The sequence below is a fragment of the Echeneis naucrates genome, chromosome 8, assembly GCF_900963305.1.
Source record: "Echeneis naucrates chromosome 8, fEcheNa1.1, whole genome shotgun sequence".
NCBI lineage: Eukaryota > Metazoa > Chordata > Actinopteri > Carangiformes > Echeneidae > Echeneis > Echeneis naucrates.
In genome coordinates this window covers 6,964,407-7,028,952 of record NC_042518.1, presented here as the reverse complement: position 1 = coordinate 7,028,952, position 64,546 = coordinate 6,964,407, and the positions used below count along the sequence as shown (strand labels likewise).

Here is a 64,546-nt window from a genome sequence, read left to right as displayed (position 1 = left end):
GTTCCCATCTCCCTCTCACAGACACAGCCTCTGCTAGGACACACACTCCGCCATTTTGTGCCACACAGCAGAGGGCATCACAGCAGTGTGTGTGTGTGTGTGTGTGTGCGTGTCACTTGGTTAATCACAAAGAACTAACGATAATTACCACCATTTTCCTACCTGCCCTTTTCAAAGCTCGACTCGCAGGTTGTTTGTATGCATGCAGGACTTTGTGAGTGTGTGTGTATGTGTTTCTTTGTGTCTGTGTGTGGCATCATTTAGCTGCTGGCATACGAAAAATGCAAAAATACGGAACAATACAGCATCTCAACATGCCAGATTTACCAGCTTCATACTCTGGCAAGCAGCACAGAGAAAGCTTGTGTAGCCGACAGTTGAGGTCGCTGAGGGCAGTGTGGCAGGCCTGACACTTCACATGCTGCCTAAAGCTCAAACTAATTTGCAGTTTGGGTGTTTTACTCTGAATGGCATTTTGATGTATTGTTTGGAACTGTGAGACAGATGACAACACAGTGAAGAGCATGAGGCTTTTAGGTTGTACATCTGTTTACAAAGTAAAAAAGAAGAGAAAAAATTACTCCTTGAATTTTGAATTCTTCTTTTTTAATGCCTCTGAAAAGGTGCCAGAACTTGTTGCATTCAGTGCATGTAGTGGAGTCCAGTAACACATTAACACCACCACAATGGGTCTTGTGGCTGCTGTGTATTCTGGATTATACTACCTCATTAATACCCTTTTACACCAAAAATCCCACAGTTAAGTTTATAGAAGGGTTTCATTGTAGCTGTGGATAGTGCAACAATGTGACATCCATGTTCATGTGACAAAGGACAATAAATGGCATGGAAATGCCTATACCAGCTATACTGAACAGCGTTTTAAGGCTGCGCTCCTTTAATCTATGCACAGGTGGTGAGGGGTGAGGGATATCAACCAAATTAGACTTCATGGAGGTCCCATTTTGTAGATAAACTGCTGCTTCTGCTGCTCCAATATCCTGGGATGAAATTATTGAGTAAATACTGCTGTGGTAATGCAGGACCAGGGAACTGAGCATCCGCTATGTGGTGAACACTTATATCTTAACTACAGTGCACATATTTTTAGCTGGGCTGCTGCCAGTGAGAATTAAAACCTCTAAACTCTGAGCGTGTTAGTGCCACAGTCTGTCATTTGTGCAGTTAAGTCACAGGCCGGAACAAAAGATGGAGAAACTCCATCCAGCATGGCCTCTGTCAAGACTGTTCGCTCCACAGTGAAGGGTGTCTTCACAGTGCGTTTTACACACAGTTGGTGGTAAAGCACGCTGTGGGAAACATCAGGGGACAATCAAGGATATGCCCGTCATGCAAGGTTGCCGGTGTGTATTTCAGTGCAAGCGTAGGTGTGTCTGTCCTGTCTGGTGTGTGTGTGTGAGTGTGTGCGTGCACTGCCCGCCATGCGTGACTAGACAAGTCAGGTGTTCTGGGAGGGGCATTGGCACAACGATTCGCCCATATGCTTGTGACTGAGTGGCGGGCAAAGGGAGGGCACAGTGAGTGGGGAGGGATCTGCACTACGCCTGTGGAGCATGACTTCATCCCTCTTGCCGGCAGAAGGGGCACTGGGACTCAGAGAGGCTGGCGGACTTAGAGGGTGTGAAAGTAGACTGCTGGATGGAATGAAGAAAGGATGAATAGAAGAGAGACAGATACAGAACAAATGTGGCCAGAAGGAGAGAACAGGGACCAAATAACAGAATGACAGAATGTAAGATAAGACACCAAAACAAATGTCTTAATGCACTCTCATCATATGTCTTGTCAATCCAATACTCTAAGAATGGCCTACATGTCATGGCCACAGCTTGCGTCCTCATCAAAAGCCTGTGCTTGACTTGGTGATGACAGATTTTAGCGCTACGAATATCTAGTGTCACCTCCAAAACACATTCAAATGAATGTGTTTGGTTAAGTAGCCTAAGTCTTCAGCATTAAGCTCATAAGATTCCAGCATACTTGTGTGCCCTCGGTGTGTGCGTTGGTCATACTGCAGAGCTGACACCATGCCATAAAGCAGCTTGGTCAGTGGATGCAGTGACAGCTCTGTGAACTCCTGCTTCAGCTCCATCTGAGCACAAACGCGCAGATGCAGCTGTACAGAGAGAAAGATATACACCTCTCACTCACATGCATTTCTAAAGCTGTAGGTGGCTGTGTCTGGCTCATAATCTGCTAGTTGTTTGCCACTGGGGTTGCAGACGTGACCACATGGATCTGTGTACACACGCACACACACACACACAAAAGCATGCTCACAAACACGTACTTGTGCACAGCCAGTGAAGCATGAAAAGTAAATGATGCCTTTGCCTCTTTCCGAGTCCCTCAGCAGAAGGCTCCCACAAACAACTGCATAGCATAAGGACACACACACGTGCACACAGCTAGTGAGGCTGGGAAGGGTGATGGTTGAAACCCGAAACAGTCTGATGACTGTGGGCAGGTAATAGGATAGGTGGTGGTAGTTTGACACGAGAACACAGCCAATGCGTTTACACAGATGACAATATTTCTAAACTTCCATCTCCATTGCTTTTATATCATCTGAAGTTAGCCAGCCCATCTTCTCCAAGCACCTAGCAACCAACCTGCAGCCAATTAGTGCCAAACCCTCTTTGTTTCCTTGGCAACGGGCCGCTAACCTCCCGATGTTTATCCATTTTACCTGTATCCGAGGCAAAACTGTTTGTGTCATCCAGTAGGTCTGACAACTGGGCCTCGAAGCAGCATTTTAACATCAATAAGCCATTACAATAATAATTTTGAGATATCAGTACTAATGATAAACAAGTTGCCAAAAGGTTGGCAACAGTTTCCAATGAGTGCAGCAGGGTTGTATTTCAGGATAAATGTGCTGGGTAGCTTCACAACACAAAACTGAGAGTTGCTCCTTTTCCAGCAAATAAAAAAAGAAAAAAAAAAAAAAAAGAAAAAGCAAAGCTGGAGCTTTCGGAGTTTTTCTCACAACGGCAGATGGTTGAAGGAGAGAAAGGCCGATGGAAAAATCCCTTCCAAGATGTTTATCCCTTTCAGTAAAACAAGAGAGAAAACAAATGCATATGGAGGGAGGAATAGGGGTAAAGGAGTAGTCATAAGCTTATGAGTCAGGAAGAAGTGGGGTTTATTAACAACGTGGGTGTCATAAAAAAAAAAAAAAACGAAAAACAGTCCTCCTGACAGAACTGAGAGACTGACTGACCGGTGTGTGTGTGTGTGTTAAAAACACATCTTAGCTGTTAGAGGTCCTCTATATTGAACACACAGTGTGTATCTTTCATGAGGAGCGCTCAGGTGAAAACTGACTTTAACCTGGGAGGAACAGACCACCTGAATCCCTTCCTCTATCTGCCCTTGCCCCCCTCTTTCATCCTCTCGCTCGCTCATTTGTCCCTCCACTCCCTCAGCCCATTTCTTCTCCCTCTCCACTGCGAGTCCCTACCTGTCTCATTTGCATAGGATACCTTATTTGCATACATATGAGCTAAAGAGAAAGGGGATTTGTGTGCAGGAGAAAAAGAGTAGGAGAGGCAAGATATATATGCAGGCGGCGGCTGATGAAAAGAAATGAAAAAGAGCCCTTTTAGAAGGAAACTGCGACCGCAACCTCTCTCTCGCTCTGTTTTTCCCTCTCACACTTTTTTGCCCCTTCTCTTTCAATTCTCTTCTCGCCCTTCAGGTCACACCTTGGAGAGCTCCTGCGAAGGCCCCATTAATGTGAAATATCAGCCAGAAGGAGAGGGTGGAGTAAAGAAGGTGAAAGTGAACAGATAACTGATAAAAGATTGGATGCAATGTGGACCAAAGACGAAAAAAAAAAAGAAACTGAAGGAAAAACACAGAGAAACAGAGAAAATGGATAGATAAATAGAGCAAAGGAGCTTGTAGACATCGCCTATCTGTCCCTCGCAGCAGCCTGGCTCAGTGTTATTGTGGCGTTGTTGTTGCCGTGGTGGCGATGGATGGTTGCCTCAACAGAGCAAAACTGATTTGCTATGAGGCGAGCCCCCCACCTTCCTCTTTCGTACACTGGGGCCAGCTCTTTGCCTCTAGGAAGGACGGCACACGACAGGCCCCTCCCCCTGCCAGTGCACATGTACACGTGTGCATGCACGCACGCACACACACACACACACACGCTATGAAGACTTACATAGAAGTATGCAAAGATGACCACACACACTCACAGACAGACACACATCATTGTGCAAACACACACAGACCGAGCAGCCTCAACATTATTAACAATCTCCATCCCCCACCTTGTCTCCACATCAGGCCAACCCAGATGCATCCCATGCAATCTGTCCCTGATTGCATACAAATACTCCAACCCCTAAACACATACGCACACACACACACACACACACACGCAGAAACAGGCATATTTATCCTGCTCAAGCTTGCTAATTGCATGTGTCTAATAACCTGGTGCAGATAGAAAACAGAGCAGTGCTCTCTCCCGTCTCATGTCTCCCTGTGGACACAGTCCAGACGTGAGGCAACTGCATAAGACAGGGATATGAAAAGACAGCAAGAGATTGGAAGAGGAAAGACATAAATGTGTGTGTCTGTTTGTGTGTGTTCATATGTGTGTGTGTTTGCCCTCTAGTCTTTGTTTGATCTTTTTGCCTGAGCTTGAATTGCTGCTGCGCACCAGGAATAACAACCAGTGAACCCACACACGTATGTACAGTATGCACACACTCCTGATGCACGAACAAAATAAAAACACCGATCAACACACACACATACACACACACACACACACACAGACATGCAAACACCTTCCTATGCTGCCAAAAGTCTTTATATGTATATGTTTGTGTCTGTGTGTGCACACGTATGGGGTAACTCATGCGTGAGCCATCTCCTGTGTATCATCAGGACCAGGTGGAGAGGACAGAGCTGGGAGGAGTGGAGGGTTAGAAAGTGATGAAAGATGGCAGGGGGAAGGAGGGGGGGGGGGGAGGGGGGTGTGAAGGTAAAAGGGCAAAGGAGGGATATGAGAGGGAGAGGAGGATGGGAGAAACAAAGGGGAAAGAGTGTGCCGAATTGGGCTGAGGGAAAGGAAAGGACAGATGTGCTGACTGCAGATTGGATGGAAAACAAGACGATAGGAAGAGAGAGAGCGAGCGAAAGCTGTGGGGGGGGCTGTCACCTCCAGTCAGCGGCTATTAGCGGCAGCAGCAGCTCTGAGACACCATCCCTCATTCTGCTCTGGCAGCACTGGCACAATTAGACACACACACATGCACACACATTCATGCACACGCTCAGCGATCCGTCTTTTTCCTGCACGCAGCGCGTGTGTGTGTGTGTGTGTGTGTGGCTCAGACTAATTGAGTGTGTGCGTGCGTCAGCCTGTATCTGAGCTCAATGTTTTTCCCTCTGTCTGCAGAGTGTGAGTGTGTAATAGAGAGACTTAGAAAAAGAGCGAATGTCCTTGTGTTTGATCTGCTTGTGTGTCTAAATCTGTGTGTGTGTGTGTGTGTGTGTGTGTTTGCCTCTGAGGGCCCTGTGCCCAGGCCTGAGAACGAGTGATAGAGTCAATGCCAACTTGAGCTGCATGCCACAGTCTCCACGCTTGCACCCGTGTCCTGCCACCGCCAGCACCACCCTCCTCCTCGTCCTCTCCGTCTCCATCTCTTCTCTCCCGGCCTCGCTCTGTTGCCGCCCCCTTCCCTCTCATCCTTTTTCAATTTTTATCTCTCGGCTCATGCTCTTTTCCCATCTCTCTTTTTCTTCGTCCTAAGCCTTGTCTCTCCTATGTGCTGATATTCATTATTTAATGCCCATGACCACTAAACCCAGCTGTCTCACCCTAACATCATTCTAATAGTTAGTAGCTACCTGTCCTCCTCTGATTTCTCACTTTTCTGTTGTTTCCCTATGGTCAAGTCAGCTGATGACCGCAATTTATCACATTTTCCAATTTCAGTTACACACCTCTTTCTGTCTTTTACCTGAGATTAAGTCGTTTTCCCTCTGTTGTTCACTTTTCTAACCTCCTTTCACCCCTCCTCCTCCTCCTTCCTCTTCATCCTTGACATCAATTATTTATTCCCACAGTCCGCCACTAGTGGCAGCTGTTTCCCATTTTCCAGTCCATTCATAATCTGTCTCTACCACTCTGTCTTCATCCTCTCCCTCTTTTTTTACCTCTTTCGGTTTCCGAGACGTCTCTATTCAGGGCTCTCCATCCCTCTCATCAGAGTCCTCATTATCCAACCTCTTTGCACCACTCTCCTCCTCTCCTCTTCCTTTCGTCCCTTGCCTTCCTTCTTTGCTCTCCTCCCCCAATTTCTCCTCAATCACCTGCTTCTCAGCGGTGTTTCTCCTCATTTCCATACAGCCCAGCAGCCTGCAGGCCTACCTCCCTCATATCTGTACCTAGTGAGCGGAACACCCACGCGCACACAGACACACACATGCATGCACGCAGGAACACATACACTTCAAAGCATATATGCCCTCCAACACGGGCATGCACATACATTCCTCGAGCCATATCGATATAGGTCAATGAAGAAGATTTGCACATGAAGAAGTAATGTGTTCGCTCCGAAGGCAATGTCTTCACAGATTTGTTTACAATCATTATTTGTGTATGCAATAAAAGCCATTTTAGTGGCAAATTAGAGACTGCTAAGTCCTTAAAACCATTTGCCGCTTACATTTTTCACTCTTTCCAGTTTTGGCACTGCACGTCTCATATGCACAGAGAGCTATTAATTGACTGAATGAGGCCTATTCTTCCCCAGCCTCCTCTACACAACTAGTGAGTGAGACAGAGCGGATGGCGCCGCTGCTGCTGAAATGCACAGGCTGATAAAAAATAGAGCCTGCTGGATAGATGGGCTTTGGACTGCTGACCGCTGCCTTTTCTAGGCCAGTTAGCTGGGGGAGAGCTCATTAAGCTTGAGGTGGAGGTGGCCTGCCTTGTTAGAATATGCGTGTGTCTTTTGCCTATAATGTATGCTGTGTCTCTGGATCATTGATAATTTCAGCCAGTGACTGCGTCAGAGCGCACACAGGGCTTAACAATGTTTCACAAGGCGCACAGCAAGAGAGATAAGAAAAGTGGGGAAGAGAATTCCAGCTTATTAGGAAACCACTGACCCACTATGTGTGTGATCCATAGAGAGTGAGTGAGAGACAGAGGCATGAAGTGGAAGTGAAAGGGTGAGAGAGGGGACAGAAGGAGGGAGAGGGACAGGGATTGAGTGGCGAAGTAGGACGGTCTAGGATCAGCCAGTGTGCTGGATGGCCGTCTGCTGTCCTAAGGGAAAGGCCTAGCTTGTTATTTTAAGGAGAGTAACTCTGGCACTCACCTTGCATAGACAAAATAGGGACACACACTCGTATATAAGCACCCACTCACACAAGTTGTTTTTGTGCAAATGGACCCAACAGCACATGGTGTACCAGCTAACACAATGCCTCAGAGACCTATCAGTCTCAGGTAATGGGCAAGCTCCACACCACTGTGCGTGTTCACCTTGTCATTTCAACCTGGAGATGACATCGCTGCTACACAGGCCCCGTGGGAACCTCTTAATGAATGTTACTACATGTGTCCCTTTTTATACAAAGCATGCAACTATACACTGCAAATTTTGTTTATTTACAGCCTCATCTGGCAAGTTGAGCAGCAACCTTTGTGCCTTTGTATATTGAGGGGGGGGGGCATCAGAGGACGTGGTGTACACTTGTGTGTGTGAGAGAGCGGGGCAGTATAGTGCATGTGTAGCCTTGTGACTTAGTCTCTGTGACATTTGACATACTACAGTGCCTGCAGTGTCTGCTCCATGGAACTGGGGCTGCTCTCTGCTAAGATGGCAGCATGCCTCGGCTTGCACTCGTCACATTGCATCTCGTCACTTCATAAGTCATCTCATCACATCACAATTCCTCTCTATCATTCTCGTGTACTGCTTTCAGCCCGTCTTCTCACTGTTTTGCTGTTGTCGCCTCATTTCTTGCTTCTCACAAGGTATTCCTTCCTGTTTGTTTCTCACTGACTTCCTCTCTAATGCCTGTTTCTTCCCAATGCTCGGTCATTTTCTCTTTCTGCCTCGCTCTTTATCTGAGCCTGTGCCTCTCTCTTTCGCCAGCTTCCCGTTTCCTCCCATCTCATTTCCTTTTTTCCACGACATCCCCTCGTCTGTCGCGTCTAATGCTTTAACCCTTCTCTTTTTCTCCAACTTTTTCTCATCCTGCTCTCATTTGCTTTCCCACTTCTCTGTCTGTCACCCAGCACAGTCTCCTCCACCTCTTCCTTCTGTCATTTGTTTTCCATTTCCTCTTTTTCTGTTTCTCTCCCTTCTTTTTCCATGAACTGGTATTCAGCTCGCACTAGGCCAATTACTATATGCTCGCATCAGTCCACTTCTGCCAGTTCAATAATACAGAGCAGGTAAGCTGGGGTTCAATGAAGCAGGTGTGTGTGTGTGTGTGTGTGTGTGTGTGTGTGTGTGTGTGTGTGTGTTTTGGTTTGGGTTTGTGGGTTTGTTTACAAAGAACGCTGTGGAAGGGTCATCTTATGAGTCCTAGTGCATCTGCATGTGTGCGTTCAGTCGCATCCCCACACACACACACACACACACACACACACACACACACTGGCAAACACGCATGAATACACACACACGCACATCTGCTCAGCAAGAGGGCCCATCGTGCACGCTCCCTCGGCCAACAGATAAACAAGTGTGCCCGTATCTCCCAGGAAGTAACCATGGCAACCGTCTCTCCCTCTCCATCTCTCTCCCTCTCTCTTTCTCTCTCTCTGTCTCTTCCTCGCGCTTTCTCCTCCTCTCTCTCTCTCACCCCTCAGACTGAGCCGCCTGGTTGGCTGGCTGTCCTGGAGGCAAGACAATAACGGTTTCAAGGCCAATGTCACTTATTCCTACCCCCTTTTTGCACCCCCACCCCCCCCATCCTCTCTCACCAATAAAAGAGGGAAGGGAAGAAAAAGGAAGCAGCTTCCTGTATTGATAAATTGGATGTCACAGGTGGTGCAGCAGCCTTGCTGAGCTGCACGGAGGAAATATGAAAAACAACCATGAATTCAGCGAGATTTTTGCAATCCCGCTCCCTTTCCCACCATAACCCCCTTCCCCTCATCCACACACACACACGCACCTCCCTCTCTTCTGCTTTTTGTATAATGTGGCCAATTGCCTTCTTCCCTTTGTAGGGCGCAAGAGGAAAAAGGGATTTCATGCAGGCTAACTAAGCCCCTAATCCTCTGTTTCATGCCGTTCTCTGCCTCTCTCTTTTCTTAATATATTTAGATATATTTTATATTTACACACAATATATATTTGTCTCTTTCTCTGTTTCTGTTTTGCTGAGAGTCTATATTTCTCATTACATAGCATAAAATTTTGTGCTGTAAATTGATAGTCATGTATAATATTTTGTCATACATCTTAGATGTAACATCTGCAGTGTCATTAATAGTAGCTTTAAGAAGTATACAAATGGAAAAACTGAGTACATAAAATTGTTTTCAAACCTGCAATAACTTTTTAGGCCACTTGGGGCAATGGAAAAAATCTGTAAACACACCAAGGACATATGATCTCCATGTAAATATTACACTGCCATTCATTACTAGATGTTTCCAGCATCATTCTCCTTTTTGCTCTGGTCTGGTCTACAGCACCCCTTGAAGCGAATATCTTTAGCTGAGAAGTTCTCCACATTTGTTCACCAGCTAGACACTAACCTTGTCTGACTGTTGTTCAGTAGCTTCTTTTATTATTTTGCCGTCTGCTGCTCGAAAATGATAAGAGTGGCAAGAGTGAATATGAATAGTTTGGTTGTGGGGCATCAAAACCAAAAACTAAGCTAAAAAATACTACAAACATGCATTAAACTGAAGGGAACTGCATAGTCTGGTAACATTTATTGCATCACTGCAAGTGTCCTCTTCCACATGCGCATAATCACATGATCCATAAAAATATTGATTATAGCAGATTTAAATGCAGCTGGCTCCAAGAATATGTGTTCTTCGGTCTAGTGGTAGGGTGAAGGGTGGCATTTCTAAAAGGAAATATGAGGGAGTCCTCTGCTGCAATGCTCTGTTAGTGTCTCTCCGTCCCTCATGTCTGCTCTGAATGACGGTAAAAGCCCCAGACAGTCATTCTGTCCTGAATGTGTGTGCGAAGACGAGAGAGAGAGAGAGAGAGCTGTCAGCCACTCTGGGTAACCATCTAATAGGTTGCCATACTGAACTGACATTTGAAGGCTACGGGAGCATTAGTCCTGAAATGAAAAAGAGAGATGAGAGCAAGAAGGAGAGAGACACAGGGAGAGAGATTGGATATGCACCCAGTGTGCTATGCAGTCGGCAGCCCTTATCAATGCATCTGTCTATCCATCCGCACCACACAGCCTCATCTCCTCTATGATCTCCACCCGCCCCGGTCTTCTGCCTCCTCGTGCCATCCCTCACCCCTCCCTCCCTGTATCTCGCCCAGAGAGAAGAGAGGGGAAGGACAGAGATGAAAGGAGGAAGAAGAAATATAGTCAGAGTGAGCAAGGGAGGGCTGAGTGAGCGCATAAGACAGGGGAGGAGGGTGTGAGGAACAGAGCAAAGGGATAAGAGCCAAGGACACAGAAAGAGGGAGAATCTTAGATGTTTAATTTACAGTCTTTCCTGCTGCAGACAGATGTGTGAGATTGTAGGAAGACGGTCAAAGAAACAGAGATAAACAGACAACAAGATGGACAAGGAGACAGCCAGATACATGGACATAAATGCACATAGACACCTACACAGACAGGCAGATAGACAGAAAACACGCTGCCCATCTAACATTTCTCTCTACCTGACAGCAGCGATTGAGCCACTTTTTTCCATGAGGTGCGACACCAAAGATTTGAACCTTTCACAGTGACTTTACCCTCAATTTATCTTTTGTTATTTGTCACTCCGTTTAGTTTTTTTTTTCCTCTGGCCCTCTCTCACAGTTCCCATTTAAATCTACTGTGAACCATCAAAAGTAATTTATTTTAAATGGCTGCACTGCCATGAAACCTAAGTAAAACTGCAGTGGCTGTATTGGTTTGGACCGGCTACAGGTGTTAAATGGCTCCAGGAGCTGAAACAAAAACAATCACATTTTGTTGCATGCAAACTGTGAAAGCTCCAAAAGTTACTCAAACACTTGAGGAAGATACAATATCATGCTTCAGTCTACTTACTTTGTGGGTTGTCATTGTAACTTGTTCAACAAAAATGGGGATCTATAAGTAACATTAATTCATTTCTATACATTTTAGTACCATTGTGTCGGTAGAGCTTACGTTTCCTCTGCTGAGAATCAGTGAATGAGCTGGTAAATGTGTTGCAGTTTCCCCTCAGTTTGGTTTCTTCCTCACATAACAGAAAGACAAAAGAACTATTATAAAATCCACTCCAGTTAACACAAGGGAGTGAACAGGGGAGAGCCCAAATTTCATGGCCATGCACATTGCTGACCTTGCTTCATTCTACAACTCGCTACTGGAACTAGTTGATTTCACTCGTTCACATATTTTGGGATTAGATCGCATTTCCATTGCAAACAAACGTCACGTCTTCAGATCCAACCAGGATAATCAAAGCAAATGTCTTAAAACCACTAAAACACCATGTTGTTGTGGCATGGTGACATTTATAGCAGCTGTATCAGTAAAATTTCAATGATAAAATCCCAACACGTCGACATTTATTGATAACAAAGTAATATTTTGGTGCGTCTTTGCGACACCATTTCAAGATTCTGAAACTTCAATAATACGGAAAGAAGCCTGACATGACTGACTGACTGACTGATTAGAAATAAGCTTACCTTCTCCCTCCCTGTGTGTGTGTGTGTTTGTGTAATATACCAACTGCCACTTAGGCTGTAATTAATTGTCAATGATTGTATTAGGAAGTGCATGCAGGCCTTCATACAAACTGTAATTTCCCCTTTCCCACTTGCCCTGGGCTATAATAATTGATCTCACACGTATATGCACACAAAGCTGCAGTTCTGTGTGTCTGGCTAACACTGGCTAACAGAAGACTCATGAGAGATTTTGATAATTAACTTTCTCATAAAGTAGAGGAGATGGAGTGCGCGTGTGTGTGTGTGGTGATGCAAATGTGTGCATAGCCATGTCTCTGATTTCATGAGTGTGTCCATGGACCTGTGCGTTTGGGGTGGGCAGTAAAAGTTCGAAATATCCGTATATGTATGTTCATGCGTCGAAAACTGTGCGTGAATGTGTGGTTGTGCGTGAGTGCGTGTGGGGAGATGATAAGCACCTGAGCCCCGAAGCAGCCTTCAGATTTCCCCTCACGTCGTCGGTGAAATCAGCCCAATCACTGCACTGTCATCTGCCTGCCACCAGAGAGAGGCCTGCGCTGCATACTGACAAGCTCATTTGCCTAGCAGCGTGCGCACACACATACACACATACGTGTGCACAGACCCACGCGCACACACATGCATACACATACAGTATACACGAACCCATGCGCACTTCTGCCTGCATTCACATATGCCCACTAGTTCCTCCACTTTCTTCCAAAATTGAGTTCAAACAAATCCACCATGGGAGACATTAGTTGGATTTGTTTTTTTGTTGGGGAGAGAAAATGTTTCCTTGTCGATTCATACCTAAATTGAAGTGTCATTGTTTATGAGAAGGATGTGGCCCAGCTGCCAGCTGAACACTTTCACCCCAACCGCATCATCAAATAATTCATTATTGTTCGGATAAACGCCCTTGCTTGTTCGGGCAGCATTAATAATTCATCTGTTGAGGGAGGCAGAGAAAGCTTTGCAATGATTTTAAACAATTGCCTTGATTCCATTATTATAACTGTCTTGAGAAACTCAAAGGCCTCTTTCTGTTATTTAATTAATCAGCATCTTAGGACAAGCATGGAGGTCTGACCTGAACTGGCATTTTTCTGACGAAGTTTGGATAGATTTTGTTGTTTCACTTGATAAAGTCATGCATTTTTCTCATTGCTCTTTCTTGTTTTGCTGTGCTGAAGTGGGCAGGGCTCAGCTGGAAGAGGATGATGTCACATCTTTCCAGTCACAGTTTTCTCAGGGGGCAGTTTAACATTTTCAGTATTGAATTCTTAATGAATGATAATTAAAGATATGTTTTCCCCAGACTTTAAGTTGGACTATTGCCGAATGCACTAATACTGATACAATTTGAAACCTTTCAGTAATTTTAAATAAAATCCCATAATATGCAGCATGCATTATGTTTTTAAGTATGGAAATAACTAAAACATACTCACAGATGAACAGACATATTGCAAATAAACAGTGACACTCTTCCTGCCCCCTCTGCACACGCACACACACACACGCAAATTGGTGTGACATCTTTGTGACCTAAAAATGTCCCCAAAGCAACATGCAGGGACAGACAGTGGCACAGAGGGAGAGGGAGCACATTAACGACACACAAGACTGAAGCATGGCATGCGTGTGTGTGTGTGTGTGTTTGAGTGTCTGGGAGATCGCTGGTGTGTATGTGTGAGAAAGAGAAACATGGAGGCTGCATTAATTCTGCATGTGTTTATGTTTCCTGTGTGTTTTCAGTGCATGCCTGGTGGCAGAAGCCACACAGAGTGCTGTTCTCCTGTCAGTGCGATTAGAGGGCTGCACAAACATGGTGAGAGGGGAGAGAGGGAGGGAGGAGAGGTGGGGGGGGGGCGGCGGTCTGAGAGAGGCGAGGTAGGTGAGGGAGGGAGTCTTCAAACGGACACACCATTTCTCTCTCTTTCTTTCACACACCCGCATGCACACACAGCCAAGGGTACTGTGAGGTCATCTCAGCCCTGGCCAACGCTCATGCCACTGTCAAAGTTTCAGTTTCACATGAGCACAGCACTCATTTAAAAACACACACACACACACACACACACACACTTCACCTTGTCTCTCCTTCCTAACCCCAAAGGAGGCCATTGTATGAGCGAGAGTGTCCTGTGTGCGTGTCTCTGTCTGTTTGATGAGTGGTTTCCATGACAACAACAGCATTGGCAACCCACATGGGTTCATTTACATATTCAAGTGCAACAGGGTAGTTGAATTACAGCCGGAAATTGAATGGCTCAATCAATAGAGTGTTCAGAAAGGAGGAGGGTGAGCTGGGTAATGGATGAATGGAAGAAAGGAAGGACAGAGGGAGGGGAAGGAAGTGACAGTCGGTGGGGGCAGATGATGCAATGAGCCATCATACATTTTGCAACTATACATTTTCAGTATATCTACGTGTGTGTGTGTGTGTGTGTGTGTGTGTGTGTGAGAGAGAGAGAGAGCAAACCCCTCACTGTCTTTTTGGACGGCACATTTTTATTGTCCTCTTGTGGTTAAAATGCACCTGAAATAGATTGGAAGCATTTTTGTGTGTGTGTGTGAGGAGTGAAGTGACAGGAACAGCCGTCATTTTGCTGCTAAAGCTGTCAGATTCACAGCACTTCCATTTCCAAATTGACAAATATGCACGTCCACTGCATGCACACGCATATACAGATGTACTTGCACACAGAGCATACGGGAATCACATCTGCACACACAAAAACTGAAAGCCAGGAGAGCTATCGGAAACCGAATGACGATATCAGATGACATCGTATACCTGATTGCCGTTGCAGTCAGACTCTGTGCTAACAGATACCATCCATGTTGAACTAGCTGTTTAGCAACAGGATGGCAAGGTAGACAAGAGATAGATGTTAAATTGACAATTTATGAATTCTCCCAGGAAAACATAAAAGAAAAATTCTGTTTGCCCTGCTCACATTGAAATCCTGAACGTTGAATCATTACCTGTGAAATAAATAGAGGTCTAATTAGGCATGATTACGTTTCTGATGTGGCGGCCCTGAGGTGGAAAACTATGGGAACCACTTACCTTTTAAGTCTTAAGAGACAACAACTTCTGTTGGCGATGACCTCATCCAGATTGTATATCAAAGATTGAATACAGTCTTTGATAGGCTGTTCATATGAAAAAACTGCTTTGGTGTGTTCATTGAGTTGACGAAACATGGTAATTGTCAGGAATATTATCGAGTACTCTCTTAAGGACTCAAACGCACTGTAATTCTGCACTGATCTCAAATCATTTTAAAACAGGCTGGGTACATCATCATCATTTGTATCACACGTGCCCTAGCGCAGCTCCTTTCTTCTGACCGCACAGATACACCAGGGACGTGATACCCGTGGCCCACTTTCTCAAAGGCAACCTGTTCTCTCTCCTCCCCTGTATGTTCGAAGGCCAAGCTGAAATCTGTGTTTGTGTCAGCATGCCACGAGGAGAGCGGATCAATCACAGTTTTATTATGATGAGTGAGTTAGGGTTGGTGTGTAGAGAAGTAAATGGCTCTACATTAAGCAGTGCAATAACTTTTCATAAGTGGAGGCAGCCACAAGAGGCCAGCAGCACAACAAGATGTTTACATAAACAGAAAGGAGCGGCTGCTGACTGTGTAAATCTGGGGGTGTACGTGGGTGTGTGAGTTGCAATAACAAAAAATTTGTATTATGTATCTAAAGGCATTGATGTGTGTTCAACGCTATCTTCTGACAGAGGTGAGTGTTTTTTTTTTTGTTTTTTTTTTTTTAATAACCAGGATATGTGCATATGTCTCTGAATATGGATGCTGACAGATCTGACCGTGTGCGGGCGTCTGATTTTGGTGCAGTGCCGGAACTGAATACTGGATGAGACTATTATCAGTACTCGCTTTGACAATGGAGCCCCAGTGGTCACGGGGACAGAGGAGTATGAAGGAAAGAGGAGGATGGAGGCGGAGTAAGAGCAGGATGGGGGAAGGGGGGAGAGTCTGCTGGAGGAATCAGTGATGGGGAAAATGGATGTAGGCAAGCGGGGGGGTGGCGAAGGGGGGGGGGGGGGGCAATAATGGCCCACAGACACAGCTGGCTGCAGACACCCAAGGACAGAGAGACTGAGAGAGGAAGAGAGGAAGAGAGATGGAGGGAGTGACAGCGGCAAGAGGTGGGTGGGGAGTGTGGGGGTGTAACAATGATAAAAATAGAGGGAGAGAGAGCGCAACAGCGGCGTCTCATCGTCAGAACAGACGAGGGGTGGAGGGAGGGAAGGTTATTTTCTTGTCATGCTTTTTGCATCTGTTCGCCCACCATGGCAAACACACACACACACACACACACACACACACACACACACACACACACAGACACACAGACAAACAAACACACGAGGGCTGCTGCCATGCATGTCAATGAATTATCCATGAAACAATGGTGGCTCTTCACATTAATGAACATAAACGAGGGGACAAAGATAGAGGGCTGAGGCTAAAACAGCATGCAATTCTCTTCAGCTGATTGCCTTCAGTTCCAAACATTATGACAATAATTAGCATTTGATTAGAGGATAGCAATTATATTTTAACATTTTCCCTGATGACTCATATGAAGGGTAGATGACATCATTTCCGAGCCAAAATACTTGGATGATGCTGACGAGTGGCCGATGAAACTCATTTACCAGTAAAACACACTCAACCCTCTCTTTTCCCTCCCCATGACACTGTCACCACTACTGCCTTCTCTCTTAACCTTGATGATGTCATTGTCCACAATGAATATTTTAACATGGGAAAGGGGTACTGCGTGTGTGTCTATGCGCGATCATGAGGTTATTTGAATGAGACAGGGATATGCAATAATGTGTCATCGCTGAAGTGAGATAGGGGGTGGAGGGGAAGAGTGATAAAAAAGGAACAGACCCAATAATGAAGTGTAATGGGGGTAAGGGTAGCATGCTGAAAAGGAACAAGATTGGTGTTAGAGTTGCAGATGTGAGCTGAAGATGGAAAATGGCAGAAGGGTAAAAGGGAGGAAGGGAGCAAAGAAAGGCAGGAGAGACGGAGGAAGTGGGTTATAGGATGTTGATGGAATAGCAGAGAGACTATACGGTAAGACTGAACCAGAGAGCTGATAGACACCAGGAGAGAGATGTCTGTATACACCAGCAAGAGCATAAAAGGTTAAAGAAAAGGGAGCTTGGGGGGTCTTGGGTAGCGGAAGAGGTGGAGAAAAACTGTGAAAGATGGAGGCAACAAGAGAGAAGATAAAGAGAGTAAGATATGGGTAACTCAAAGGCAGAAGGAAGGGAGGAGGCTGAATGCTATATTGAAAGATGGAGCTGTTAAAGAGAAGATGCGGAGATTGGAGGGATGAAGAGAAGGAGAGGGGTGATGTGAGGAGAGGGATGTGGATAGATGAGGTGTCTGACTTGTAGAACATACAGCCACAAAGTAGCAGCAAAATAAAAAGCGAGGGAATACTGTAGCTCCGTTTACTAACCTGTAAGCATCATAAGCATTATTCTCTGTTTCCCTTCATGGGCAAAGAATCTGTAGATGTTTTTAGATCTCCATGTAGGAGATGTCAGAAATGAAAACTGAATGCCCTTATTTTTGATTTATTTTTTAATTCTGTCTAACTTTTACAGTTTAAAAGCTGTACCTTTGGACCTCACCAACATTTGGAGCCTCTCCACTCTATCTGACTCTCAGCTGACTCTATTTCCAACGATGTAGAACTTCAGGAATGGCTCACATTTGATATCACTCAGTTTCATTCCTAAAAAAAAAAATGCACCTGCAGTCTGTATCTCTTTTCATGCACTTGAGTGAGTATTTACTGGAACTCTACCGTTTTAAGTATAATGACGGAATAAATGTCGCCCATTCTTGCTCATAGATGCCTTTAAAAAAATAGCAGTGAAGAGGAGAAAGCTACATTATGAACAATATGGACTATTTGGAGCCTTGTCTTTTAAACATCTGATCCAGTTGCTCCAGTTTGTGTGCAAGCCAAGTATGTGCTTTTATTATGTGTGCACGTGAGTGTGTGTGTCTGTTGGTGTCAAACCACATGAATAAATATGGCCACAGAGATAGCCTAGGGTTTGTTGACTGCTCTGATGTTTAAATTTGTGCTGTGGCTTCTCCCAGCAAAGCTTGTGACTCACTCTCTGATACAAGCTAACACACTAAAAGCAACACTGGGTCACCACTAACGTTTTCTAATTTAATGCTGGGAGGAAAAACTGCTTAGGTAGCTGTGAATTGTTGCCAGCCTTAGCTAATTCCACCACCCAGATGACTAGGCTAGTTGTTTTTCACAAAGATCGATATGGCGCGAGTGGCACTTCATACTAATGACATCGACACAGGTTTTGATATTAGCCAGCTAGACTAATGCATTCTAATGCATTCCCTCCTGCGTGTCTGTTATCCAGCCAGGATAAGTGTAACATCCTGTCTGACTTACCAAGATCTCATTACAGATCTCTCTGGCCGCACAGACCCTGTCATTGGTCTCACTTTCCTCCATCCATCCATCCTTCACTCAATCCTTTGCTTGTCTCATCCATCTCTCTCATCACTCTTTGCCCCTTCTTCTATCTTGGTCTTTTTAGTATGCATTGCTATGTAGTCTACGGCTGCAGGTGAGATTCAGTGCTTATGCATGAGTCCCTGTGTGTGTGTGTGTGTGTGTGTGTGTGTGTGTGTGTGTGTGTGTGTGTGTGTGTGTGTGTGTGTGTGTGCTGGCTTAGGTTAGTGAGTATGTATGTGTTGTATACATGTGAATCCAGGCTCGTGTGAGAGTGTTTCTCCATCATAAGGAGAGAAACGGTTGACTGATTTGGAACTTGATCTTGGCTTTTGTGCCTGCATGTATGTGCATACAGGCCAAACATCAGCACATATGTGTCTCACTCACAAACAAACACACACACACACACACAGAGTGTTGCACTGTGGCGTTACAGATGGCTTCTCCTCAGCCCAGCTGTGCTTTGCGCATATTTGCCTGTGTTTATGTGTTGTTGTGCCTGTGTACATGCACATGCACATGTGATTACTTCTTATTCTCTCCCAGGTGCTTCTACCACTCAGCAGCAGTCATCTTTTCTTTCTGTCTCTCCTTCCTTCTTTGTGCAAAGGCTCAACACACATGGTTTTATCTCCACAAAAGAGATGATAGGTATAATAAAGCAGTATTAAAGCACAGAATAGCCTGGCAGCTCCATTCTCTGCGTTCATTATGTTTTGCTCACCATGGTGGAAATACATGAAAGGGAGATAATTGATGATATTGAATTTTAATTTAATTTAAAATTTTGGCTCAGCCTTATCCCTCATCTGAGCCTTAGGTGACGTGTTTGGTGCTTGAATATGTGTGCGTATGTGTGTGCGCTCTCATCCAAGCTATCGTGGCCACCGGTAGCTCATCCGACATCTAAGTGAGAGGTCATTAGCATCTCCCTCATGTTTCTCTGCATGAAAACATTAGCGATTAGCCTTATACTGACTCTGAGTTACTGAACAACACACCTTGGGATGTGGCATCCCAAGCCAAATATGAAGTCTGTCTTTGATGCTTGTGTTTGGGAGAGTTTGGTTCATTTAGCACACTTCTCCATGTGAGTTGTGTGTTGTTGGGCAGAGTTTCTTGGGGGGGAGTTATTATTGTTAAAACCCTGTTAGTTGTTAGCCTTTGACGTGAGTTTGACGTCTGATTTGTGTGTGCATGTGGGTGCATCTGTGTGTGTATCCAAGGTGATGGGCCAGCTCTGACAATAACACTCAGATAAAAAAAAAAAAAAAAACTCCTCTACCCCCGCACTACACCCACCTCTGCAATGCCGCAACCTCTTTCTAAGAGACACAGGAGGAGAGGAGAAAAGCAAACAGAGATAGAACAAGGGATGAAAAGGAGAGAGATACTGAGCAGCAAACAAAAATAGCAATGGAGGAAGAGAAACAGTCAGAAAAAGTGAAGGCGCATCAAACACACAGAGCAGCTCCATTATTACACTGAATGCTGCTTTTGACTTCATCTGCCATCCACATGCCAATGCACATTGTTATCCCCACAACCCCCGAGTACCACCAGCAGCTGTCCTATCACCACAGCAACAGCCCATTGTCTCGGCCCACCAGCATGCTAGTGTGCCCACCATACCAAGATTTGGCATCAGGCCTGTGCCCACTTTCAGATCACACAAGCATAGCGGCGCTCATCCACTTCCCTGCCTGTCTGGCTGTGTGGCAGTAGTTGCTATGGAAGCTAATTCACAGGCAGGGAACTCACTTTGCGTCCATAGCATGGATGCAGTCAAGCAAAACATACGCATGCATGTAAGCAGACACGAAAATGCAACCTAGCAACGGCGGTGGATATGGCGTATGGCTAATCTGCTCAGTGGGGACCTTTGAAGGGACATAGTGTATTTTCATGCCCCTTTGGTTCCTCCCATGAAATCAGTCACCTTTCCCACCTTAGGAATAAAGAGTGTGAAACCCTCTGCTGTAATTGGTTTGAGATGTCAAAGTTCAAAGAAACATAATTATGTATTTATGTGTGGGAGAACATTTTCTCCACCTGAGCCATACACACATAAGAATGATGTACTCATTTACATGTGATTATCTGATCCATGGGATATGGCTTATTGAGGAGGTTTAGTAATAAAGATTTATAGATGAAAGTAAGTGTTTGTTAAATGCTTCAATATTTCACATGGAGGAAAAGTTCGTTCTGTCTCATGAATGCTCAGGAATATAAATGTTCTTTTCATACACACAGTAAAACTGTAACCTGGTTTGTGTATGTTGATTATGTTAGGAAGATGAAATTCTATCAGGCGGACGTGCAGTCAACTATGTTCTCATCAGGGAGTCTCGTCTACCCCAACCCACATTCACCAAAAAAAAAAAAAAGCACACATACTGTAGACCCCTAAGCTAACGCCAATGAGATGAGATGTTTTATTACAGGAAGCATTTGAGACCAATATAATCGTTTATTCTGTCATTGTGTTACAATAGATGGAATTATAGTGGATATAAATTATTCCTCTTTTTGCTAATGGCTCCCAGGAACCTCCTCAAGGACCTCTGAATATGGCAACCAAACAGCCATATAAATATGTCCACATGTGCGCTAATGCACTCAATAACACTTAAGAACACACATAAGCTCACATCCTCTGTGCCTGAACTCATTTCTGTGATAGAGACCCCTGCCCCCCTGCAGCACAGCTCATCTGCGGTCACAGGGGCTCTTCTGTGTTTCTCTAAGTTGTCTGATTATTTAGTCACTTATGTGCAGCAGAGGTGCTTTATCATGGTGCTGTGGCAATTATAGCAGTGATAACATTGGCAACATCATCATAAAGATGGTAAAGAAACATAACAAAAGCCAATTGATCTTATTTGACATGCAGATGCATTTTGGGGCCGTTAAGTACATGGAGGCGTGTGCCGAGGACACTTTCTGTAACATTTCTGCAGCACAGTTTCTCTGGCTGTCTCTATTGCTTGTCTGTGTCTGATCTTGCTTTTCTCTCAGCATTATGTAACTCCAGCAGCTGTTTGAAGGCACGGGAGGGGGTGAGGTGGGTAGAAAACTTTTCAAAGTGCTGTTGTTGCTGTGTGATCAGAACACAGGAGAGACACTATGGTGACATTTTTCTGGTTCCTTTACAATTCCTGACAATTTTCTGGTCCCATCACGCACACATTTCCTGTGCGCTTTCATTTCCAGCTCTCTGGCTCTCTTCTTCTCACACAAACATACAGAACACAATGCTCATATTTGACTTTTTAGTTCTATATTGCATTGTACTTTTCATTTGATTTTTTTATGTTCCCAGATCTGTCTCTCTCTGCCTGTATGCCTCCTTGGGAACGATCCCTTTTTTCCCCTTTCCCTAGCCTCTTCTTGTTTCCTCTGTCATCTGCCCTTTCATTTTCACTTCTTCCAGTTTGGTTTTTCTCGCTCTCTGTCTTCAGAGTCTTTTCCTCCCTTTTCTACGATGTCTTTCTTTAGTAGACAATTTGAACAGCAGTGGGACAGGCTTTATTTTGCAAGTCCCTCATTTAGCACACACACATGCACAAATACACACCTGCGTTTCTTGAGGCACATCCTGACTAAAATAACGACTTTGCTTGCCAGTTATAGTGCTGAACAGCTGTGCAGGCAAATAGAACTTTGCCTTTTGATTACACAATCTCCCAAAAAACCTAAACTATAATAATAACCTTGTATCAGTCGACAAATCCCTGCAAAATAAAAAGTGTGAGCGAATCCAAAGTAGTCAGGAGCAAAATCCCTTCCCCCTTCAGCTAATCAGAGCTCTTGAGTGAGAGCTACTGATTATGCATTTCCTCAGTGCCACTGGTGCACATATCCATAGCACTGCTAGGCTGTGCAGTCAACAACACAAACCTGTATGTGCTATTTCTCACAGGAGCAGATATGTTATTTCTTTATTTTTTGCTTTTAATGTTCAGTGATTACACTACAAATGCATTCTCCTAACTGTGAAGAATGAACAAGGTTCACACAACACTCTTTTACCCTGACTTAGATGTGAGGTGCCTGTCTGTCTTCATACGTGTACATGTTAATAGTACGGATATGTGCTGATGGTTTATAAACATGCTATGTTCACCTTTTCATAAGCGCTGTTATTACAAAGCAGTGTTTTGTAGCAGCAACACCCCGGATGAGAGGATGGAGTGTTTAGAGATGGGGGGAGTGAGGAAGAAGGGAAGGAAGGAGACAGATGACGAGAGGACAGAGGAGGAAGTAGAATGAGAGACATGAAGGACAGTTGATGAACTGCACAGAGTTGGACACCGGCCAGATCCTTTTAATGAGCAAAGTGCTGCACCCAACACCTTGTACACCTAATTACACACACACACACACACACACACACACACACACACAATATAACAGGAACCTTATTTTTGCCGTCTCCACTCTGCAGCATCCCACCAGCCAGCACTAAGTACTCCCTCCAGATCAAACAAGCCGCACACAGTAACCAGCATACAGATGAGCTTCTTCTCCTCTCCCTTCCTCTCTACCCACCTCCTCTCCCTCATTACGTCCTCTGTCTTCTCTTCCCTGCAGTAACCCCTAGCTCTTCCTCCCGCCTCCCTCCATTCCCCTCCCTTCCCCTTCCCCTCACCCTCATCTTCCTCTATCACTCTCTCTGATGTTCCTCACTCTCATGTAGGGAAATACATCAATTCTCACTAGACAAACACACTGCACTGACACTGTCCTGCCTAGTCCAATAAAAACATATGACCTGCAAACTGCATTAGAAGTAGAGTAGAGATACGTGCATACAGACATGTATGGGCACACACATGCAAAGTTGTACATATGAGGTGCTCCGGTGTGTAATCAGATCTAGGTTAGCAGTCGTGTCGTACTGTTCACTGGAACAGCATGTACCCGCACTTTCACACTGCACTGATGCTGAGCTTTTGGAAAATATGCTGTGTATGTGTATGTGTCAGGGTGTATGATGCACATGAAGGTGGAGTCTAAGTATTTACACCTGTGTGTGTGTGTGTGTGTGTGTGTTTAGGTAGGTAGCTGGAGAGAAGTGAGAAGTATTTGTGATGTGTATTGTCTCATGTTTTAATTTTTATTAGGATTTGGGCACAACATTGTGTGGTGGGATATGTGTTTACACTGTTGAGAGCATGTGTGTTTCTATGTGAACGAGAAGCGGTCCGTGGTCCTATCAGAGGTGGAAAGTGTAAGCTAGGGTGAGGAAAAGGTCCTGGTCTGGTTTAAAGTAAGTACTTTGTTTTGTTTACAATAATGACCATGTGGCTGTGGAGCAGTAATAGTAATAACAGTGACAGGAGCCAAACAGTCTAAGAGTCTATTTGCTGATGACCAATCCTTCTAACCTCTCCACCTCCGGCTCCGACTGTGGGCTTTGTTCTTTATACAGTGTTACATGACCTCCTCCTTTGCTCCAGTGTCAGTTGCCACATTTGCTTAAGAACTGAGTGTAATTGAATTTTATAACACATTGCACCATAAGATGTTTGAACAGGTCTGTATTACTAACCGGACCACTGACTGGGGCCTCCAGATATTTTCATTTCCAATGAAAAGATCAATTTCCGTGAAGTAATTTCCACAATTAAGCCTTTATGCGTTTACCCAATCTTGAGGTTGGCAGGAGGGCCCCATGGCTTAGTTCAGTATTGCCCCTGTGCCCTTGTGCGGGGCAATCCGGCCTTGTTCACAAGTTATATATGCATCACGTTCATGCTAAACTGCCATAGCGCTGTAGATTCATATATTTAATCAACAAAATACACAATGAAGAGAACAGCAGCCATGACAGCAGTGACAGAATGACAGCAGGTAAGACCATTATTCACACAAACGTATGAGGGGCTGTCACCAATACAACTGAATGCTCAAAGGTGTCCAACTTCATTAATAGATGGCTGAGCTTCTATGTGTGTGTGGGTGTGTGTGTGTGTGTGTGTCTGCATGTGTGTGTTTGTGTGGGGCGTGTTTTTAATGACAGTTCTGCGGTCTGGTCGCTGCTTGTGTTCGTGGAACTTTTCCTTAACAAGGGACAAACGTTCTGTCTCGCTCTCTCTCTCGCTGTCTGCCTATTAACCCCCACCAGTAAATAACCATGAGCCTCTGGGGCAATTAGATGGGACGCTTGAGGCTTATGGTGTGGTGGCCGTAAACACGCACAATCTTTTTAACGCATACACACAAGCAGTCTAGTTAAATATGGTGTGTAGTGTGATATGAGATGTTAAAACATGCAGACAGAAAGACGACCACTTGATGTATTACATGATGTTGGCTTGCTCTCTTTTCTTCCTATCCCCTTTTAATATGTGCTGTTGTTTTTCAGTCTGTTTTGTCAGTGTCTTCTCTCCCTCCTTTGCTTCTCCTCTCCGCTCCTCTTCTTGACCTCATGTATTTGTTTTGGTCTGAGACAGAGAGACAGAGAGGGGAAGGAAGGCAGAGGAGGAGGAAGCAAGAGAGGGAAAGAGACTCAGAGGGGAGCTTTCACCTTTCATTTCACCGCAGCAATGAGTTGCCAATTTCAGCATGCCCTTTACTGCCCATCACACACACACACACACACACACACACACACACTAAAACCTGCTCCCCACACGCCTCCCAATCTCCATGATAATCAGCTTCCTTTCATTGTGTTGCATCATGCAGGAAACCTACTGTTAGTCTGAATGCGCGTGTATGAAGGAGAAAAAGTCAGAGGAGAAGGAGAGCAGACTTTTAGTGTGTGTGCGTGCGTGTGTGCGTGTGTGTGCATATCTCAGCTCCATGTCTCTGTGGCAGCATTGTGTATTCGAGGTGCACTGCCTTACCATGCCATGCTGTGCCAAGCCACTGGGCTGGCTCTTGTCTTATCTATTTCCTTTGACTACAGGAATACAGCTTTTACACACGCGCACACACACACACACACACACACACACACACACACACACACACACACACTACAGACACATAACTCCACTTTCAGTGGAACACAACACGAAACATAAACACACACACACACCTGCACATTGTTTTTCCTGGTGCAGCTGTTTACATGTTGATGGCGTCCATGTCGCTGCATTGCTATAGGGGATCAGCCTCTCATCTTCCATTCAGATATTCTTCCCTCCCCTTCACCTCTTATCACTCTCCCTCTCCTGCTCTATCTTTCTCTCATTCTTGCTCCTTTGTGCACTTTGCCTATCTTTGTAGACGCACACACACTCACACACCTCCGCTGTTCTCTATCTCACCTCTGTTTTCTGTCCCTGACACCTCTCTACACCCTCTCTGCGTTATCTCTGTCGTTACCCCTCCTCCCTGTTGTGCTCCCTCCCCCTCTCCCCTTCGCTCTCTCTCCCATACATGCACACAAACAGACCCATACAAACACAAGCCCACCCACACACACACAAACACACATTGTTGTGTCTGTGTACTATTTTTTTCTGAACTCGTCTCTGTCACACCTCTCCCAGTCCACCACCTCTCTCTCTCTCCATCTCTCATCCTCTCCCTCCCTCTCCCTGGGGCGAATGAGGTTGTTGGTAGCATCAGTTTCAGTCAGCGGTGACACTGCAGTCTCTGCATCTTTTAGGACCCCTTTTAAAGGTTGTAAAGCTGCCTCTGAAGTGCGTAGTGCAGTGAAGTGCAGTACATTAGACGCACAAACACAAATTCTCATGCTCTTAAACACATACAAACAACATGAATACACATCTGTGCCATTAAACTACACCTCAGCCAGCACCCGTCAGGTAAAGTCAAGCTAAAAATAGCATGAATAGTCTGTAACAGCTAGATGGAGGGCGGTCTGTGTCCCAGAGATGACCTGATTCTCCTGCAGCACAACATACAAAATACAGCAACACAAATAAACAATTATAGATCCATATTCCACAAGGAAACACTGATTAGAAGAGTGCAACTTCGTCACTGGTTTCATAAGATGAGTGTGTGTGTGTGTGTTTGTGTGTATTTCAGATTTCCCCTTATGCAATAGGGAGAGTAAACAGCGTGCTATGACACATCGTGCTCTGACATAGCGTCCTGTTATAGCACTACGTAATACATCCTAAGGCTCAGGATGCTGAACACAGCGAGGGAAGAAGAGAAGAAAAACAAACACAGCCACAGACCAACAGAACGGCTGCAGCTCATGCTTCCTCTGTGTGTTGTCCATGTGTTTTTGCATTTGTGCTCTTTTTTTTTTTCCCCCCCTGTCTCATGTTTGGACAGATGCTCGTGGAAAACAGGGTTGAGGCAGGTGTCTGGTACTTGGACTGTGTGTGTGTTTGTGTTTTGTGTGTGTGGGAGGTGGATGTTCTTCCACCAAATGAAAATAGAATGCAGTCCCATGAGGCACTCCGCTGTCCTCTGTTTGGAGTGAACACACACACAGATGTACACACAGACAAACACAGACACACGCCCCCCTCTAGAGTTCCCCCTCGATTCCTTCTTGCTCTCACTCTGAGCAGTGTTGCTGTCCATCTTGTGTCCTGCCACAGAAGGGAAACAGATGACAGGAAAAAAAACATTGTACCTGTGTTAGAAGTTAGCCGTTCTCTCCTCCTTTTGTTGTCCCGTCAATCCCCTCCTGTTCAGCTGTTCTGAGCCGATGTGAGCTGAGCTGAGACAAGCCGAGCCGAGCGTACAGCGGCGAGGCTCAATCCTTTTACCCTGCGATGCTGAAAATGGCACCAGTATTCCCTGATAGCAGCCTGCCTGCTTCTCTCTCTCTCTCTCTCTCTCTCTCTCGCTCTCTCTCTCCTGTTCTCTAGCTCACCTCCCTCCTCTGCTTGTCTGCTGCTGCCATGTTGAGTGCACACAGGGCGAGAGAGGCGGGCTGAAAGGGTGGGGTGGGGGGGTGATGATGCTGGTGGAGGAAAAAGGAGGAGGAGAGAGTGAGGGGGACTCAGGGGGATAAGAAAGCAATTAGAAGACAGCCCCTCTTCCTTCCAGTCGGGAATGTATAATGGAATTAGCTTGGGGGGGGGGAGTTCAGGGTTGGGAGAAAGGGGTGTGTTGGGGTGCCTCGTCCTGCAGCCTGTGCTGTGGAGAGTTTTAGCAGCCTGTCCAACAGCGACCACGCTGATATGTGGAGATGGAGAGCAGCAAACGGGGGTGGCAGTGGGGTGTGTGTCAGTTTCTTGGGTGGGCGGGGGGGGTTGTAGAGTAATTGCATTGAGTGTGTATGTGTGTTTGGGTTAGAGAGAGCTGGGGTGAGAGAGAGATTGCTGACATACTGGTGGGAGAGGTGGGAGGGGGAGAAGAGTGGTTGAGCTATGGATCCCCCCCCCACTCATAGCTCAGGTTTACTCCCCTCCCTCCGTCACTTTTCTACCCCTCTGTTTCTCTGACTGGGTGGCAAGGAAAGCTGCATCTGTCTCTAGAAACAAAACTCTGTTGGGGTGGGGGGGTTGATGTGCAGTTCCTCGTGTCTGTGTTTGTTTTATTGTGTCCTTATTGTTTATCTCCTTTGGCTCGGATGTGTTTGTTGCTGTTTATTATTATCTGTGCGTGTGTGAGAGAGAGATGCTCTGAATGTGTATTTACTCATGTATGAAAAGAGATGACCAAAATTTCCAGTGTGAAAGAGCGTGATAGGAAAAGATGGGGGGAGCTCAGTGTGTGTGTTTATGAGAAAATTAGATAACAAAAGCGAAAGAAAAGAGTGTGTTAGCCCATATGTGAAGGCGTGTGTGTGTGTCTGTACGAGAGAGAGAGCAGTCTTTTGACAGAGAGGGACTGAGCCAGCCGCTGCGTTGGCGAGATATGTGCATGCGTGTGTCGCTGATTGTGCCATGAATGAAAATAAGGCGAGAGGAAAAGGGAGGAGAGGAGGAGGGGGTGGGGGCTGTGACTCTACTCCCATTCAGCCATCTCCTCCTCCTCCACGTGAGTGACAGATGAGGGGCTGCTGGCAGCTTGCTCAGGCGCGCGTCAATAATTGGCCTCCTCTCCTCTGCGCGATTTCATTCGCTTTGTCGTGCAAAAGGAGCACTTGTCGCAGCGCGCCGCGCCGCTCGAGCAGCAGCGTGGCCGGGCCGTCCTCCCTGTCTGAGGGCGTTTCATCGGGACCCCCCGCCGCAATGTGCAATTATGGCAATGGCCCGTGGTCGCTCCTGGCACGCACACACACACATGCCATGGCCGGACAAATGCACAGCCTCACGCTTTGTAAACACATTCGTGGATGCACACATTGCCAGCCAGTCACTCAGCCAGTCACACACACGGTCACACACGCGCAGCGGTTCAAGGGCAATTGATTTGGAGTTTAATTTCTCTCCCGGTGCGCCTGACTCTAAAGGATGCGCCTCCGTCTGACCTTGACGACAGACAGGGGGAGTTTTGTCTCTGTCGCCAGGCTCAAACACACACACATACAGAGCATCTTCACCTGGAAATGTCAAATCTTCCATGTACTATTATAAATGAACGCTTTCCATCTGCTTTCTAATTATAGGCAACATAAGGCTACTCCTAATTTTAGCTGCAGCTACGAAATAGTCGTCTTTTAATAATTCATGAGTTCAGACACGGAGCCAGCTCCTCACTGGCTTTGGTATTGACGGGGTGTTGCTCAGCCTCAACCAAAAAACAAAAAAACAAAACAAGATGAAGAAAAAGCTGGATTTTCAGAGAGCGACGCGGCACCGTCTCCTCAGAGCTGAGGATGAGCTCGGCTTGTAAAAGAAGTGAGACAGACAGGCCTTCGGTGTGGAACAGTGGGCCTGCAAAAAAGAAAAAAGAAAAAAAATCACATTTCAGTTTATCCTCCATATTTTCTTCTTCTCACTAAACGATCTCTTGGAGATCAGTGCCACCAGATGCAGGGAGGCTATGAATAGGTTCAGACGTCATCGCGGCCGCGCAGCTACCCAAAAATCATTTCGGCGCGTTATCCTCTCCGGGATGCGTTTGTTTTGATCAGCGCGGATCTGACTGAAGCGTGATTTTGCCTACAGCACTGACTTCAATCGAGACGGACAGGGGTTAAAAACGACTGCCTCTGAAGATCCGTTTGAAAGCTCCTCTTATCTCGGCTCACCGTACGCGCTGACACGCACACGCACAGTTTGTGTGCACGGTGTGAGGGGTGTGGTTGAGGGTTGGTGTTGTGTTTTCCACTCCAATACATCAGCCAGAGAGGTGGGGAGGCCTTCTGAGATAATAACAAGAGTGTCTGCTCTGATCAGTTGTTTATTTCTCATCTTTGCTTTCGCTCTATTATCAAACTTCAGTGTTTTCAGTGCTCACGGAGCCGGTCACTGATGACTGGACTGAAGACGCTCTATGACATCATGCATTAGGTGGCGTAACTCTGTTGTATTTTTTAGTAATACTTTTTTTTTTTTTGTCAAACATGCAGATTAATGTGTTTGCTGTGGTTTTTAGATTCACTGCAGCAACATCTTTGCCAAGTCAGGCAGAATTCAAGATCACTGAGGGGGGGAGGTGTAGGGGTCAGGGTCGTGGAGGACTCAGCCACACACCTTTGGATCAGTGGGAGGCAGAGGGAGGAAGGGGGTTGCTCTCTGTTGCCATAGAGACAGGAGGACAGTGGTGTTGGATACTGTTACCAGGCAGGAGAAGCTGTCACTAAATGAGGGGTGGCCTGCTATGGAGACTAAACAACATCTGGGCTGGAGGGGGCTTCACTCCCATTTTCTCAGGTCAGGTCGAATAAAATTATCAATGAAATTGAAGAAATTTGTACATGCCAGGGGGAAAAAAAATCAACAAAATTTATACAGGGCTAAATCTAACTGCCAATACCATAACCTGTAATCCAGGGCATAAATTGTATTATAGTCACTTTTTCATGTATTCTAGTGCGTCATCTAATTGATGAGCATCATCGTGCAGGAATATTTTATACATGATTTTCGCTTTATAAACTTTTCCACAAGACAAATGAAGTCCTTCATGACGGCGGTTTGTGGTGGCATCATTTAGGCCTTGTGTCCTTCAGACAAAAACTCTGGTCCTAATGCTCAATACATCAGCTCATCACCCCGAGCCACACGAAATATTGACATTAATCTTACCTCGTGTCCAAAAGTAGCTTTCAAAAGTCCACCATGAGGCCTGAGTGCCACCTAGTGAATTTGGACCGTAACAACTTGCTGTTCCTGAGTCCCACAGATAGAAATGTGGTGAACTTGCTCCCTCTCCTGGTGAGATAACAACACACCATCGTTTACTGCGAACTGTAATGAATGTCGTGTTCTAAAAGCTGCCTGGTATTTATCGATGACGCACTGATGATGGGCTGCCATCTTTGTGTTTACATCTGCGGTGAATGTGGAGGTAGAACCGAGCAGAATCCCGCCATAAGAGCTCCGTCGGTTCTCTGGGCCGCTCGGTCCAGCGCTGTCCATGGTGCTGCTTCAGCACCCGGGACAGCTGCTCGGTGTTTGAACTGCAGGTTTACAGACTCAGGCTATTTCGGTATCCATGGACATGGATATTTAAGATCTCTCCCTTTAAGATATTCAGTTTCAAACCCTTATGGAAATGCCATCAAAATGAAAGTGATCTTTATAGATACACCTGGGTACTGCTTTATTATCTGCAGATCTTAAATGTCACGTCACAGTTTTTTTTATTTGAAATGTTTCTTTAGACAGAGTAATTTTTGAGTCAGCTAGAGACCAAAATTTAGGAAGAAAAGCTGAGGGAAAAACATTTTTAATTCCTGTAAAGACCAGTTAATACTGACTAGACCTACTCATCTGCAGTTTTTATAGGAGTGAATGCGAATACTGTACAGTTGTTGCTGAAGAGTGTTTTGCTACTGGAAGACACCGAAGCCTCATGAATGTGCTTTGACTAACTTTGTCAGCTTAAACTGTGCATGTGTTAGTGTTCACAGACTGCATATGGTGTGAGGGTCTAGAGATTTGTTGTTGTTTTTTTGTCTGCATGTGTGCATTTATGTGTCTGATTGAAGCTGCCTACATGTTGTTTAAGTCCTGCTACACATTAATTGGTACAGGTTGTGGCGAGGGCTAGATTTTCTCATGTATTATTTACAGGCTGACTGAGTTTGACAAATTATAAACTGTCTTCACTTAGAAAAACCTTTTTAATTTGCGTATCATTAAGCCTTACCCTTCAAACTAACACACATATTCACCTCCACCCATGCATAAAATCATTGAAGAGAGGGTCCATATGGCTACAGCCACCTACACACACAGAGTGTTTTCTCCTTACTTTTGCTTTTATTGCACACTTGAATCATTTAGTAAACAGATCTTCACAGTAACAATGCAATAGCAGAAAACAGAAGCAAATCACTGTGCTGTGCAGCTTGTTAAGTCTTCCAAGTATTTATAATTATTTACACCAAGGTTGTGAAAAGTTACCCCTGTGGTGGGATCCTTTGTCGCCCACAAATACACTTGAGTCTAACTTCCAGGCTTTTGTTTGCGAATTCTGCCCATACTGCTAATTCCAAAACATTCAAGTACTCCATTTCTGTCATTGGACAGGTACCAGGTTAGCCAATGCACAGGAGTTTTAGGAGTAAACTTAAAATTGCAACGGTACACCCTAATTTCCAGAAACAACCCAGTTGTTTTTGGAACACAATATAAAAGTAGTACCCAAAAGAATGTCAATTTAAATAATATCAAAATCCTAACTATTTCCAAAAGCAACATGAAACAAAACAATGAACTAGAATTTATTGACCATTTTCACTTTTTTATAACGCACCAATAAATAGTAACTTGGACACTGATAAAATGAAACAACATACAAATTGTAATGTTTTGCATTGCATAAATTGCAAAATGATATATTAACTGACGAGGAAGGTAATGGTAGTGCACTTGAATAAACTCACATACCATTTAATTTAAACGTTAACCAGCACATCAGTGTGGACCCCACTCTTTACATTTAGTGTATTTTTGGTTTGGACAATAACATTAGTCTTGTGTTGTACTGCATTTGGTGCAAGCTGAACTTGTAGGGGAGATGGGAAAGTTAAAAAAAGACATACAAAATGGGAATAAGGCAAAGTGAAAGTACAGCTTGGACAGTGAGAAATGTACTGAACTCAGATTTATGCTGTTCAAAGCTTATGAAGATAGATAGACAGAACACACTGTGAGGAAACTCTTTTTCTCCTGGTTGTTGTGTTGTTTGTGTCAATCCTGACTCAGCTTTTCCAGCTGATCGAGTTGACTGTAGAAGGTGAACATATATTTTACAAAAGAACAATATTGCACAACTTCCACACACTTTCTTTGTCTCGTCAAACATCACAATAAATGATAAAGCTTATTGTCTGACCGTAAGGTAAGTTCTCATTTGGTTATGCACTAATATAACAAAACACATGAAACAAGCTGATACCCTCCATATTCAAAACAAACAGGACAAAATCAGAGCACAGCAGTTGTTCCTTTATGTGTTATACAACATCTGATAAAACAAAAATACATCTGTATCTAACAAATACAAAGCCTCTGAGTGAGCACAGTCTTTCAATGTATCTGTATCTTCTATAAACACACAAGCAGGTTCCACAGAGGCAATGATGGCAAGTCTTGGAATTCACTGAATTCAGGTTGATATGAGGAGTGGGACTTTTGGTCCAATCCCATCGGTCATACAGCCACAGACGAGGTCCGCCGTCCATGTGTGGTCTCCATCACCTTTGAGTGTCGCCCCTCACTACCTGTGACCTGGGCTCCTGTGGGTGGCGGTCTCCCCACCTAAATCCTCCTCCACAACATTAACGTAGCCTTCTTTCTCTACACAGCCTGCAAGGACCTGCAGCACCAGCCGGAGCCTACGGTCCATGGCTTGGAGGTGAGGCTGGATGAGGACAGGGGACAGTCGGTCACGCAGCAGAGACTCCTCCATCAGGGAGCTCAGCTGGTACTCTTCTTTGGCCAGCAGCTGGAGACGCAGGTACGTGGACTTCCTCACCCTGAAAACACAGAAGGACGGACAACTGGAAAGGTTATTTCATGTTATGTAACTCATCTTTCATTCATTCATTCATTATCTCTGCTGCTCATCATCGAAGGGGTGCTGGAGCCAGTCCGAGCTGACTTTGGGTAAGGGTGAGGTGCATTCTGGGAAGGTCACCTGTCTCACAAGGCTGATATCTTGAGACATACAGGAAAAAAAACATTTTTGTTCACGCATATGGGCTATTGAGGGTCACTGGTAAACATAAACACGTCTTTGGACTATGGAAGATGCAAACTCCACACTGAAAAGCTGCAGACCTGGGTATCACAAATTCTTGCTGTGAGGTGAATTATTTTGTGTATCAACGGCCTGATGGGGAGGATGGAGGACCCGACAGTGGGCAGGAATACGTGATGACTTATGAATAAACAGGACATTCAATTCTGTAGTTAGTAGGACAAAAAAACAAAAAGGTTGGAAAAATGCTTCCAAATGTCTGACCTGCAGCACTGACTGAGGGGCACCAGGATGGACAGCTCATCATGGGAGTGCTTTCCAAACCTACAAGACCAAAGGATGAAACACAGTTTATTCCAAAAACCTCTCTGCCGGGTGTCGGCTTTTAGAGAGCTTAATCCTGATTCTTGATTCTTGGATGCAGTTCTTGATTTTTGTATGAATGCCTGAGTCATCACAAAATTTCCGTACAACTATTTTCATTTCAATACATCAAACCAGTAGCTAAAACTGATATTTTAAGAGCAGATCTCCTTACCCTCTTCCATTGTCGAGGTGAATGATGAAAGTTTCATTTCCAAACTTCTCAAAAGTTTCATAATGATGACGATCCATATTACCTGCACAAGGATGGTAGGAGGAAAATGATGAAGAAATACCGCTCTGAGTTGGATGCTGTCACACACGTTTATACATTCCTTTCCTCTTACCCATTAAGAAGTCAAAGATGGTCATGTCCATGATGTCCAGCAGTCGAGTGCCGTGGTCATATGGGGGTGTCTGTTTCACCTCGTCACAGTAATCTGGGTCCACCTCCCATCTGAGAAGATGTAGAAATATGTTTCAATATCAAATCAGGTCATAATTAGTCAGAAAAATATAGCTGAGTGGACCAATCAGTGTCTGTGCTTGTTTGTGATTGTCCTTACTCTGCTTTCTTGCGTTTGTGGTAGGAGCGCCTCCATGGGTTTCTCCACGTCTTGCGTTTGGCCAGGTTAAGGTCTGGCAGGAAGGCTGCCAGCGAGCCTTCAATCTGGTCTGGTTTCCCACACAGAGCGTGCTCAGTAGAGCAGTAGTAAGAGCATTCTCCATAGAAGCAGACATTATTGGCTGCAGAGAAAAAAAAAATCAAAGATGTACGTTTAGAAGTTAGAGAAGGGGTGCGAGATATTGTTTTCCACCTTTACATGTGAAAGTGAGTGCTGACTGGGAGGAGATACCATTCTTCAGTCAAACACAGTCTGGCCAATTCTCTGTAAATAGTTTAACTAAATTATTGTAAAACCTCATGTTTCTTCTTGATAGTTTAAACTAAACTACTTCTTTTCTCTTCATTTCTCAATAGCCGCTGCCATGTTAATCAAAGATTTATCTGCTACTATGTGAGAAATGACTCCACCTTTGTTCAGTTCAAATATATGTGACACAATCAGTGTTAGTTTGGTCTAAGCTGTAGTTTGTCTTTGACAGAAATCAAGATTGCTCATCATTTACTGATGTTGTGTAAACGGTTAGTTGGTGCCACCTTCTGGTGACTTTTGGCTTTGGTCATATTTTTACAATACACAAACGCACATACTCCACATAACCCACATCAAGCATCAGTGAGCTGTGTTGGTCCCGTACCCAGCAGACTCGACACTGTGCTAAACTGCAGAGGTCGGCAGAATCACTACCTGGTGAGATGAAGAAGGTTCTCCACAGCTTCTTATCACGAGTCACATCTCTGATCTCTCTTGTCATATTGACTAGACGTCCTGCTACCGGGGGCACTCTTCGGAAGTCCAGGATCCTGATGAGAGAGGAGAGAAAGGAAACGGAAAGGAGAAAGATATTTATTACTTAGAGGTTTCAGTTGTTTTTATTGCTTATGTGAGGCAGTGTTTTTTGCTATGATATCAATGGTGCCAGGGGCAGCATAGTGGAATAGCGGTTAGTGCTGTTGCCCCCACAACAAGAAGGTCACAGGTTCGGTTCCTGGCCTGGGCCCTTTCTGTGTGGAGTTTGCATGTTCTCCCTATTCCTGTGTGGGTTTAATCCCACCATCCAAAGACAACATGTTTGGGTTGATCATGACTCTACATTGTCCGTAGGTCTGAGTGGTTGACATTTGGTGGGCTAGAAAATTCTGACAGCAGTTCCTCCTTTACTTTCCTCATCTGTGGTAATATACAGTACAGGCCAAAAGTTTGGACACACCTTCTCATTCAAGTGAATCGGAAAGTTACTGTACTGTAACTCTTATGCACAAATATTTCTATTATTGTCTATATATAGAAAGAGTCAATGTCAGAATCAGTTTTCTTCACAATAGAACAATGTTTAGTGATTTCCCATCAAACTTGTCAGCATAGAACATGATCTGTATAGTTTCAGTAAACAAAGTGTATTAATAATTCATCACCTTGCAGGGCTTTCTGTCTGCTTCTGGGCTTTGGCATCAAAAAACGGCATTTAGTGACATTCACCATTGACTTATGAGTCAAACAAAGATGATCGTAAGTATCTATTTTGCCAAAACAACTTCTAACACGCTGTGTTAATGAGCTGTTCAAACTCTCTGCTGAGAGTCAGATAGTAGAGAGCAATTTAATTCCACTAATCCGACTCTCAACTTGTTGTCCTCTCATTCTCTGTCTGCTTCTGTCCCTCACTCATTCTTTTCTTACACACCTATGTAGGAACATAATACCTGTTCAGCCCCTGTTTAGCCTGTCTCACTGCATGTTTGACCTCAAACGAGTGCGAGACTAATACTAAGCCTCCTGGGAGCAGGCAGACAGACTGGCTGAGTGGAAAAGATTGGGTGAAACTCAAGCCTACAGAGGACAGCATTCAGAGGCTGCGAACTGCACCGTCACGTTGGGCCCTGGTGACAAAGGAGCACCTGTGAGTGTGCGTGTGTGTGTCTGTGAGAGCCCAGTCAAGCATCTATTTCTGTGCACTCCACCTGTTACGTACCCCTGAGGAAAAGGAGTTCACAACAGAAACTTTTAGCTGAGCAAAATATCTTCCTCTGCATTCCTGATTCAGAGGCTGGACAATCATTTCTCAGCAGTCCTGCATCAAGCTGGTCTTTGGAGATATCACAGCCCCACCCACTCTGCCCCCCACGCTCTGAAACTATGTCCGAGTGGCCATGGTGTGCCTGTGATTTCCTGTTTGGCTCAGTTTTCCCGCCCACGCAGGATCATACCACTAACCCCATCAAACAGACAGCAAGAATGTGTGTTTGTGAGAGCGTGTGTGAACTAATTACTGAGCCCTCAGAAGACCTTGAGACAACCTCTGGGCCATTTGTCTTCCTCCCCCACAATCCCCAACTATCATATTTTACTCATCATAGTACTCCTCAATGTTTTTTTTTTTTTTTTTTTTTTCTTTTTAAACCAGTCCTCAGAGTAAAAAGATCATGTTGAAATCAACATCCTCAGCAGCAAGTAGAGGAGATGTTCCCAGCGCTCTGTGTTATTCTTAATCACATTCAAATTTTCACAGTTTAAGTCCATCATAACACACCGCTGCTGTACAGTGAGGTTAAAGTGTCACTGTCTATGTGAATGAACATGTGTGACTGTGAAGGGTGATTCGAAATGAGACCTTGAAGAGGAAACAAATGAACCAAATGAGATTAGTTTGACTCACCTGTCTAAGTGAAAAGCTGCAATCTCTGCGTTGTGTCTCTCAAAATCAGAAAAGTAGAAGAAGTCTGGAGGGGTTTCCTGTTCCCGTGTCTGCCTGAAAGACAATGGTTACAGGAAACATTAAACATAACATCAGCTGCAAAATCTTTTAGTTGAAGCTATTTTGTTTTAATGTGATTCCTTTGTATTCATCTATCTTACATTTTTGGGTTTAGATAACTGGAATAATGACATATAATAATAATAATAATGAGCTCTTTCATTCCAATAATCATTCTCTTTTTTTAATATCAATTGTCAACTAAAGGCTGGAGGATGATGTGATTTCAGGCAACCACGTCCTGACTCATCAGGATGGAGATGATGTTTTAAACAATGTTGCAGCAAAAACATCAGAAGGCCGTTAAAAATCCTATAGCCACACTGGCCTTAAGTTTTCATATCACATGCGCTTTAATTTGAAGTGCGCCATCCGTGGATTTGGACATTTGTTCTCCCGTCTCTGCAAATCTCCTCAGCATTCATCCAACTTTTTGTTACCCGCAGTATGAAACTCATCTCAGCAGCCATTTCTAGGACACAATCGCATGAGACCAAAGCCTGTGTGGACAAGGCTGCTGATGAGGAAGCTGGAATAGATTTTTGCTCACATCCTGTTGTTCCTCCTAGCAAGCGCGCACACACACACACACACACACACACAAAGAGACAGATTGACATCCAAGAGATGTGAGTCCCTGCCAAACAAGCCATGGCTCTGAGTCAGGGACCGCTGCAGGCCTCTTTGTATCTGTCTTTCTGTCCATCTCTCTGCTCGTCTGGCTGGACATTACGTCTCCACATTTACACACTTGTTTTTCGCTTTCTCACACTGATATGTAGACACACCTGAAAATAACCCGCACTGTAACTCTCTGCTGCACAAATTTAGCTAAAACCCCCACACACATGCTGCCACGTACTGCAAAAATGGATAAACCCAGTTGAACATGTATAGCAGCCTTTACTTTGATGGGTTGGTGTTGGAAAGTTTGTAGAAAAGAGAAGGGCAGACTTCAGTTAAATCTTTTTTCCTTCCAAAAATTGTTTTTGTTTGCATTCACATTCCAGCTTTTTGACTACATGATTGTTATATTATGTTTTCCCCAGAAAATTTACTTTGCACTGTGAAAAATACTGTATGTGACACAAACCTGACTGAAAGGCTTTACAGGCTTTGGTTACCATGGTCACAAAGATGAAGAGCACAATTTCCTGTCAGGGAGGAAGCTTTTTAGAAATTTGAATGTAGGCAATAGCAGGTTTGTGCTATAAAAGGCCACAAAGTTTCCCTTCTGATTATGTACATACACCTCCTTTATCATTGAGTGCCCTTGATAATAAAAGCCCCTTTATGTGAAGGTGTGTGTGTGTCAAGTGATGAAACTCAACCGTGTGCCTATGCGGCCTCACTTTGTGCTGACTTGGCAGTTTTAATGCTCTTTCATGAGCTTAGACCTGCACAGTGGAGTGTAATATTAGAGAAAGATGGGAGAGAGAGGGAGGGGAGGTGAACAGCGTAACAGCTGTGGCCAAGACTGCGTACACACAGTTTTTCTCGTCTCACACACATACGGACAGATTGCAGAGAGGGGGCAGCAGAGGTAAATCCAGCGTGATCCATGCCAACCTCTTCCATGTCACCTTTGGGAGTGAAGCTCATGAGAACGATTCAGCAGCTCTCTTCATGCGTGCAAGCTGAATGAAGATGAAATCATAGTTAGATTATTTTTATCCAGTTGAGTGGCACGGGCTGTTTTAGAATGGCAGGACTGATCAGCCTCTACCTGGGGAAAAGTGGCAGCAGAGCAGCAGGTAGAAAAACCACACAGAGCCTACGTCCACTGACCCATGGCTGGAATGACATCTCTGACTGATCCAACACATATAGTGACAGAGGGAGAGAGAGATATCTGTCATCCCATAGTAATCCGCCGCAGATTTCAGCCCCCCCACTGACAGGCTTCTTTGTCTCTGTCTGGCCCTCTGTTCTGTGTGTGTGGGTGGCTGAGAAGGGAGAGAATGCTTCACTATGAGGTTTGGCCATATTCCACTGCAGCACTTGTTCACGCACACGTACAATTAAGGGCTCTTTTGCACAGGAGATGTTTACTTGAATGTTGGCATTCGAACACTCAAAATTACAAATCTACAATGTCATGAATGCAACATTAGCCTCTGTCTCTCATGTAGTCATCCACAATGAGGTGCAGACCTGCAGTCCACCCCATCAACCGTATGATCTAAATAGATCTAATGAACGAGATGGTGAGACTCTCTGATGCAACCTTTGGCTCCCTGAACTTGTGTTCAGAGCCATGAAACCGCTAAACAACACATCAAAATGTTGTGGCCAAAGGAAGAACAGTCATATATATATATATATATATATATATATATAAAACAAAGGTTCCTGGAAATCTAGATTTTCATTTAGGGAGCAATAACAGAAGACTCAGGAATATTAGAAATTGTTTTGTCTCATCTATTTTTCTCATCATGCACTTCCTCGTATTTATCTCATTCCTTTTTTTCATCACAACACAACAGATCACAATTTTTACTTAAGTGTATACTCTATTCAACCCCCCCTTCACACTGATTACTACAGCATGTGCTTTATAAATTGCACTGCCTCTTGTGCTCCAGAGTGGTCTGCAGAGACTTTTTTATGTAAGAGAGTTTGGGAGAAATGGAAGTGAGAAGTGTGATGTTTTCAGGACACTTGAGGGTAAATGGCACCTTGTGGAGTGCTCGCAACACCTCTCAGGGTGACATACAGGTGGAAGGATGGAGGGCCAGATGAAAGATAAAACTGAGAGAGGTAGAACTCCTCAGCCTGGTGATCTGTGTCAGAGGGTGCTTGTCAGTCAGCAGCACGACACATGTATTCAAGAGAACGCAGCCAAAGACTGATAATATTATTCTGTGTGTGTGTGCACACACTTGTATTTACATCAGCAAATCTGTGTATATTTAAATATATATACATATAATTTGTTTATATTGTGCGTTTGCTCATTTTATTTTATTTTCATGCACACATACGTTTTCTGCTTCCAGTATCACTGATAGATCTAAGAACCAGCCCAGGGCCCAAAGGTAGCTGTCTAGATTGAATTTCAAATCAATGTTACACAAGTTGTGTTCACGTCTCAGCTATTTTGAACATTCAGGGTGAGATACTGCTGAGAGGTAAAGGCAGTTATCTGCATGTGTGGGAAGGTGCATGGGCGATATCATCATGAGAATGCTTGATTTGATTTGACTTGAAGAATGATGGCCCACGTCAGTGGTTCAATTTCAAAGGTATCAGAGACTGAAGTGGGAGAAAGTATGGAATAAAAAGACTAAGCACGATTATCTTTGGTTAGTTTTCTATTCAGTACACACTTCTACTGATTGTTCACAGAGTCAGGGGCCTTGGGGGGTCATGTTGTTTCATTAATGATCTGCATTAAAGACACAAGTCATTAAAAGTCCAGCACATGATGTTACACATTTTCTTTCACAATGAAGTTAATGCATTACACATTAAACCTTACATTGTTTGGAATTTGTCCTTCACAGACAAGAGATATTCTTCATTATAACCTGTGCAGGAATGTGGGAAAATTCATCATTTACTGACTGACTGTAACTATACCCAACCATATTCTGCAGTCATCAAAATATGTGAATCATAGTAGAACTACCCTACTCCCACAACTGTGCTAGTGGTAAAAAGGGTTGGTGCAAAACTATTTGGTGTCTGAGTTATTATGGCTTAAGACCTAATATTAAAGTATACCTATGTTTAAATCCCCAATTCGGTTTATATAATCTGTAAGTAACAATGTAGTAACATAAAATTTTTTCTGTTGTAAAGACTATCTTCTAATTATCTCATTATCTCATATTTTCCTCCAGTCTCCATGCTCTTTCTTGGCTGTCAGACCTTTTGTTCATAATAAAAGCTGCAAGCAAAAACTAAGGCCTTGAATTTTGGAGTCAAAATGTATAGCTTTGAAGGAAGCTGCGTAGCTTAGGGCTAGGTCACTATCTATGACCACCAGAGCACTCTGGCAGTCCTTCAGATAGATGGGAGAAAAAAACAAACACAAAACCCTTCAGAACCAGTTTGAATTGTGTGTGTGTGTGTGAGAGAGGTTGAATCATGATTGAGAGTCAGAGAGAGAGGGGGAATGTGCCAATCCAACTGTCTCATCTAGCCAGATGGCTGGGAGTCCCTGTCTGTATATGTCAGGGATCAGGCCGGGGCTTATGGGTCTGCAAAGCCCTGCTGCTGTCCAAATACACTCTGTGTGGTTTAACAAGACAGAACGAAAAGGCCACAGATCAGCAAATAAGATGTGTGCTTAACTTAGCTATAAAATATATATGAACAAACAATATATCAATAATAAAATGCTCTGATCAGCCAATAATCACGCAATAATACAGTCTGATATCAACAGAACAGAAAAGCCACCCAGATGCTCACACTGGACAGCAGATTGGTTCAGGATTCATCAGGTCTGAGTCAGACAAGCATCGTTTGGATATTAAATGTCAACATTAATATCATTGTGTAAACTAAGCCTCATGTACTCTGGCAGACTATCAAGAAGTGTCTGTAATGACAATACAGGCACAGAGAGAATTCATGTAAAATCCATTTGAGTGATACCTTTCGAAGTTTTAGATGAGAGCTTTTGTTCGGTAATGTTGCCAAGATTTTCAGAAAAAGCCCAATGCCTGGTCAACACGTGGAATTAAAATAATTCCTCATATCATAGCTATTCAGGCTGAATGTCAGCTTCTTTTTTTTCTCAGTATCTACTCTGATCTCCCATTAATCTTTGAGCTATTTCTGAAATTGCTGTGAAATTTGTATTGCCTTTTTTTTTTTTTTTTTGGCTGGCCTTAATTGACTGGTCTGACATATTCAGCTGTGCTCCCCTGAGCTTAACACTCCACAGAGCACAGTGTTTAAAGACCTCAAATCACAATGAAGACCTGATGCAAAGCTGCAGAATTGTATCTGGGCTTCTGGGTTCCCATCCCTTCAATCATCTTTCGGTACCATGAGAGCCTGTGGAATATGTGTGGGGGGAAAAAAACAAACTGGAAAATCTTCTTAGTGTCAGTGCGTATTTTTCATTTCACATGGCCACATTTTAGTGGATGCATTAGTGCTTTTCCAAATCTGAATCAGTGTTGTGCTTGTTACTTGTAAGCACATTCACTGGTTGTTTTCAGTAATAAGAGCTTCTAAAGAGCAGCTTTCCAATTTCAGAAGACTAAATGTTTGATGACTTAAGCGGTTTTCAATTGCCTTTAAATCACTGAGAATAATCAGAAAACAGGCCTCAGTGTTGGTAACAGTACAACAGCTTAACATCAGAGCAACTTTTCATTCTAATCAGCTAATCTTACGCTCATTTCTTACGTCTTTGACTGTGACTTATTTTGTCATTTAGCATCATTAATATTGCAGAAATTTTATAGGTATTTTCGCAGCATTCAAAATCATCGATATCCAAGATATTCTGGGTATCTGCAGTAAATTATCATAATGGATATATAAGTTTAGAGAACGCGGTTCCCTCAGGCTATTGGAGCGTTGCTAAAAGCAGTCCGTTTTTTTGTAAAACAGACAAACTTTCTTGGGGCTTTTTTGCAGCCTCACGCTTTAAGCTTGGAACGAATCTGAATGTGACCAGAAACCATCAGCAAAAACACTCAACAACACAGATTTACCAACTTTTTACCTTTATACCTTTTTTTTTTTTTTTATATAACTCTATAACCACCAGCTGACTGTAACAGCTGGCACCGTAGAACGACACCTCCTACCCGAACGATATAACCTTTTTTTTTTTTTTGGGCCAAGATCCGGACAACTCCAGCCATAACAAATAAGACCAACCACGCACCCTTCAGGTGAGGATGGCCCAGGACTTAAGGTCTAGAAGTGGTGAAAGTGAAGATGTCTGAATGAAAAAGACTACATGCTGAATTAAAACAACCTGCTCCTTGTGCAATACAATTTGCAAAAAACATCCAAAAACAATCACAATGCAGAATGTAGACTCTACAGAAGCAACTGGACCTGGAATGTCTTTCTCTAGACGATCTGTGATGTCATTATCACATGTTTTCTGAGAACAACTGCCGAATCATTTACTGTCATCTCTCTACTATCGACTCTAATAAAACTATAAAATGTCTGATCAGGCTGAGAATATCCCGATCTTGAAATTGTGTTTCTTTTTCAGATTCACAAACACTGACGACAAACATTGTCACTTAACAAATCAATTGTAAACTGAACATATACTGATAATACTTTATATAGATTGAAAAATTCTGTTGTGCACCTCAGTTTAAGATGCATGGCAGGAGGTGAACGTCCAGAGAATAGCAAGATTAAAAAACTGTGTGGGTTTTGATTGCACAGTGTGCGTTAACAGCAGGTTCATGCGCTGGAATAGTTCTGAGGGTTTTATGGATGCACTGTATGTTCTGTGTTCATTCAGGGAATTAAATGTTCCTGTGTACTTGAAGAATAAGACAGGTCTTTATGCTTGTGGCTACCCTTCTTTTTGCCTCTCTCCCACACAATCACCCACAACAAACCAAATGCTCTTTGGTTTACCCGAAACAATCAAGAGCATTCTAGCAGCAGCTCATCATATTTACATATCCATCCACAGAAGATCAACTGCTTTCAATAGAATAAGTCTGAAGCAATCCTTCATAGGGTGAGTGATTCATGACAGGCTTTAAAAAGAGTATAAACTATGAATTATACAGAGCATACACAAATATCAGGGGTATTCTTGGGTCAACAGTTCTTAGATGCCAAAAGGCAAACTTGAGGATGCGTAGAAGAAATTGTGTCTGCTTCTTGCCGCCTCACGCAGTTTATTTTTCTACATATACCCCAAAGTTGGCACTTGGGCATTAATTTTTAATACCAACCACCTGTCGCACCAAATCTTCAGGACTCGAATGGCTAAAACAAACTCTCTGTCTGTGCCAAGCAATCCACCATGAAATGTGGTATGGAAAAGATTCCCAGGAAATCTCAGAATGATGGTGGATTATTGTTTCCCTGAACATAATCACAAGTAACGTACTTAACCGTCTGAAATATCGTAAAAACAGCATTCTTGGTGTAGAAGAAGGAGCTAATACACATGAACAAACGAGCACAGTCCCTCTATGATTTCATTCCAGCAGGAGATCCCTCTGGAAAGCCCCAAACAGTTGTCTCTATCCCTCACAGCTCCAACTTGTGAAAGAAGGTGGGCGACGAAGACAGAGAGGGAATTTAAAGCTTTTAAAAAATCAAAGGCCAGATTCAAAATGAATAACGTGAGAAAAAGTTAAAAGATGCCATTCACCTTGACACTTATGGTCTTAGAGAGGCAACAAAAGATCAACAACAACAACAACAACAAAAAAAGAAGAAGTCTGAAAAGGCCAACCGTACTTCCATAATGAAAACAAACTGGATAGTGCTCAGCCTGGTTGGATCAATGGGGATTTTAGGAGCTTTTCTTCTGTGTGTGTGTGTGTGTGAGAGAGAGTTTTTTGTTTCAGCCTGCACACAAAATCAATGGGCATTACCACAAGTCTTTATCTCACAGGACTTGAGTATCAAGCCCTGGTATGCCACCTGACATGTAAGCTGAAACTGATGAGTGGGGGGGGATAACTCTGGTCGCAGAGTGTCAGTAAACTGCATTCATTCATTCATCTTCTACCACTTCATCCATTTCTGGGTCATGGGGGTGCTGGAGCCAATCCCAGCTCACTGTGGGCGAGGGCAGGGTCACCCTGGACAGGTCACCAGTCCATCACAGAGCCAACACACAGAGACAGACAGAGACCAACAACCACTCACACTCAGACCGGCGGACATGTTAGTCGCCATGGTGTCTTTGGATGGTGGGAGGGAACCGGAGTACCCAGAGGGGAGAACACGCAACTGCACACAGACAGGCTACACGCCTGGGAACCGAACCCGTGACCGTCTTGTTGTGGGGCAACAGCGCTGACCACTATGTTGACGTGCTGCCTGTCAGTCGGTAAACTACAGGGTTAGCAAAAAGCAGTCCCTCCACTCAGACTGAAAGATGCAGAAGTAGTGTGTAAAGGATAAACTGGCGATTTTCTCACGGTCTTAATTTCCTTACTCCCTCTAATTGTTCTCTGTTTTTCACTCTGATCTGAAACATGACGGGTAAATAAGAGGGTAGATGCTGCCATGTCCTCAGCGTAAACTCATTCAAGTTTTTCAAAGCTTTAGCAACGCTATGTTTTATGATTGCTGTGTTTCCTCTTGTCATTAAATAAGTTTGGAGTCTGACTGGCATGAAAATACACTCATTCTCTCCTTTTTGGATAAAATTCAAAGCAGATTCCCTGAGTAGTAAATTGGCAGATGACTGGGCCAGAAAAAGACTGAAACACCTGCCAAAACCTTATAAATCAAGCCTTTTTAAATGCTGAATCTTTACAGACAAGCTCTGCATGCAGGTTTGTCCTCCACCCGTGCCTATCATGTAGACCAGTAAGAATTTAATTTAATTTGATTATCGGTAAGTAGTTGCTGAACAACAAACACCAATTAGAGCAAATTATGTTAAATCCTGGGAAGCATTTATTTTGCAGCAGCATGTGTGTAAGCACATTGGCGCACGCGCACACACACACACACACACACACACACACACACCACTCTCAGATAGACCACGGAGTGTGAGTATGGTTTGAGCCAAGAGAAGTTAATTGGATTCTGAGTGAACACTTTGGACCAATTTCTCTGCCCATCCATGGTGCCGAATACCTTCAGGTGTCTCATCCAAAACAATTGCATTAGCTTGACCAGAAGATAAAAATGGCGTACAAATTCTCTCTCTTACATCCTGCGAATGCATTTGAATCATGTTTTCTTCCAACTTAACTATCTGAAGTGTAAACTCAGTTCAGTCTTTCAATCAAATCATTCCACAACTACTGCTTTGTTAAAACTTAACTATTATGTTTTTTTTCTGTCTAACAACAGTAAATCAACAGACGCAATTTTCTTTGTCTTGAAAAATATCACTGTGGTTGATCGACAGTTTGTTTTACATAAAATACCCATGAAAAAACTACTTTTTACTCGGTCATTGCCCATGTTTTGTTAAAGAAAGAAACAACTGTGATACATTAGCACAACAAAGATTAGTGGCTCAAATCTTTCTTTTTCTCATTTTTATCACTGTCCTCCCCTCGATTTACTATGAATGCTGTGCTAAGCTTTATGAAAATAATAATGGTAATATACTGACTGAATTAGTTCTGCAATCTGATTTTAATATCCTTCAACACTGGCTTACAGATAATAAATAACAATTGGACAAAACCAAATCTCAGATTGTGAGTTCTGGAACTTGCCGCAACAATAAATGCAAAACCGAACAACACAAAGAGCACGGCATGTGTTTATTTTTGCACTTTTGTCACTTAAGACTTTAATCAATATGAATCGAGAATGGTTTGAAAACCTTGCACCATTTTCCATTAATTAGTTTAGTGTGAGGCTTGTTAAGATGCTGCATACCTACAACATGCGACTTATAATAGGGCAGTGTTTGACTTAATAGCGCCAGTCCTTTTTTAAACTCCTTGATGAATGAATGTCTTCATTAATTAACTGAGAAGCTTTGGGGGTAGTTGCAATGAGCTTGTGCAGTCCATCACTAAACTTGGGTTGGACTGTAAATAGCTCAATTTTAGCAGGCTGCCAGTTATTTTCTCCACTGCCCCAAAACGTACCACCAAGAAAAACCCAACTTCATAAAACTGAAAACTTTGATTTCTTGACCAAAGAAAACAATCAAAGGAGCCTTTCCAGAAAACTGTGAGTTGGCGAGGTCCCTAAATTGAAGCATGGGTGTGTGTGCGTCGTTTCTCCCACAGTTGAACTTTTCTATTCAAACCTGTCAACGGCCTTGTTGTGCTCGGTGGTTTGTGGTCGGACACCGTTTTCTAAATAGAAACCATCTATCAGAGGGCTAAGTGGTGGCTTCGAGATGTCATTGTGGTCATGAGTGGGTGACGGTGGCTAAGGAGGAAGTGGTGAAACCACTGGAAAAACAGTTCTTGTGTAAGAGCTAAGCGGGATGAAGCAAATCCTTTGCTCTTGACGATAAATAGGGTAAATGTATTAATATACAGAATAAGGTGGTGTGTGCTCACATCTTTGGACTGGAACTATTAATACATTTCAAACAGCCATGCTTCTGTACAGTTGGACAGTCTGTGCAGTATATTGCACCACATTTTCAACAAAGTGAGTAATGATCATAATGAGATGAAAACAAATGACTCAAAAGCAAAAATGCCAGAATCAGAGCTATTTTCAGGATTTCTGTGCGCTATACAGCGTATCATGAGACAGTGCCCATGCATCATGTGAGAGCTGCATTTTGTAGCGTGACCTTTAATGTCATAGCAGACTGTGTCTCAATGCATCATCTTGTTCCTTATAATGTGTTGTTGGTGTGCTGCTCCTACTCCTGTATACACTGTTTTCAAGCTTCTTACAATACAATGTAATTTAATACCTCAAACTATAAAAAACCCCTCCATAAAAACCATAAAGTTGTATGATGCTGTCCGTGAAAGCTACTTAAGTTTGGGAAAATAAGTAATTTTTTTTAATGGTTTATTTTTGGGCTTTTTATGACTTTATTTTAGTCAGTAAATGGAAGTGGGGCTGACAGGAAACAGGGGGAGAGCGGGGACTGACCTGCAGCAGAGGTTCTGTGGCCAAATTTAAACCAGAGACGCTGCAATTATATGGCAGTTGCTCTAAACCACTCGACCACCAGTACCCCAAGAAAATAAGTAATTTTTTTTGCATGTGTTTCGCTCCAGATAGCATAGGAATGATGCGGTATTTTTTTTTTTTTAAGCTACACTAGTATTATGTCTCTGGGGACGCAATACCGGTTGCTCAGTTCACTACTACACCTCCAGGACAGAGGCTCCTCTGTTAGTGTCACTGCTGTTCAGAGCTGCAAAAAGGAGGGTGCAAAGGAGGAAAAGGGGCGACCCAGGCAAGCCCTGAGATCAGATTCCTGCGTCCCCTGGCCCAGTGATACCAGACCTGGCTGTGATTGCATGATTGCATTCTCCTCCCCCTCTCCTGGTCTCTGTGAGGGGGCAGGGGAGTTGCACATGACCTAATTGCCACCTTGCAGCAGGGGTAGACAAACATGGGCCTGGCCCACAATGGCTGTATTAACCTCTGTGCATGGCATCACAAAAGGCCTGAGTTACAGAACCACAATGCTCTCTCTCTTCCTCTCTGACGAGGAACTGTTGTTTCATTCATTCAGCCCAGAGAGAGGTTCAGGTGCTCTGTGATAGATCTACCTGGGAAAGGTCGTTATCTAATGACTAAGCTCAGTTGTAAGTGGCGGTGCAGTGCGTGTGGTCCCATTGTTCAGCTGTTTTGGTGATAACTGTAGTTATAATTTCTTAGAAGCGGAAGTGGTTATTGTTTTGTCTAAACAATTATCTTCATTTTGGCTTCTTACAGATGCTAAAATTAAAGATGTCAGGGCCGTTTTGAAAGCATTATGTCACAGCATGAATTTGAGCATCAAGCCCTGGTGTTAGGGTTACATGGGCACATGGCTGACATGTAGGGTGAAACTGATTGGGGGGGGGGTTCATTCATTCATCTTCTATTGCTTTCAGTCTCTGGGTCGCAGGGGGTGCTGGATCGAATCCCTGCTAACACTGGGCGAAGGGCGGGTGCACCCTGGACAGGTCTTTGAACGGTGGGAGGAAATTGAAGTACCTGGAGGAAACCCACGCAAACACAATATTTTCTGCAGATACCGACGCACAATCTATACATTATATACCTCAGCACAAGGTAATGTCAAGCCTGTTATGTAAACCCCATAAAAACAAAAATTCATTAAGGATGTCTAGAATACACCTCCTGGGATTTTCTGCAATCCAGACAAATACCACAGTGACATTCCTTGAGGGAAGCTTAGGAATTCTCTCTGCTATTTTAGACTATAATGATATGATCGGAAGACTGAACAACATAACCACTTGATGCAGTGACAAAGACAGGGTCATGGGACCACAGCAAACATGCACAAAGGCGAAAATATGATTCACTTGGATGTGGTGCAACACGGAGGAGCAAGGACGCAGTAAAGACTTCTGTCAATCAAGTTATCGTTACTGTGTAAGCAGATGACTAAAGGAAAGCACACCATTTGGAAAATATATTCATTTCCATTCTTGTAGATAGTTTGATGATAACCTCTTTATACATTATGCATGAATTTAAAGTGAACAGCCTGTTAGCTTAGTTTGGCACAAAGACGAAGTCAACTCTTGTGGTTCTGTCCAAAGGTACTGCAATGTGTCTACCAGCCCCTTGAGAGATTTCAAATACATTTTTTGTGGTTTATTCCAAAAACCAGAGTTTAAGAACAACATTTCACAAAAAAAAAAAAAAAAAATTGAAATGTGAAATGAAAAATGTTGTTCAAAAAAACTTCCTTGGACTTTTTTTTTTTTATAAACTGTGTGCAGTCAACACTGATAAGATATAAGTCTGTTGGTTTGATGAAGATGTTGTTGAGGTATGAATCCAATTGCCAATGACTCTATGTTCATTGCCCCTACCTAAGAACTACACACACAGGCACACACTGAAAACATCCAGCTTAGTTGGTCTGTAATCATATTACAATTAGGTCCTCTGCCACATTTCACTACGAGCACTCTGTTAGAGAGCAAGAGAGAGAAAACTGAGAAAATCTAAAAATACAGATCAGAGGCTCTGAACACAGGCGAGGGACAAGCTGAGGATTAGCACTGCCTCAGCAAATCAAACAAACAAGTCCATAAAGGAGCATGGACAGGAGGTAGAGACAAGGATAGAGATGGACAGGGAGAGACAGGAAGAGATGAACGGCATGAAAAACATCACTCTCTCAAGAACTGACCTTGTAAAACACTTATCAGGAAAGTGTTTATGTGGTCTACATGGACAGGAAGGGTGTATGGGGGGTTTAATGCTCACAAGTCTAAAAGAAGACAGCCTGTGTTTCTGTGTTTCCGTGTTTGTGTCTGTGCGAGTGTACCTGTCAAAAACTTATTTGAAATTTAACATGACACACAGGAATGTTTGGTGCCAGAAACTACACTGTTGTTGACTCCAAATGAGAATACACGCTGAGCTCAGACAGAGACTTACCAGCCAGGAGGGAAAAGATGGAACTTTGTTTTTCACCAGCGTTTCCAACAAATGGAAAAAGAAATTCATCTATTGTGATTATGACAGATGTGGATGATAGTAGAGGGCTGATTGCAGAAGACCCAAACGTGTTGTTGTACCAAAACACACACTTTAATGACGAGACATAATTAGATAATAGGCAGAAAACATGCAAGTGATTGACACTTTAATTAAAATATAGCAGACTTAAATTCAGCATTTGAATTCATTAAGACTGCCAAGCTGGGTCTATTACTCAGCTCACAACATTGTGTGTGTGTGCGCGTACGTGAATGTATGTGTACTCTGAAGACTAGACAGATGTGACAAACCACTGACTGCGGATGGTTACATGACTGTTAAAGCACCACAGCAGTAATTGACCAACTCATTTCACAGTCTACAGAGGTTAAGGCATCACACTGCCCACACTCTCACTGAACTGGACGTTTTGACACACAAACATACACACATTAAGTTTCCAACACATCAAAACAAGTTGTGGCACAGCGGATTTCAATAAGTGAAAGGATGCCTGGTGTAAATAAAAGAAAAATTAAGGGGGGAAAAAATCCCATACAGAATCGTTTAACGACTGAATAAAGGAGAACAAGGCGTGAGGTCAGGAGGGGATGAAGGAGTAGCATGGGATTGGGGTGGTGGGCTGTGTAAGATGAGCAATCCTAAATCACATTAGAGCGGCTTAAAAACCAAATTAATCTTAAAGAGCGGCAGAGGGATTCAGTCGTGCCCAGGGCCTGGAGAGGAGCCGCTGGGTTTGGCCCATTGCGGCTGCCTGGCTGCAAGTACAAAGCTGCATGAGAAACAGATGTTGTGAACGCCTGACACCACAACACTCTGTGTGTGTGTGTGTGTGTGTGTGTGTGTAGCTGCGCGTGGACGTGTACGAGACAATCACATGTAGGAGAGAGATGGAGAAAAACAGTAGGTAATTTTTGACAGCCGAAGTTTTTTTTTTTTTTGCCCTTCGTGCTCCTCTGTGTCTGATTTTTCCTTTCTTTCCTTTCACTTTGTAAGTCACAGATCAAACAATGGAAATAAATCAGAAAAGAATGAATTATATCTACTACAGCTTCTTAATTTGTGAAAATACTAGCCTCCTGAAGATAGCTTTAAAGTAAATCAATTAAATCTAGAGCCAATGTTTTCTGAGACATGTTAACCAAGTATTTATGAAAGGTTATGGTGAAGTTTTGGTTGTAATTCTACCAAATGCACTTTGGTCATGATTCATATAAAGGCAAATCTTCACTAAAAGGCACAAGCATTCCTGCAGTGACACTCTGCCTGAATCAAAATCACCCAATTTGGATGCAATTTGTTGTAAAAACATGGCTGCTTATACCATACATGAACAATATGAAAGATTAGGCTTTAATTGACCATGTTTGGTACCACAAATTGCTAGATTTAGATTCCTGGATGCTTGCTAAGCTTCATTAAATTCTGAACGTTCTGAAGTTTAAAAAATCAGTTTTAGTGGAAGAAGTCACCTTTACGGTAAATCAAAAATAATGAGGTTCAATAGTTCCTACTTTGTTTTTACTGCATAAACTACGCACCAATAGCATTCAGAATGCAACATTTTGAAATAAATGATTAGTTTCCCAACATTTCCAAGAAGAAATACAGGCGAAGCTCTATGCAGATGTCAGCATGTGCAAAGTGGTACAAGGCTGTACAAGGCTGTTAAGTAACGGTTTATTGTATCTCTGTCTACATCTATCAGTTACTGCGCAGACAGATTTACTCTCTAACTGCCTCGTATGTCTGACTTTGTGTCGGTTTTGTTTTATGAATGATTTCATCTTCTCTTCATCTATTTTCTATTATGTTTTTCGCTCCATATATAGAAATCTGCAAATCTGGAAAAACGTTCAACAAACGAGTACCATGGATACACTAATAAATCCACTGATGTACGTGCTTTGTAGTAAAGACACAGAACACAGATCAAAATTCAGTTGCCAGACTTTCACGAGAACATACGATTAATTTTGCATTTCCAGCCTCTGACTGCAGCTGTTCAACTCACTGTTGGTGAATTCAAAAGCCAGGTAAGACAAATTGCTTGGCATCTGGAGCTGCTGCTCTGCTCCCTACCCGCTGATTGGTCCATGAACGGGCTCAACAGGACAACTGTGAGGCTGCTCTGATGCCAGCACAGCTCAGCAGGGGATGTGGTTAGCGGTGGGAGGGGGCGCTGAGAACCTGAGGAGGCTCTCCCTGCCAAAGCACCGTTCAACCAGAGAAGGCTGATGAAGCCAGAAAGTCATGCAGCCAAAGTTGACGTAACCCATCAGCAAGTGAGAAGATAAATGTGGCAACTCGGCTGAAGCTATTTACAATATGCAAGATGGAGGTCGGGGTGGAAAACCTCCTCCTGGGCGACTGGAAGTTTCATCACACTTAAAGTCTCTCCATGTGCTTTTAAACTTGTCAGGATGAAACCCATTAGGGGAGTGTTAAATGGTCAGCGTATGGGAGCGAATGAACTAGTTTTCTCTTGTGTGTGGACTCGCAGTCACCCCGTCTCGTCTGTGTACTATATCCACAGCTCTTAGTGAGCAGCTACAGCTGCGGCTTGGCTTGCGGCTCGGTGGATTTTCCAGTACCAGCCCTGTGTGATGGAGGGTGCATGAACTCTGTTACCCCCACAGCGTCCTTTACTTTGCAGCTCGTGTGTGCAAGTGTATGTGTGTATCTGTGAGTACTGCAGCTGTGTGAACAGCTGTCTATAGTGACTTGCTTACACACACCCAACAATGAGCTCACAGCTTTTCAAATATGTGTCCAACTTATGAGAACCAGAATCATTCTTACTGTCCTTGTGGGATTTCTTTAGTGGAACCATGTTGACAAATGACTTCCAAAGAAGAAACGAAACTTTTAATTCAACACAATTCACCTCCTTTGAGGCCTTGAAGTAATCAGTTAAGCTATAATGACGAATTCAGAGGGGGATTTTGTATGTATTCGTGCAGTGCAAGGCTTGGATGGATATATTTACATGGATATGTTTGTGGGTTTATGCATGCGTGTGTAATCATGCTGTAACTATCCATGAAATGAGACACACTGTTTTAACAATGGGACTTGGATTGTGGTGGATCTTCTAAAGCTTGATGAGATTTAGCTTGTCTACATAACGTGAAGCCATTATCCTTCTCTCCTTTTTGGATTTCATGTTTTTATCCATGATCGTTGCTGCTTTTGTGTGCTGAAAACTCAATCTGTGGACCAGCTTTTCCTGTCATTTGGTCCACAGATGCTTGTTATCACAAGCATGACTTTACAGGCTTGTAATCTCAGCATATGGATCTAAAAATGTCTGTGGTTGAGATTTAAGATAAAACGGAAATACTACTGTAGTCTAGACTACAGTAGAATAGACTTTCTGAACAGCTGCACTTAACATGAATGCATCTAAATGAGCAATAAAACAATCAATATTGTCAGATAAATAGCTAGAACAAGGAGAGTCCATCTCCAGAGGACATTCAATGTTTTCGGTCTTTACTGAATTCCCCATCCACGGTGAGGATCCATGGAGGACTGTCTGTCATAACCCAAATGGGACACTCTGGCTATGATGAGGACTCCGATGGACTTGTGGTTATGAAACCGCCTGTGGATGATAAAAATGAAGCAGCCCCTTGGGAATCATAACTAAGAGGCTCCACAGCCAAACCCACTGGCTTTACTAGCGCCAAGAGCGGAGATTGTCAAAACTGATCGGGTTTATGCAGATAAGGATGTATTCTGATTCCCCACGGTGCTAAAGGACGGGCATGTGTGCCCTATATACATGTACATGCAATGAACTCTGTGAATTGATATAACAACTCTCGGCAGGACTGGGGCGTGAAGACAGCATACACGGGCGATCAAAGTCGTTTTTCTATTTTTGCTGTGCAGAAAGTATTTTGAACTGTGAGACTATCAGCTGAATCAAAGCAAGGGGGCTGGAAACATGCTTGTCAAACAGTGCGTGATGGAGAAATAAATTCTTTGCATATCTGAGGCTTACTCCCTCCCTCAATCCCCCAACCCACCATCTGACAAATCCAATTAGCATGACATGAATATTATGGTTCTGTATGCACACAACAACCAGCATCTTGGCAGGGGATGGGCAGGCTGGGCCCCAAAGACATGAGCCACATAGATGCTTCTGTCTGGCAAGGAAGTTCTCCCTTTGGCCTGTAACCTGGCTGTAACTGGAAGACTCGTTTCTTTGACAGGTTGGCAATGCTAACTCGTCCTGCACCCTTCAATCACTGCTTCACATCTGCCTTCAAGTACCTACCTTCCTTGTGTCTTTTCAATTGCCACTTCACCTGAAAGAACTATATTTAAAGGGATACATGTTGGACTGTCAGATGAAAATTCTTGAAATTTTTTAGGGAAAGAATTAAAAATATTCTGGATAAAACCATTCAAAAGAGATTTTTAATGGGAGGAAAACAAGCACCTGTGACTTAAAGACCAAATGAGCATCATTTAGCCCATTTTTAATTCACTGAGCACAATCGCTGAGTTAGTCAGACAGATAAAATGAAGCTCCAAACTTTTCTCCCAGAGCAGCTAGGAGACAACACTGCGTGGATCTGTCTGGCAAGCTGTCAGCCTGTTAAGTCTCCCAGTCCATGCCAGTATGGAGATTTGCATTCGACTCAAAGGAGGGCTAAAACATCAAAGCCTCTTTTGAAGCACCACTTGATGCTGCACAAAGGGACAGGTGAAAAAAAAAAAAACAAAGCAGAACTCCAATGCACTAAACTACTGTACCCAGAATGCACCTCCGCTCCTAAAATAAAAGTGGGACACCTCAGTGCCACGACAGAAACACCATTTCATGAGGTATTTTGACAAAAGTGGAACAAAAGTTGGATTCTTACATCTTTTCTCTCAGATATTTTTGTATTTCAGCTCCGAGGACTTCTGTATAATATCATTAACAATGCCGACAAAAGACAGTGACAATCAAAGAAAGGCGCTTTAATTAAATATGACATGCTAAATTGAGAGCCGCAGCAATCTGTAGCATATAATTCAGACACTGACATGTAATTACTGTCAAAACGGTTTGTGATGGTAACTGTGAAAGACCGTTTCACTGATATGAACAGTGAGGAACGACGCCTTTGACATTTTCAAGTTCACTGGACATTGAGTCAGATTTCTGCTTAAGTTTTCAACTTTTAAAATGAAATTCAGAGAGCAGGACCAGAATGCACCTTAACATGACGCGCTCCCATACTTCATGTACTTGTGTGCATGTGCATGGGCAAATATGGTCCAAATGTCTTCGTTGCCTCAAAGCAGCCTCTGAATCTCTATCCAGTCTAACAGCTATTAAACAATAAGCAAATATAAACAATCACAGGGTAGTCTCAGGTCTTGTTAGATATGATGACTGCTTTGGAGTGAGCTTGACTTGAAATGTTTGTGTGTATGAAGGCTATAATGGATGCTCAGATTGTCTGGACCATATTCTCTGAGGCCAAGGTGGTTAACAATGTCTCATACCCCAGCAGGCTGCAGAATCAATGACCATGAACTGAGATGTCTTGTGGGGACGCTCATTCAAACATATGCATGTCCTGAACTCTCACTACTGTTGATGTATATAAAGGGATGCAGGTTGTGCTGCATTCACCTAAGAGTAGCTGAATAAGGCATTTGAACAATCAACACTTGCGAAATAAACTTGTGAATAAACTGCAGCCTCTTCATAAATCAAACCCTGACAGTGAAAAGATATTCAGCAGCAACATTTCATCATTCATTTTCAGGACGGTGTTGAACTCACAGGCCTGGGCTCCTTATTCTCCTGCTAATGTCCCTTTGGCTGGCATGGAAATAAACTTGGTTCACTTGAAATATAGAAAAATCACAACCTATACCTGTGTGGGTTATCGTGACACGACACTATGAGTTTTTGCCAGCATCGTTCACACAGAAACACCTGCACTATCCGTCTGGCCCAGAATGCAATACTCTCCGTTAAGGTTCCCATGTAGAAAGCCAGTCTACATTTCATAGCAATCAAACCAGGTTCCTGAGCAATTATTTCTGATTGCAGCCGAGTTGACCTGGACATTGTTTATCTCTCTTGGCATGAGGGACCCATTGGGCTAAACCCACTGACAGCTGAGAGGGCGGGTATTCCTTTTTTGTGCGATGGGTCTTTGCCAGCATAAATGCCTCCCAAAAGATGCCTCCATGATGGCTATGTGCTCATTTTAATTAACACATAAGCCCGTTGATGTTAATTAAAAAGCAGACAGACGATTCCCCATCAGAAAAAGATCACAGGAAGGGGAGAGCTGTGTATCTGAACTCACAGAAGGATGCAGCGGCAGCGTTTGGCATTTATTCAGAGAAGTGTAAGATTTGTGTAGCCCCCTTGAAACATATGCATTACAAGTGGGCACATCCAACCAAATGCATCAAACACATTTTAGATGTTAGTTATGTGAAAGGGTGATATGAGGATTCGTTGAAATTCGAGAAATGAGTTTAAAGCCAAAAAAGTCCAGTTAGATGTTTCACCATGGGTACACTGACAATGATAATTATCTGCTATACCCAGAGGATGTGACGGTGTCTAACCAGTGTAGTTTCACACTCAGTTGCTGTGCTACTTACTTCATGGGCTTGAACAGCGCCTGTCCATAGTTCTGGAAAGTCATGATCAGCTTCAGCTGGGTGCCTCCTGATTTCATGGCTGGGAAGGAAACAATAAAGATGTCAAATCACCCTTCAAAGCCGTTTAAAGCATACAGACACACAGGCACGCACGCACATAATCATAAATATATGCAAATACACTCACGTACGCACAGCTGTTTCCTTATTTGCCTATTTGGTGCACACCATTTTGCATGGATGCATAATAGAGCTATCACATCTGCTGATTTGCCAGGCGCTGAACAATTAAAGTGCTGCTGTGGCAGTGAGGAGCGGGGTGTGACTGAGCAGCGTGAAAACAAATACATGATGTTTTCTTCAGTTTGATGACGAGATGAACCCAGAAAAGGACGATTTTACTGAAAATAGGGCCAATTTCTAGAGACAGATAAAAAAAATTAATTGAAATTACGATGAAGCAGCACACGATTAAAGTACATTTAATCCATGACTTCATATCATTTTTCTCGTGAAAACTGAAAGAATATATTGTTCCCCTCCGTGCGAATGCACCTGTCCAACAGCAGACTTTTCTGTGCGAGCCTCAGGGGACTGTGACACATTGTCAGCAATGTAACTCTCCTCTCTCTTCCACAAACTGACTTCCTGTAGCTGACCCGCAGGGAGGAAGAGGAGCCACTCAGGTCTTACCATCACTTATGTTTCCAAAAGGCTGAAGGAGAGTCACTGTGAGCTGCCTGCTGTCATTCCGACTCAAACAAAGGGACAGTAAGACACATCTCAGTACCTTGTGTGTCTGTCAGAATGGGAAGGATTTTGGGGGGATTTGCGCATTTATTACAGCGCATTAGCTTGAGCATTTTACACAATGCAGCACTTCTTCCAAACCCCACTATCACCATAAGCCCCATGTAGTGGACCCATTTACTGACTGGCTTGCTGACTCTACCTCCTGCACAGAGCTGTCTTTAGTATTTATTGACTCTCTTGCTGTTTGTCTCAGCACTTTCTCAGTTTGTTTTTTCCCCTCCTCTCTTTTATTCGTATATATCATCCTTTTACTCGTGTTCTTTCTGTTATGCTCTGTCTGTCTCACTTAATCTTACTCACCACTAGCAAGCCTCCCCATTTACTCTGACTCATTTTCAAAAGCTTGAGAATTTTACATACACTGTTTCACAAGTACAACCGAGATCACCTTTGGTCAGAGGCTTTCCTTTGTCACAGAGGATGAAGACTAGGTAAAATCAAAGCCAGAGAATACACAGAGATTCTCAAGCCTACACTTATGCCAGATTTGCTGAAGCCGGGTCAAGTAGATAGTGGCCTGGAGTAATCTTTAAAATTCCTATAGCTATACATCAAGCCTGAAACCTTTGAGAGATTGCAAATGACTGAACTTTGTTTTATGTAATGCTGCGACCTTCAACCCATAAGCCACAATCCTCGAGGAGCTGACCTCAATTCACTGCTCACTGCTGGCTGTTTATAAAATTTGGTCTCTAATCGAAAACTACAAAAGGTAATCCCTTGTGAAAAGGGTTAGGGGAAGCTCATCTGATTGTTTCTGTGGATTGTATGTGCCCTGACATGGAGCCAAGCAAGAACCGCAGCGATCCCCACCAAAACATTCTTTTCATTCACCCAAAGGCCATCTGTCTCAGTGTCAGTCAGTGAACGTATGTCTATCTGCTCATCTCTCTCTTGCTCCATTTCTCCAAATGAATCAATGTCCCTGTCTGTCTTCCCCTCCACACCATCACGTTCTCCGCTCTTTCACAAAGCTCCGAGCCTCATCCACCCACCACCATCAGATCCCCCCCCTCCTCCACCGTCCTCCTGCGCTGTGATGATAAATCCATCCTGCTCTCACCTGAACCGCCTCACAGTACTGTGAGTATGATTTATGAGTCCAGCTGAAAACTGAACAAAAGGCCACAGCCTGCCCCAGAAGAGAGCAGGGGGAGAGACACAGAGAGAAAGTAATACAGAAGGAGAGAGACGAGGGCTACTGCGGAGAAAATGCTGAACGGGGAAACTTTCTAATGTTGTCTCTGTTTTGTAATTTTAGTGAGATAGATAAGTGGTAGGTGTGTGTACCAATTATGGGGCACAAAAGCTGTAATGCAGGCTTCCAGGCACGCGCGCGCGCACACACAAACACAAACACACTACACTGGGTTTTCACAGACAGTGTTTTTACAGGTGTGCCTGGGCACAGAGTGATGGTTTATAAATACTAGTGGACAAAAGCACACACATACTACCAAAGTGCAGGCTGAGATGTGTAGTATGAATGATGGTGAGCTGCCTGCCACAGATGGAGGGACAAATAACAATCTGACAGCCAATATGGATAACTGAAATGTGCTAGGGGAGTACTACAGCAAAAATAATAACGCTAACTATTTCACTTCAGATTGTGGTCATGGGTATTAGTCACAGCTATTTGCCTCAATTACTTTTTGAGTGGGAGAGACAGAGACTTGTCTTTAATGCTGATTCTGTGCCATGACATATTTTCACCTTCCGCAGCCTCATTCTGATGTCTCGATGCTCAAGTTTAGTCACTTCTAAAAAGAATTTGCAGACATGACATGACAGACAGCAATGCATGTTTAGGAATGAAAGCAATGTTAAGAAACTTGGTAGAAGCGAATTTCTCTCAAGCGTATGTTTTATTATGCTGTTAGGTTAATGCGGAAATGTTTAGGAACTGCTTTTCTTTCTTTACGGGGATTTAAACACTCAGGTTTTATTGAATGAAATTACAGTTTCGACAGAAATAAAATTTCACAGCATTTCAATACTAACTTTCAATCCATTCATGCTAACACGCATCTTAACCAACATTCTGGCCCACACACACTTCCACACTCACATAATTCGAAAAACATAGATTGTTAGGATTTATCAATACACCATGTACACATACTCACCCACACTTGTGATCCTCTGTGTTACCAGGTCCTTCAGTAGGGCGTCCAGCGCAGGACTGTGTCTGGCATACAGCTCATAGCGGTTGATCCCGATGTGGAAACGTAACCAGTTGGGGTAAGACTCTGCTGTCACCTCTCCTGTTGGTGAGAACTCCTCCTCCTCTTCATTTCCCTGCTCATTGTGCCTGAAAATAAGGAGAGGAGAGGAGAAAGATTTAACCAGAAGTTGTGGAGCAAGAAAATTCCTATTAAGATTATTTTTAGCGTATATAACAGATGGTTACACTGTTTGTTGCCATTTCCTAATATAGATTTAACTGTATCACACTAATTGATGCTGAAAGAACTAGCACAGACCGATCCCTCCTAGTAACACACGGGCTTGCTATTATTACGAACAGAGCCTTTATGATTAAAATGCTGCTACACTGCCACGATGGCAACTCAGGATTTATATGCTCAAATGAATAAAATTGCATCATGACAATAGAGATGAGAGATGAGTGGATGCAGCAGATGGATGAGTGAGCATTATTCTGGAGGCAGAGAAGGGACAGAAACTGGCAGGATGGATGGTAGGACCTGTCTCCTATTGCTGATACATAGATAGACTGATAGATTGACAGATTGGGGTATCAGGCAACATAAACTTGCTCCAAACAGCATTAAAGCTTTATGACAGTGAAATTGCTGCACTTACTTGAATGTTACCAGCCTTTTTTTTTTTTTTTTTTTACTATCACCCCCCCCCCCCATGTTGACTGCTGTCTGGCTGTCCCACTTGTAACGCTTTAAGTTTAACAGATCTGATAATCTTACCATCCTTGGTTCCCTGTTGCTTTCGGATAAAACCTGATGTCAGTGTTGACGTTAAACAAAGTGTCATCGTCCGTGAGTGGAGGAAGGTCAAGCTTGTATAATGGATGCTCGAACAGGGCAGACAGTCTGGAGACACCGCGGGCAGAGACGGTCCGACTCCCGCTCGAGTCTCCGATGAGCGGCTTGTGCTCTTCCGCCTTCACGGGGTCCTTCTTCGGTCTCATCCGCCTTAAGGGATCCGCTCTGTCTGTGATTTTTTCCAGGGAATGGGACGTGAGATTGGAGCTCGGCTCGTTGCTGAAATCCTGCAGGATCCTCAGCGTGTGCTTGTTAGGCCAGCTGGCTTCAGCCGCCGTCCTGGCGCGCTGCTTCCCCCAGCCCTGCGCCTCTCCGCCCGGGTGATGGGCGCACTGGCAGCCGCCGTCGCCGCTGCCCGCTCCCGCCGCCCGCTTCTCCAGTTTCGGTAACAAGTCTATCATGATGTGCATGGTGCACGCCACCAGAAACACCATGAGTATCAGCACTCGGAATTTGCGGAACAATATCATCTTGATCATGCTTCCTTCAACACCGACTCTGCTGTTCAAGCGCAGCGCACCTCACGGCTCAGACGCTGATGTCCAATCACGGTGACAAAGCAGCAGCGTTGGTTTGAACATTTAACGAGATCGTTGCAAACACAATTGGTGTAAACAGCTCCATGGTGCTCCCAGTCTTTTAGTTTTCACAACAGTCCCAGTTTTTTTGCAGGCAGGTGGACGCACCGACACATTGTGGCTCTGACAGTTCACCGACAGCCGAAGAAAAGTGCTCTTCATTCGTGTTAAATCAGCATCAGAGGTAACAGGAGGGCTGGAGGTCCTGTTAAAACCCCCAAACTGTCAGCACGGAGTGAGATGTCAAATGTGTGTTAACTGTATTTCTGAGGGGAAAAGTCACGGGAGAGACGTAGTCCATTAAAGAAAAACAAAAATGAGGATAAACTCAAATTACGATTCCTCGTAAAGAACAGCTGATCTGGATGCTGTCCCAGCCTCGGTGGAGTCAGACCGGGCACCGGCCGGCAGGTGCAGGGATCCTGGACGTGATTTGTCCTCCTAACACCGCCTTGTCCTCCTTCCAAGTGCTCATCCCGGGTGGGTGTGTTAAATATTATGATGGGGGCCCATGGAGCCCAGCCTCGGTGGCGTCATGAGGAAGAGATTGGCTGCGTCCGCAAATGCGAGTCGCTCCGTTGACATGAAAGGCGAGCTTCTTCGGAGGAAGAGCCCGGACTGAGAGCTCCGAGGCTGCAGAGCTGCTGGACGCAGCCAGGGGGCGTTAAAACAACCCGAAACACCGCTGCAGGTGCAGCAGGCTGTGTGATGTGTGTGACCCCAACCAGAAGCCATTATTCAGTCAGAGGGGTCACCAGCAGAACGCCTGAAAGAGGGTTGAGACATCAGTATGTCTGACAGACAGAAAAAAAAAAATCCAATGAAAATCCTCTTTCCGTGCGTCTTTAAGTTTTTGGAAGTCGGTAAATGTTCTTAGAAATGTGAAACCCCAGAAGAACGATAATCAGACAGAGAAACAGCCCAAACCTGAAATGTACAATTGCAGACTTCAATCACAGATCAATGGTTAACTAGTTGTTTTGGCACCAGCTGTACTCATGCCTCTGTCACACAGAGCAGCCATAATGGAAGAAATGGATGAGCAAACTGAGCGGCTAAGTAAACCATTTAACAATAAGCCGGTAGCTGAGATTGAGTTTGCATTTGTATTAATGGCTGCTTGATTTGAACGCCCACACTCATCGCTTCCCTGATGGTCCAAAGTCTTCCAGAAAAGAGTTAATTGAAAATACTATTACTATACAATTTATCTTTAGTTATTAAGAGGCTGTTTATGTAAATACAGAGAAACAATTCAGGAATATAAAAAAACACCATAAAAAGAGAAATGTTAAAATGGCATAAAAGAAATGACATATACAAAGGTTAATGGCAGTCAGTCTACAGCATTAAGAGAAAAATAAATGTGTATGTTAGAGAAGTACGTGTTCTGTGACCGCTTCATGTCACATCATACAAACAAGTTCAGTGCCAATGCTGGTTTTCTAATCCTACTGACAAAAAAAACCAAACAAACAAACTCAATTAGCAGGTCCATCTATCTGTCTGTTTTTCTGTCTTTAATTTAATAAGGTTGAGCCAAGGTTGTAGCTCATGCTGCGCTGTCCCCTTACACTTTATGATAGACCTGTACAGTTTTCATTGCTTGATTACTCTGAATCAAAAGGTTTCCAATTAGCTTATCTATAGTAAGGAAAAACGTGCACGTTCGCCAGTCAGAACACATCTATCTACTTTCTCAGAGGCCATTTCTTCCTTTTACTGATAACTGATTACTTTCATTCACACCGCAGGAGTACAAAACTCTTGTAGCAATCACAGTTGGACTTGATCTTTCTAAGTCCCACGATCAAGTGTTACTGTATTCATTTAGGCTCCCAACAGGCCCTTTGACTGCCAGACAAGAATACACAAAAACACAGAAATCTCCATGTCACATAGCAAGGAATATTTTCAAGTTGCAATTAGAGGAAGTCATACAAACAATAAATGATACACATTTCTTTGGCTTCCGTACCCTCCTCCTCTTCCCAGAGGACTGCTAGTTGGAGTTCATGCTGCTACCATATTTGTACATCTGAATTAAACAGGATCTTCAAGCTAACAAGCAAACAAATCGTTCTCCCAAAGGTGAGACTTCATTCCCAGTTCATCTCGTTCCCTAAAGAAAGCAAACCGGCATGCTCGGACACGTTCAAATCTGATGATACTAGAATGGTATTTCCACAAAATATATCATTAGCTTCAAAAAGTAAAAATGAAAGGTTGCCACATGTGAGAAAATTTGTGCAAATTATTGTTAAGAGCAGTCTTAGCCCGTGAACATGCCACACTTGCTTTTGGCAGCCAACATGAGTGTGTGTTTTTTTAGTGATGCCTAAGCTTGTGCTCATCAGATGATGATAGATTATTTGTAACTGTTTGCTAAAAAAAAAACTTCCACTTGTCCGTTCTGTTTGCTGGAACCCGGTTGAGTTTCAGCTGTGCTTAAAAATGAACAATGCCAAAAAACAGACAGCACCTAAATTAGTTAATTGTGGAGATATTATATCATTTATGTTCTCTGCAATGGAACAATTAAGAACGCCTGAGAAAAGGCAAAATGGGAAATTCAGGTTCAATGCAATTCATCTAAATGAATGTTGAAGGACGAGGTCAAAAAGGCAAGAAAAAGTAATCATGTTCATCCAAATGACTTGGAGAAAACAACAAACATGAGACTCTTGCTTTATTTTCATGCCAGGAAATGTAATTCACATTGTTTTCAAAGACATTAGTTTATTAAGACTGAGAAATGTCTTCAAGGTAAAGCTGCCGGAGAATCAACTGTACCTATTAGAACATGAAAACA

At 43.6% G+C, this 64,546-nt stretch overlaps 1 protein-coding gene across 1 annotated transcript; it reads right to left on the bottom strand.

Moving 5' to 3' along the window:
- Positions 1-31,711: 31,711 nt before the first annotated feature.
- On the bottom strand, positions 31,712-62,199 carry fam20ca (FAM20C golgi associated secretory pathway kinase a). Its single transcript, XM_029508560.1, has 10 exons — positions 61,079-62,199; positions 60,260-60,444; positions 57,318-57,396; positions 37,311-37,403; positions 35,342-35,457; positions 34,595-34,775; positions 34,376-34,485; positions 34,204-34,285; positions 33,930-33,989; positions 31,712-33,441 (listed from the first exon to the last, which is right to left on the bottom strand). Exons 1-10 carry the CDS (start codon positions 61,633-61,635, stop codon positions 33,183-33,185), a joined length of 1,722 nt encoding a protein of 573 aa, XP_029364420.1. The 5' UTR covers positions 61,636-62,199; the 3' UTR covers positions 31,712-33,182.
- Positions 62,200-64,546: the final 2,347 nt, after the last annotated feature.

What these genes read in the sequence shown, in the direction of transcription:
- fam20ca (XM_029508560.1), bottom strand. Translation starts at nt 61,635, where the DNA reads ATGATCAAGATGATATTGTTCCGCAAATTCCGAGTGCTGATACTCATG. An exon ending in GCAACAGGGAACCAAGGATG is followed by an intron (nt 60,445 to 61,078) that starts GTAAGATTATCA and finishes CCTTATTTTCAG; the next exon opens with GCACAATGAGCAGGGAAATG. An exon ending in AACCTTCTTCATCTCACCAG is followed by an intron (nt 34,776 to 35,341) that starts GTAGTGATTCTG and finishes TTTTCTCTGCAG; the next exon opens with CCAATAATGTCTGCTTCTAT.